This window comes from Perna viridis, chromosome 9 (assembly GCF_037379345.1).
Source record: "Perna viridis isolate PV_CMFRI_1.1 ecotype Kerala chromosome 9, ASM3737934v1, whole genome shotgun sequence".
Classification (NCBI taxonomy): domain Eukaryota; kingdom Metazoa; phylum Mollusca; class Bivalvia; order Mytilida; family Mytilidae; genus Perna; species Perna viridis.
In genome coordinates this window covers 44,933,410-45,005,168 of record NC_142453.1, presented here as the reverse complement: position 1 = coordinate 45,005,168, position 71,759 = coordinate 44,933,410, and the positions used below count along the sequence as shown (strand labels likewise).

General features: G+C 34.2%; 3 protein-coding genes and 1 long non-coding RNA gene across 5 annotated transcripts; 2 read left to right on the top strand and 2 right to left on the bottom strand.

Moving 5' to 3' along the window:
* The first annotated feature begins 5,720 nt into the window (after positions 1-5,720).
* LOC148608697 (uncharacterized) lies at positions 5,721-9,046 on the top strand. Its single transcript, XM_088543614.1, has 2 exons — positions 5,721-6,799; positions 7,018-9,046. The coding sequence occupies exons 1-2, from the start codon at positions 5,721-5,723 to the stop codon at positions 9,044-9,046; spliced, it is 3,108 nt and encodes a 1,035-aa protein (XP_088399740.1).
* Positions 9,047-19,899: 10,853 nt separating this feature from the next.
* Positions 19,900-47,945, bottom strand: LOC148608696 (neuroendocrine convertase 2-like). 2 transcript variants are annotated; one of them, XM_088546096.1, is made up of 14 exons: positions 47,828-47,945; positions 34,375-34,558; positions 32,867-32,977; positions 32,223-32,324; positions 31,188-31,316; positions 30,503-30,573; positions 28,522-28,610; positions 26,533-26,714; positions 25,157-25,360; positions 24,257-24,372; positions 21,749-21,867; positions 21,167-21,284; positions 20,221-20,511; positions 19,900-20,001 (listed from the first exon to the last, which is right to left on the bottom strand). In XM_088546096.1, exons 2-14 carry the CDS (start codon positions 34,549-34,551, stop codon positions 19,917-19,919), a joined length of 1,794 nt encoding a protein of 597 aa, XP_088402222.1. In that variant the 5' UTR covers positions 34,552-34,558; positions 47,828-47,945; the 3' UTR covers positions 19,900-19,916. The 2 variants fall into 2 exon arrangements, with proteins under 2 accessions (XP_088402222.1, XP_088402224.1); XM_088546098.1 differs by having other exon boundaries at positions 19,934-20,001; positions 20,195-20,511; positions 47,828-47,944.
* A 3,811-nt stretch (positions 47,946-51,756) lies between these two features.
* On the top strand, positions 51,757-53,424 carry LOC148608695 (uncharacterized). The gene is made up of 2 exons (XR_015915220.1): positions 51,757-51,939; positions 52,971-53,424. It is a non-coding gene; the product is annotated as an uncharacterized LOC148608695 (long non-coding RNA).
* A 1,241-nt stretch (positions 53,425-54,665) lies between these two features.
* On the bottom strand, positions 54,666-64,753 carry LOC148608694 (cellular retinoic acid-binding protein 2-like). The gene is made up of 4 exons (XM_088546332.1): positions 64,489-64,753; positions 59,883-60,052; positions 58,469-58,579; positions 54,666-57,867 (listed from the first exon to the last, which is right to left on the bottom strand). The coding sequence occupies exons 1-4, from the start codon at positions 64,574-64,576 to the stop codon at positions 57,814-57,816; spliced, it is 423 nt and encodes a 140-aa protein (XP_088402458.1). The 5' UTR covers positions 64,577-64,753; the 3' UTR covers positions 54,666-57,813.
* Positions 64,754-71,759: the final 7,006 nt, after the last annotated feature.

Sequence of the window (71,759 nt, the reverse complement as noted above, 5' to 3'; positions counted from 1 at the left end):
CTAACCCTAACCCTAACCCTAACCCTAACCCTAACCCTAACCCTAACCCTAACCCTAACCCTAACCCTAACCCTAACCCTAACCCTAACCCTAACCCTAACCCTAACCCTAACCCTAACCCTAACCCTAACCCTAACCCTAACCCTAACCCTAACCCTAACCCTAACCCTAACCCTAACCCTAACCCTAACCCTAACCCTAACCCTAACCCTAACCCTAACCCTAACCCTAACCCTAACCCTAACCCTAACCCTAACCCTAACCCTAACCCTAACCCTAACCCTAACCCTAACCCTAACCCTAACCCTAACCCTAACCCTAACCCTAACCCTAACCCTAACCCTAACCCTAACCCTAACCCTAACCCTAACCCTAACCCTAACCCTAACCCTAACCCTAACCCTAACCCTAACCCTAACCCTAACCCTAACCCTAACCCTAACCCTAACCCTAACCCTAACCCTAACCCTAACCCTAACCCTAACCCTAACCCTAACCCTAACCCTAACCCTAACCCTAACCCTAACCCTAACCCTAACCCTAACCCTAACCCTAACCCTAACCCTAACCCTAACCCTAACCCTAACCCTAACCCTAACCCTAACCCTAACCCTAACCCTAACCCTAACCCTAACCCTAACCCTAACCCTAACCCTAACCCTAACCCTAACCCTAACCCTAACCCTAACCCTAACCCTAACCCTAACCCTAACCCTAACCCTAACCCTAACCCTAACCCTAACCCTAACCCTAACCCTAACCCTAACCCTAACCCTAACCCTAACCCTAACCCTAACCCTAACCCTAACCCTAACCCTAACCCTAACCCTAACCCTAACCCTAACCCTAACCCAAACCATAACCCTAACCCTAACCCTAACCCTAACCCTAACCCTAACCCTAACCCTAACCCTAACCCTAACCCTAACCCTAACCCTAACCCTAACCCTAACCCTAACCCTAACCCTAACCCTAACCCTAACCCTAACCCTAACCCTAACCCTAACCCTAACCCTAACCCTAACCCTAACCCTAACCCTAACCCTAACCCTAACCCTAACCCTAACCCTAACCCTAACCCTAACCCTAACCCTAACCCTAACCCTAACCCTAACCCTAACCCTAACCCTAACCCTAACCCTAACCCTAACCCTAACCCTAACCCTAACCCTAACCCTAACCCTAACCCTAACCCTAACCCTAACCCTAACCCTAACCCTAACCCTAACCCTAACCCTAACCCTAACCCTAACCCTAACCCTAACCCTAACCCTAACCCTAACCCTAACCCTAACCCTAACCCTAACCCTAACCCTAACCCTAACCCTAACCCTAACCCTAACCCTAACCCTAACCCTAACCCTAACCCTAACCCTAACCCTAACCCTAACCCTAACCCTAACCCTAACCCTAACCCTAACCCTAACCCTAACCCTAGGCTAAGCAGGCTAATTAGCCCGGTGATTAGGTTTTTTTAATACGGGGTTAGGCGGCGGTTATGGGGTCATATTTAAGTCTCTGGATTGTCCAACTACGCAAAAAAATTCAATTAATACTGTAACTGCCACGCTGCAGCAACTGTATTTTAATCGAGATTTCACCATTTCCGGTTCAATGATTTTGTAAATGTTCACTCGACACGTTCGACACGAGGCATCATAAATGGCCCATGGAAGTAAATAATAATTGTTCTATACATTTTCCATATCATTCGAATTTGTTATATGAATCTTCGATAACTTTGATACATTTTCAAGAATTGTAAACAATGTTTCTTTGATCTTTTCAGGTTTTACGTACATTCAGCAACTTGCGTAACTTCAGTTGTGTAACTTTGTATGCGTACATGCGATGTAATGGTTTTGCAGAATAAAATATGAACATTATTTGCGTCAACTTATAGCCACAGTGCGATGGCTGTTACAGTAAAACCTCTCAAACATTTATGAGCCGACAGAAGATGAGTTGTGTACAACAAAAGATTCAATGGACACGGATACAAGTCATACGGGTGAGAAGATATGAGAACTATTTAGTGCGTTTTACATACTTTTGGATATGATTAACAATTTGGATTCGATTTTAATTGTAAGTGACCTTTATTAACTTTATAAACATTTGTACAGCTAGACATGCCCGTATTTTGATTGACACTTGATGCACACGTGCGCGTATAAATGTGTGTATAAATACAGTACTTACCTTTTTCAACGTCCCGTACGAACTGTGAATTCTGATACAGTACTTACCTGTTACGACGTCACGATAAAAGTGCGTTCCAATAGAGTACGGACCTGTTACAACGTTACGAAGAGAGCGAGTTTAATTACAGTACGGACCTGTCATAACGTTATTTATGAACAGTTCTACATACAGAGTGTGCCTGTTTCAACGTCACAAATAAAGCGTTTTGAACTACAGTACTGACCAGTCTTGACATTAAACTCTGCCTTTTGACATTTTACTATGGTGTTTTGATTTTTGCCTTATCATATGCGTTTTATGTCTTGCATTTGTTATATGTTATGTATTGCTATATTTTTCACATGGGTATTATTTTGTGGTTGAGTTAAGGCAATTTGTACATTTTGCATTGGTTATTACGTTATATTGAAGGTACTATTTTGAACCAATTTTAATAATCCAAACTGAGGTTTTATTTGATGGTAATTAAATCAAAATTCTGATAGTAATTTACCTGAAGGTCCTATTCGCAAAAGTTCACGTCAGCCTAAACCATCAAGTAAGGGTATATGGTGGCAATTAGATACATTAGAAAAGAACTTTAAAAGAACTTTGTCTACCTGGAAAACTTGTTGTAACAAGATAGAAATCTTGCTTAGTGACAGTAGAGATTGTTTGGCTATAAGAAGTCAACGCGACAATTTATCAGAGCGCGCAGATCACGTCATTAGCATATACAAACAATTATCACGGCTAATCGAAAAGGAGTGTCAGACCGGCGAACATGTTGATTTAGGGAGAGATATTGAAGATGACATTATTGAGCGGTATGAAGCATGTGAAAATGCTCATTCAGACATAATGAAGCGAATTTCCTTAAGATTAAAGGAACTGGAGGAGGATTCTTCAGAAATATCGTCACGAAGGTCATCTCGAAGTGGTTCTGTGAAATCTTCTCAACATTCACATAGAAGCACACGTTAAATAAGATCTGAAACAGCCTCTAAGGCAGCCGAACTTAAAACGAAACTGAAGTACCTAGATGTTGAAGCAAATGCAAAGCTGCGATTAGAAAAGATTCAAACCATGAGAGATTTAGACATTGCCGAGGCTAAGTTAGAAATAATTGACGGCACAGAAGATGTTGCGTCTGAATTAGATGAAGCTAAGAAATCGTTGCCTAAAGCTGACCGGTTGGGCCCGTTTCTTGAAAGTACTGTCAAATTCAAGGAAACACAAAATATCACAGATAGTCCATTAGATTGGAAATATGAAGCACCAAGCTGTAGACAGCCAAATGTAATGATCGATGAGGTTTCACCACGTACCGCTGGAACTGCCCCAGAAATTGTCAGTGCGTCAGTCCATCAGCCTTCGAAAATGGCAGTCAACAATGGAGCATCAATAAATGCGTCCTCAAACTCTGTAACATTGAATCCAAACATTAGTGACTTTGTACCGCAGCAATCATATTCAGCAAACGTTCCTGTACAAGGTACGCGGATGTATCCACCGACAGGAAGCCACTACGTTCCGATCAACAATCCAGTATCAACACAAGGCCAGTTATTAACGTCGACGTCAAGTCCTGGAGTAGCGTCAAATGTTAACAATCTTGATTCTTCACTAACTACGATAAGTGATATCGCCAAGTCGTTTGCCGAGCAAGTGAATTTAAGCCGTCTTCCACCTCCGGAACCGTCAATTTTCCAAGGAGATCCACTAAAATATCCGAATTGGAAGTCCGCCTTCCAGACATTAATCGATCAAAGGCAGATTCCGTCTTCTGAACGTATACACTATCTGAGAAAATACTTGGGAGAATCTGTTCGAGATGTCGTCGAAAACTTCTTCTTATTGTCGAGCGAAAATGCATACACAGAAGCGAAAGCACTACTAGATCAGAGATACGGTGATCCATTTGTCATTGGTAATGCCTTCCGTGATAAGCTTGAAAAGTGGCCTAAAATTCTACCGAGAGATTCTAAATCGTTACTGAGATTTTCTGATTTCCTAAAGCAATGTGAAATCACGATGGAGAGCATTGGAACGCTGAATATGCTCAACGATGATCGGGAGAATAGAAAGTTGTTAACAAAACTACCAGATTGGATAGTGACACGTTGGGGCAGAATAGTCGTCAAACACAAAGAAGAACAGAAACAATTTCCACCGTTCAAGATATTTGTGGAGTTTATCTCGCAAGAGGCGAGAATTGCATGTGATCCTGTGACATCGTTACAATCAGTAAAGGGAGATTTTGTTCCAGGTCTTCGCAACAACGACAATTGTCGCGGATTCACAGAAAGACGACACGACAACCAAACTTTTCGTGGACGTACTTTCATGACAAACACTTCAGAGAGGAGCACAACAAACATGTCTCGCACCGATTCGAAACCGAAAGTCAAATGTTTGTGTTGCGATCAGTTTCATGAAATGGACACTTGTAAGGAGTTTCTTGCAAAAACAGTTGAAAATAGGAAAAACTTTGCGAGGAACAACCGACTTTGTTTTGGGTGCTTAGGTTCTGGTCACGTTTCTAAGCGGTGTAACAAACGTAAACAATGCAACATTTGCCAGAAGTACCACCCAACATCTTTACACGGTGATTTGCGAAACCCTAATACGTCTAACACAACCCCGTCTCCGAGTGCTTCATCTATCGATAAACCAGCCACAAAGGATGTCAAACCCGAACGTTTTTCGTCTCAAACTGGAACAGTATTTATGAGTAATACGGAATCAAGTGCTGAAAGTTCGATGATAGTTCCCGTATACGTTTCACATGTTGACACTCCAAGCGAAGAAGTACTCGTCTATGCGTTACTTGACACTCAATCAGACACTACATTCATTCTAAGCGATACATATCGTAAATTAGGTCTATCAGGAACAGATGTGAAGTTGTCGTTGTCAACGATGTTTGCCGAAAACCAAATTGTAGATAGTTGTAAAGTGAAGGGATTGATAGTACGAGGATTTGATAGTTCAGTCCGGATTCCTCTTCCGACAGTATTTACACGAGATGTGATGCCTGCAAATAGATCACACATACCAACTTCCGACATGGCTAGACACTGGCATCACTTAAACAGAATTGTGGATAAACTATTGCCTATACAGAACTGTGATATAGGGTTGCTTATAGGATACAATTGTCCACGTGCACTTATACCAAGAGAGGTAATACCTTCGTTGAAGGATGGTCCGTATGGTCAACGAACTGACCTAGGATGGGGTATCGTTGGAATAGTGGAATCGACCCGAAACGACGATGATCAATTAGATTCGATTGGACATTCTCATAGAGTGCTAACGTTTGAAGTACCGAAAGAAGTATCTAACGCAAACGATCGCTTATTGTGTCCATGAGGTCAAAGGTTAAGGAGATTATCAGTCCTTCAGACTTAACCCGAATGTTCGAGATGGACTTCATTGAACATTAAAACTATGAGAGACCGCTCTCACACGATAACAGAAAGTTTCTAACAACCTTGCAAGAAGGAATTCATGTAAACGATTCACATTACGAAATGCCCTTACCGTTCAGAGCTGGTCCACCGAATTTGCCGAACAACAAGTGTATTGCTATACAGAGATTGGCGTATTTGAAGAAAAGGCTCCGTAATGATGCAACGTACGCTGATCATTACCAAACCTTTATGAACAATATAATCCGAAATGGGTTCGCGGAAAGAGTCCCGCAAAATGAACTGAATCAGGATAGCGGTCAGGAATGGTACATTCCACATCACGGAATCTATCACCCGCAAAAACCAGGAAAATTGCGAGTATTCTACGACTGTAGTGCTAGATACATGGGACAGTCGTTAAATGATCATCTACTGCAAGGCCCAGACCTGACGAACTCTCTCATAGGCTTATTATGTCGATTTCGTAAAGAATCTATTGCGGTCGTTTGTGACATAGAACAAATGTTCCATCAATTTAAAGTAAATACTGAACATCGGAATTATCTGAAATTTCTGTGGTTCGAAGATGGAGATCTTACTCGGGTCTCAGTAGAGTATCGTATGAGTGTTCATCTATTCGGTGCAGTTTCGTCACCAGGGTGCGCGAACTTTGGACTTAAACAACTTGCGAACGATTATGAAGCTGACTTTGGACAGGAAGTAGCAAACTTCATTAAGCGTGATTTTTATGTTGACGACGGGTTGAAATCTCTGTCAAGTGTCGAAGAAGCTACAAGTCTTATCAAGGGAAGCATCGAAATGTGCAGTAAGCGTGGAATTAGACTACATAAGTTGTTGTCAAACTCGAAGGAAGTATTAGCTCAAATGCCCGAGAAGGATTGCGCCAAGGAATTGAATTTGAACCTCTCTTATGAAACGTTACCAACGACAAAGACTTTGGGAATTCAATGGTGTATCGAATTGGACGCTTTTCAATTTAGAATATCACTTAGTAGCAAACCACCTACACGTCGTGGAATGTTATCTACGCTAAGTTCAGTGTACGATCCTTTAGGTGTCATCTCACCAGTTATTCTCGTTGCGAAACAACTGCTACAAGAAATGTGCAAGGATCAAATTGAATGGGATAGCCCATTACCAGACAGTGTTCAGATGAAATGGGAAAGATGGAAACGCGAGTTGCTAGCCCTCGAATCTTGAAAATAAACCAAAGCCTTAAACCCGTTGATTTTGGAGAAGTTAAGACAATTGAACTGCATCACTTTTCTGATGCGAGCTCAACAGGTTATGGACAGTGTTCCTATGTTCGACTAGTCAACGCTCAGCAACAAGTACATTGCTCACTTGTCATAGGAAAGTCTCGTGTAGTTCCGTTAAAGTCCATTACTATTCCTAGGTTAGAACTTACTGCAGCTCTGACTTCCGTGAAGATCAGTACACTACTTCACAACGAACTTGACTATGCGAATGTTGTTGACTATTTCTGGACTGATAGTAACGTGGTCCTCGGGTACATTGCGAATGACTCGAAGCGTTTTCATGTTTTTGTTGCAAACAGAGTTCAACAGATCCGTAGCGTTACAGATCCCTCTCAGTGGAACTACGTAAACTCTATTAACAACCCAGCTGACATTGCGTCTCGAGGATCAACGCCAATCGATTTAGGTCGATCGAGTTGGTTTTCTGGACCAGATTTTCTATGGAAGACCGAAATCGATTTCAGAAAGGACAATCCGGATACTTCACACATTTTATTGAACGACCCGGAGGTGAGAAAGGCCAAAGTGTTTTCCACAAGTAAAAGCTTACCTAGTCAGAGTTCGATACCACAAAGTCTGGAATACTTTTCGAGTTGGAGCAGAGCCAAACGTGTGATTGCAATGTGCCTTAATCTAAAGGATACGTTGCTTGCGAAACGTCAGAAAGTTGCTTGTGCTTCGATAACTGTGAATGACCTACACCGCGCTGAGATTGAAATTGTTAAACACGTTCAAAGCATTGCATTCAAAGATGAAAAGGAAACATTGCAATCTTTGCGTTCAAACGGAGAGTTTAGTGATAAGGAGTCGGCTAGAAAGCGAAACGGTGTTATGAAAGGAACGTCGTCATTGTATAGACTTGACCCTTTTTTGGATCCGGATGGATTAATTCGCGTTGGTGGTCGCATACAACGTGCAGATCTCGACTCAAATTTGAAGCACCCAATTATCTTACCAAAACGTTCTCATATCACGGACCTTGTCATACGTCATTACCACGAGCAGTCACAACACCAAGGACGTGGAATTACTACGAACACGATACGTTCTCATGGCTTTTGGATAATTGGATGCAGTTCTATCGTCTCATCCCTTTTGTCAAAGTGTGTTATATGCCGAAAGTTACGTAGTCAGACACAAATCCAAAAGATGGCAGATTTACCATCCGACAGACTTGAAGATGTACCGCCGTTCACATATTGCGGAGTTGACCTATTCGGGCCTTGGTACATTAAAGAATCTCGAAAAGTACTCAAGCGTTATGGAGTTTTGTTTACCTGTTTGTCATCACGCGCTATTCATCTCGAAACCGCCAACTCCCTAGACACAGACTCTTTCATCAATGCCTTGCGAAGGTTCGTTTCGTTGCGTGGACCTATACGGCATATTCGATGTGATCAAGGAACTAATTTCGTAGGTACTGAAACAGAATTCAGAAACGCCATGTCTGAATTAGACTTCGATCAAATTCGTCAATATCTACTCGATGGAAATTGCGATTTTGTACAGTTCAAAATGAACGTTCCCTCAGCTAGCCACATGGGTGGTATCTGGGAGAGGCAGATACGTACGGTGCGAAATATTCTTTCAACACTCCTGTCACAACTTGGAACCCAGTTAGATGATGAATCCTTGAGGACTTTAATGGCCGAAACTACAGCTATAGTGAACAGCCGACCACTAACAGTAGAAAATCTAAACGACCCGCTTTCTCTCGAACCTCTCACACCGAATCATATATTGACTATGAAAACTAATGTTATCTTACCACCACCCGGACAATTTATGCGAAACGACATCTATTCAATAAAGAGGTGGAGGCGAGTACAGTTTCTTGTTAACGAATTCTGGAATCGATGGAGGAAAGAATTTCTTTCGAACATTCAAGCTAGACAGAAGTGGATTGCTCCGAAACGAAATTTGCGTATTGGTGATATTGTCTTAATTAAAGATGACAACCTGGCGAGGAATTTGTGGCGCTTAGGTCGAGTGTGTGATGTGTATAAGGATAATGACTCTTTAGTTCGTAAAGTTAAACTGATCATTGGTTCGCCAAAATTGGATCGTAGAGGTGCTCGTAAATTCAAACTATCGGAACTTGAAAGACCTATACACAAATTGGTGTTACTTCACGAGACCGAGGATGATTCCCAGTCGAGGAGCTAACTGATGGACTCAGAGACTATGTATTGACGATAGTGAATTTAGATTATGCGAAAATGGACTTTGAGATCGTGCGTTTAGTGCTAAAACTTTCAGTTTTGGTAAATCTATTCAGACGTTCTTAGTTTATGATAATCATAGTCGAGAGTACTAGTATTTTTATATGCGTAGTTTTTGTATCTTTACTTTCGTGGGAAAATTAGTTAACTAATTTTAGGGAGCCATGTAACTGCCACGCTGCAGCAACTGTATTTTAATCGAGATGTCACCATTTCCAGTTCAATGATTTTGTAAATGTTCACTCGACACGTTCTACACGAGGCATCATAAATGGCCCATAGAGGTAAATAATAATTGTTCTATACATTTTCCATATCATTCGAATTTGTTACATGAATCTTCGATAACTTTGATACATTTTTAAGAATTGTAAACAATGTTTCTTTGATCTTTTCAGGTTTTACGTACATTCAGCAACTTGCGTAACTTCAGTTGTGTAACTTTGTATGCGTACATGCGATGTAACCTAACCCTAACCCTAACCCTAACCCTAACCCTAACCCTAACCCTAACCCTAACCCTAACCCTAACCCTAACCCTAACCCTAACCCTAACCCTAACCCTAACCCTAACCCTAACCCTAACCCTAACCCTAACCCTAACCCTAACCCTAACCCTAACCCTAACCCTAACCCTAACCCCTAACCCTAACCCTAACCCTAACCCTAACCCTAACCCTAAAAAAACATATAAGGTATTTGTAACAGCCATCGCACTGTGGCTATAAATTGACGCAAATAATGTTCATATTTTATTCTGCAAAACCATTACATCGCATGTACGCATACAAAGTTACACAACTGAAGTTACGCAAGTTGCTGAATGTACGTAAAACCTGAAAAGATCAAAGAAACATTGTTTACAATTCTTGAAAATGTATCAAAGTTATCGAAGATTCATATAACAAATTCGAATGATATGGAAAATGTATAGAACAATTATTATTTACCTCCATGGGCCATTTATGATGCCTCGTGTCGAACGTGTCGAGTGAACATTTACAAAATCATTGAACCGGAAATGGTGAAATCTCGATTAAAATACAGTTGCTGCAGCGTGGCAGTTACAGTATTAATTGAACTTTTTTGCGTAGTTGGACCCTCCCGGGGCTTAAATATGACCCCCTAACCGCCGCCTAACCCCCTATGAAAAAACCTAATCACCGGGCTAATTAGCCTGCTTAGCCAATCACCGCCCTTACTGCTAATTAGGGTTAGGGTTAGGGTTAGGGTTTAGGGTTAGGGTTAGGGTTAGGGTTAGCGGTTAGGGTTAGGGGTTAGGGTTAGGGGTTAGGGTTAGGGTTAGGGTTAGGGTTTCAATTAACACTCAAATTTATTGCCAATAACCCTCACGTATAGCCATTTAACGCTAACATTTATAGCCAATAATGCTCATTTACAGCCAATTAACGCTCAAATTTTTCAATAACGCTAATTTATTATTTTAAATTAACGCTCTACAACAGCCTTTTAACATTTTTTTGTACTCAAATTGGCGATATATTTGAGTGTTAATTGACTATAGTTGGTCGTTAATTGGCTACAAAACGGCGAAAATTGGTTATAAATGGGCGTGAATTTGCTACAAAAAGGCGGTGCTTGGATACATTTCAGCGATAAATGGCTACAAAATGACATAAGAAGGTTCACGATGTAGATAAACATATATTTGTTGGTATCGTTGATTCTTTTTTCTAATGCATGTACAGTACTTGTATGGGGAAAGTTACACATTGTATGGTATATAAGTTACGCTATGGCACGCCAAACTCAATTTCATGTTCATCCACACAATTGGGAACGTCCTCTGCCACTACTTTCTTCATAGTGATCATTGACGGTGCTTTAAATTGGAGGTTTTATTGACTGTTGTCCTATTTTGGACGTATTCTTATAATATTTTCTTTTTTGGGTTCTCTTTTGAAACGCAATTACCTGTACTATAAAATATTAAAAATTTCCTTGAACTGTATCTACTTTCCTAATAGTGTACATTGTTGGGGCGAGGTCTTGGTCTTTCACCGGCAATTTTCTTCTTTTTGTTCGTATTCTTGCAAACTCTTTTTAGTGGTCACCTTTTTGAAATAAGTATTCATACTGTATAAAGAATGTGAAATTACGTTGAAATTGTGTATGTAGTGTAGCCCCGTGCAGGTCCGGGTGTTAAAAGAATAGGCCTGCAGCAGCGCTAAGCTTGTCGTAAAAGGCGACTAAATAGTTCTCAGAAACCTAGCCGGGGGCTAGGTGCTCTGCCCACAGAGCAACTGGGATGTGTGCCCCAGGTGGTGAATGGGGTACCCCTGGCGTGTTACATGCTGGGGTTGTCAGGCTATAATACGGAAAACCTGACCGCAAACCATAGTGGTGCACCGTGTTGGGAAAGATGCCACGTTCCTCGCACGTTAAAGAACCCTGCTGTGGTATTCGATAGGAGTAGGAACCTTTGCGCTCCGCCACAGGAGGCTAAATTGCCCGACCTTACACATCCCCCTTTTTCCAGTGGCAATCAAAATTTGTCGACCCTATTATCCTTGTGACCCATCCTTTTTTTCATTTCATGTTCATTGTCTGAATATAGCTGAAATATTGCTGCTCGTACGTTAAACCCCAACTAACATAACATAACATAACGTGTATGTAGTGTATGTTATATGATTGAAAATGAGGATTCCATGACGTTATTAAGGGGCAAATTATCTTCCCTTATACCACCTGAAAAGATCAATGTCAAATTGTTGGATTTAAAAGCAAGTGAATCATATACAAAATAGGAGACAATAGTAAGTGAAATCTTTCTTAGATTCGTTAACACAATCCGGAGCGTCTTCTGCCTCCACTGTCTTCACTATCTCCAAAGTGTATGTTGTCGGGGTGTGGTTCGGTCCTTTTTGAACGTGATCAAAAATTCAATGTAATATAATGGGGAACGATTATTCATTGAATTAATAAGGGGAAAGTTAACTTCCCTTTATACCATCTTAAAAAAATAATGTCAAATTGTTTAAGCGAATGAGTTACATGCAAAACAGGAGACAAAAATACGTGAAATTCTACCTTATATCCATCCACACAATAGGGCATATCATCTGTGTCTACCTTTCTAATAGTGTACATTGTTGGGGCGAGGTCTTGGTCTTTCACCGGCATTTGTCTTCTTTTTGTTCGTATTCTTGCAAACTCTTTTTACCGGTCACCTTTTTGAAATAAGTATTTATACTGTATAAAGAATGTGAAGTTACGTTGAAATTGTGTATGTAGTGTATGTTATATGATTGAAAGCGAGGATTCCATGACGTTATTAAGGGGTAAATTATCTTCCCTAATACCATTTTAAAAGAATAATGTTAAACTGTTTAGTTTTAAAGCGAATGAATCATATACAAAAATAGGAGACAATAGTACGTGATTCATACACATCGCGATCATCTTCTGCAACAGCAATCATAATAGTGTTCATTGTCGGTGCTTCTAGTCTTGGTCTTTTCACTTGCTCTCGTCTTCTTTTAATTCATATATTTGCAAAATCTTTTTAATGGTCACCTGTTTGAAATGCGTTTTCATATTGTATAAAGAGTGTAAAATTGTCTTAAAATTGAGTATGTATTATATGTTATATGATTGTAAACGAGGCTTCGTTGACGTAAAGAAGGGAAAAATTATCTTCCCTTACACCATCTCAAAAGAATAATGTCGAATTGTTGGGTTTAAAAGCAAATGCATCATATAGAAAATAGGAGACAAAAGTACATGAAAGGACTATGCCTAGAAGCCCGACAATGCACAGTGTTAAGTTAAGTAGCCGGAAACGATGCCCTTAATGAATGGATGGATGTTAGATATATAATTTCACGTACTATTGTCTCCTTTTTTGTTCGTATCACTTCTTTACATTGTTGGAACTACCAATCTTGGACGTTTCACGGGCTGTCGTTTTCTTTTTTACATATCTGCAAACTCTTTTATCATGGTCACCTTTTTGGAATGAGTATGCAGATTTTATATGAGGAAGGCATGGGAGATAGCGATGGTGTATAGAGGGATGGTGATTTTATACCGTTTTTGAGCTGTTTGTAGATAATGTAGGTTCTTATAAATAAAAATGATTTACTTACCGTAAAATTCCCACTGTTCTTACTGTTTTATTAAGCTCCCTGCCTTCAATTGTGAATTAAGCAAACAGTTTTATACTTTCAATTTCATTTTACGAAGAAATAATTCCTGACGAAACTCAAGTATATTTGTGAATTTCTACCTTTTTAGAAATCTGTAACATTGATATATGAAATAATAATTGTAACACGACGAGCCTGCTGTTTGTATAACTAAACGGGTGAATAGCAATAAAGGGCTACAAAACAGCGATAATTGGCTACAATGGTTCCGCGTTAATCTTCTACAAAATAGCGATAAATGGCTACAAAAAAGCGTGAAGAGGCTTTCTGTAGCCAACCATCGCTATTTTGTAGCCAATTATTGCCAAACTGTAGTCAAATAACACTGAATCTCCTAACCCTAACCACGAGCGGTAGACAAGCAACGCTGTTTTGTAGCCGATTAACGCCAAATTGTAGCCATGTAACGTTGCGGTAATTTCCTACGAAATTATAGCCATATAACTCTGAAAATTAGCCCAAAGTAGCTTTTTATCGATGCGGTAATTGGTTAAAGTAGCCACTGGTTAGCCACATTAACGCTACAATTAGCAAAATTAACGCTAAATGTAGCCATGGTTACCGCTATACTCAAAAATCGTTAGCCAAATAAAAATATTTACCGATATCCCTGTTAGACAGTAAATGTCAGCGGTAATTTGGCTACTTACTCCTAGCCATAACCCTAACCCTAACCCCAAACCCTAAACCCTAAACCCTAACCCTAACCCTAACCCTAAACCCTAAACCCTAAACCCTAAACCTAAACCAAATTTTTTGCTAAAATGGTCTAATTTTACACTAAAAATTACAAATTTTTTTCTTATTTTGCAAGAATTTGTTAGATTTTGCTAAATTTTGCTAATTCTTTCCTAAATTTTGTTAAATTATGCTAATTTTTATTAGATTTTGCTAAATTTTGTTAAATTTTGCTGAAACTTGCTATATTTGGCTGAAAATTGCTAAATTTTTCTAAATAATTGTTAAAATTTGCTATATATATGCTGAATTTTGCAACATTTTGCTAAAATTTGCTGTTTGCTAAAATTTGCTAAATTTTTAGCCTAATTTTGCTAAAATTTGCAATATTTTCTTAAATATTTTGCTCAATTTTTGTTCAATTTAGCTATATTTCAGCTACAGTGTGCTAAAATTTGATCAGTTGTACAAAGTATGCCAAAATTTGCTCAATTCTGGAAAACTCTGCTAAATTTCGCTAAATTTTTGTTAAATTTTGCTTGATTTTCTGCTTCGGTTTGCTAAAATTTGCAAAAATTTGCTAAATTGTGCTCGATTATATAAATTTTGCTAAATATTTGTTGAATTTTGCTATATTTTGGGGTTTTTTTTAGCTACAGTTTGCTAAAATTTGAACAATTTTCGCTAAAATTTGCTCTATTTTGCTAAGTATTGCTCAATATTTGCTAAATTTTCTTAAATAATTGCTAAATTTTTGCTAATTTTTTTATAGATTTTCCCTAAAATTTACTAAGTTTTTCTAAATTTTTTCTTAACTTTTCTAAATTTTTACAAATTACTACATTTTCAAAATTTTGCTAAAATTTGATGAATTTTGCTGAAATTTTACTGAATATATGCTAAATTTTGTTAAATTTTTCTAAATTACTAGCTACATTTTTGCTAAAATTTCCTAAATTTTGTAGCTTAATTTTTCTAAAATTTGCTAAATTTCCTTACATATTTGCTAAAATCGGATATAGCATCTAAACTTTTAGCTTAATTTTGCAAGCATTTACTAAACTTTACTAAATTTTTAGCTTTTTTTTGCTATAATTTGCAACATTTCCTTAAATGTATGTTGAAATTTGCTAAATTTTTCAAAAATTTACTAAATTTTTCTATATTTTTGCTACATTTTGCTAAATTTATATCTTAAATTTGCTAAAATTTGTTTAATTTTCTTAAATATTTGCTAAAATTTGCTGAATTTGGCTAATTGTTTGGGCCAAATTATGCTGTATTTTGCTAAAATTAACCTACATTTTGCTTAATTTTTGCTATAATATACTAAATTTTGCTAAAAACCTGCCTAAGTTTTTGCTAAAAATCTGCTAATTTTTTACTATTTTTATTAAATTTTTACAATTTGTTTTTTAATTTCCTAAATTTTTGCTGAAATTTGGTGACTTTGGCTATTTTTTTCGTAAATTTTGCAAAATACTGCTAAAATTTTATCTACATTTTCCTAAAATTTACTAATTTTTTCTAAATTTTTCACCCTAACCCTAACTTTTTGCAGAAATTTGTTAAATTTTGATATGGTTCGAGTTAGGGTTAGGGTTAGAATTAGGGTTAAAGTTAGGGTTATTTTGCTAAATATTTGTTACAGTTTGCTAAATCATTAGCTACAATTTGATAGAATTTTCCTTCATTTTTACTAAAAATTTTTTCTCTGCTTTTTTGCTAAAATATGGTGACGTTTGCTAATTTTTTGCTAACATTTGCTAAATTGGTCGAAATGTTTCCCAACATTTGCTGAATATTTGCTAAAATTTGCAAAATTTTGAATAATTTTTAGCTTAAATTTGCAAAATTTCCTTAAATATGTGCTAAAATTTGCAAAATTTTGAATATTTTTAGCTTAATTTTGCCAAAATTTGCAAAATTTCCTTAAATATTTGCTAAAATTAGCTAAAGTTTTGCTACAATTTACTAAATTGTTGTAACTTTTTGCCAATTATTTCTAATATTTCGCTGAATTTTCCTAAACATTTGTTTAGCTACATTTTGCTAAAATTTGTTAAATTTTGCTAAATTTTGTTGATCATTTTCTTCTCGACGTTGTTTAAATTGATACAACTGTAAGTATATATCCAAAACTTTCAATATGTTCACTCTCATTTGAAGAAATCACGTAAAAGGTACAGAAGCCCACGCATTTCAACTACTCGATGTATGAATTGAGAACCAATGACATAGCATGGTCACATGACCACATGGCTAATTAAAATTCTTATGGCTTGGGCCATCGTCTACTTTGAATCAATTTATCTTCAATTAAACGACGTACAAGGGGCGTTTTTTATGATAAATAGGTGTAAGAGAGAATAATCAAGGGAATGAAGGTTATAGCGGTAATCAAAAGAATGTAGTCAGGGACAAGGACCAAAAATGGAAAACAGACATACACAACAAAGAAAATAAAGTAATTAAAATCATACATACAAAGTAACAAAAGCAAATGAGCAACTCGGACTCCGCTAAAATGTGGGAGCATGGACCAGGTGCACCGGTAGGGTAAGCGTCCTCTGCTTTTCTAGAAACACTGCCGAGTTGCGAGTTGCTCATAAAAAATAAATCAAACAAACCAAAAATTGAAAAAAAAATATTTGTCATGTCTCCTTTAACACGAAACATTTGTATATGATACATTCTTTATTGCTCATTTTTTTTTAAATTTAATCCACGTTGAAAAGTCGTTTGACGATGTTTATGCCTTATATGTTTGGTCTGAATATGGGAACAAATTGTCCAGTGGTCACTTTTATAAAAATACGTATACATGCTTTATAAAGAGTGCAACATTTCCTTGAAAATAAACATTCAGTGTGTATTATTTGATAAAAATTAAGGGTTACTGGGCGTTAAGGAGGGGCAAATTATCTGCCTTCTATACTATCATTTAAATATAATATAAAAATCTGCCACAATTACCATAAAAGTGTACATTGTCAGGACTTCTAGTTTTACTGTTGTCTTCTTTTTGTTCATGTAATTGAAAACTTAATGCCCAATTTTTTTAAACGAGTTTTCATATTGTATTTACAGTGTGAAATTGTCTATAGCGCGAAGATATAGTGTATGATATATAATGGGAAACAAGGATTCCATGACGTTAAGAAGGGCAAATTATTTTCCCTTTATACCATTGTAAAAAAATAATTTTTTGGTTTAAAAGAGATTGAATAATATACAATATAAGAGACGTAAAATTATATAGTACATCCATCCATATTTATTTCAATTTTCGAAGTCATACACCTGCGTGGACACCTGTGTCACGAGGCAACGAACCATGTAAAGATAAAAGAAGCCGCCCAAGCTTTATCTTGGCCATAAAGCTCTGGACACCTATTGGTTTTCAAAGTCAAGGATCAAAGGTCAAGGTCAGAAGTAAAACAGAGAGAGTAAGTTAATTTGGGTGTCAATAGTTACTTTCAATGCGGATTGTTTGTGTTCTTCAATAAACTCTAAAATCAATCCGACTTAACCCCAAGACATGTCAGTTCTCTATTCCTTTCTTGGTACACATTAATAAAACTATTTAATTACTGAATAATAATTTTTTTAACGGAGGTAAAATGCTGATTTTTCGTTTCTACATTATGTTTTTAATCGTACGCAGATATGCCACAAATGAAATGATAGTATTTTTATACCCTAATGATTTCAACTACACTGCTGTTTTGGTTTCCAAAACGGGCCCAGTCTACTTTTTTAACTAGGTTTAGAAACGCCTGACATATTAGCAATCAAACTTTGTAGTTATATACCTTTTGTTATCTGGATATGTCTTTATACCGAACTACTGTACACAATGAACTTAATAGTGTCAGAATGAGATGCCGTCAGCTTTTTAAACCGTTTCATTTTTTGAAACCTTGGTTTTTGTCCCTGGATTACATTCGTTTGAATGAGGATGCTTACCCTACCAGTGCACCTGGTCCATGCTCCCAGTTTTTAGTGGAGTCCGAGTTGCTCATTTGCTTTGTTACTTTACATGTATGATTTTAGTTATTTTATGTTCTTTGTTGTGTATGTCTGTTTTCCATGTCTGATTTTTGTCCCTGGAGTACATTCTTTTTATTACCGCTATACCCTTGGTTCCCTTGATTACTCTTGAAAACGGTCGAGAAACAGTTGAGAAACAATAGTTCAAAGTTGGAAATTGATTGGATTACAATTTTAGCTTTGTTGCAACAGAATAATGTGCTCCACAAAAATGTTCAATAAACAATGGCAGTTTGTGTTTTTGATCCAGTTCATCGGTTAGGTAATGTTTTAAGCTTTCCAGAACGGATCTTTTTTTAAATCGGTCAAAAACAACGGAGCTACGAATTTTTTAAAACAAATATCTATATGTCTTTGTAAACTAAATCTCTCTTAAAATGTGCAAATGTACTGTACTATTCTGAACAATTTGTTGCAAAACTGGGTACATATACAGTAAAGTATTATAAATACAGTTTGGGATTCTTGATACAGATCGGGGTGTGCACATATGAAACTAAGGCAAGGGGACATGCGTAAGAGTTAGGGTTACGGTTAAAAAGGAAGTACCGGCTAATTTTATCCCTAACCACCTTGTTAACCCAAACCCTTATCCTTTATCTATACGCAAAAACAATACCCATGTCCATGTTCACCCCGATTTTCCCTATAAGCCAACCTTAACCCTAACTCCTTAACTGAATATTTTTTTCAGATATTCCTTTTTAGGAAACTTCCACGCCAGTTATCAATTAACAAGAATTCAAATATTTGGGTGAAAAAATCGTTCATGAATAACAACAGTGACTTTCGAATGTTTTTTTTAATATCAAAATTTAGATTTGGCATGTCATTTCCATTAAACAAAAATTATAATTCAACTCAAATAATTTTGAAATGTCGACAGTTACAATGGCAAGAGACACAACATCGTTTCCTTTTTATGTGTAAAATTATTCCTTCTCATGTTGAATTACACCACTGTATTAAATTTCCAGGACTCGGTCACCTTAATCTCCGATATATCATAATGTCCCATCTCAGGTACGATGCATTTTGATACGGACTTAAGTTTTCCAAACGGAAAGATGCTTTTTATTCTAACTTTTATGTGATTTTGAGATTTAAAGTCGGTTTTACGATATGTTTGCATTATTTCTAGCTTTTAGCGTACAGAATGAAGAGAAATAGGATGGAATACTTGTAGGTCCTAGTTCAATGAATCTATAAATTTCAATAATTTAAGTACGATATACCGCCACATCGACTTGCCTCCAAACATTAGGCTACATCTTTTGTCCAATATTTCTGTTTTCGGCAATATAATTATCCATATAGATTTAGGGTATGTTTGGACACTACTATATAGCCAACACCCGTATCTATTATATGTTTTGTTGTTTTATTAACTAACTTGTTTGGACAATTAATAAACATAATAAATCATAGATACTTATATATGGACTCCAAGCTAGTACATATACACCTACAAGAGGAAACTACTTTCTGGATGACTTTTCACAGCAGCTAGGTTCTGAGCAACTAAACCTCCATTTTCAGTAATAAATTTCTCTTGGGATGTGCATTTCATATGGTTCTTTTAAAACCAGAAATGTAGAGACGAAATATTAAGCTATGTAAATAATCTAATGCACGGACTTTAGTATACAAATGCTGCGCACACACAATATTTTCTATGAAATGACAGCATACTAAATAACAGTTTTTCAACAAATCACCCGCCAGTAACAATATTAATAATTGTTATAATAAGATAAAGAAACGGAGTAAAATCAATGTCTGTACCACTGAAATAGAAAGAGAACAAACTCAAAAGGAACCTTTTTTCGTTTTGGAAGCCCTAATAAACAGAACTAAGTGTGTCCATTATATAGATAAATTGAAACCTATGATATTAACATTTATTATAGCTCATCGTTGCTTCTTTCTTAGGCAAACATAATCCATTTTCATCAAGGCGTTCCATATAATTGTAATCCCCAGTCCACTGGTCCAACTGGAATAAAAAATGACATATTATGCTTTACTTCATACAGATTCAGAGGTAAAACATAAACTAACTTTATGTCGTTTTATTACATTTACATTACGACACATCCGCTTACTTTACCTCTTTAATTTCTTTTGATTGGTATCAGTATATTACAAAATATTTCATCATTAATATTGTAAAACTTATACATTCATACCCTTGTCAACAACACTAGATATGGACCTTGCCAACAGTGTCCATTCTCCAGCAGGATTTTCGTCCCAAAAGTGAACGGACCTAAAGGTCCATTCTATATAGTTTGGTCCGTTATTTTCTTCTTTGTTGTCTGCTGGTCTTGCTGTTAGAAGAGGACTTCGTGTTCCCATCGGTGATATCACATCGATTTCAGTGAACCCTCGGTTCAAGGCATACTTTAACTCAACGTTTACATGGACGTTTTCTAAATAACGAATAGGACAGTCATATCTTGATATTAAGAGTGTACCAACCAATGGTTCTCTGTCTGTTCCCGTCCTAAAACGAATTATTTATCATCTAGTATAAAAAAATAAACAATGAGCATCCAATTTCAGTTATTTTATCATTGTTAACCTACAAATATTTGGTTTCGTAAGTTTGAACCTTTGCTTTCGTTTTGTTCTATATAAATATTATTGTTTTTGTCTTATTTTGTCATTTCGTTTGTTTTGTTTTACTTTTTTATTCGGATTTGTTTTGTTCTCAATTGCATTTTCTGTGGGCTGAATACATAAAGACGAATTCATTTATGTAAGAGTCAGGTTTTGTTTTGTTTTTTGTTTTTTTGTTTTTTGTTTTTTGTTTTTTGTTGTTTTTTTGGGGTTTTTTTTTTTTTTTTTTTTTTTGATAGTTTTTGTTTTGATCTTTTTTTTAATTTGATTTGATTTGCATATCCTGGGGACTAAACATATTGATGACAAATAAATTCATTCATCCATATTCGTATTTTGCTGTTTTCCTTTCTTGTTCCTTCCTAGAATATCAAAAATAATTTCAAAACAGGATGTATGACGTTTTATCCGCTGCATATTTAAAACTTCATCAATAATAATTCGAATGTATTCATAATTACAATAATGCTTAAATGCTTGCTTTGAACAAGATACTTTATTTCATTAGAATTTATCGAATAACTCAAGCAGTAACTTGCCTGTTGACAAAGTCGGCGGTAAAGTTACAATAAAGCATTTCCGGGACTGTTCTCCATACTTTTGCCAGATTTACCATATCAAACGCATCAACAAGTCCAAAACCCATCTTAGGGTGATCTAAATATTAAGAATTAATAGCTTAAATTCATATTTCTTTTTTGTACTAAGTGAATAAAAAATTGCATTGAATAAAAAAAATAGCTAAATAACGAGTATTTAACTATAATAGCTGTCTTTTGAAATCAAAGTGGAAAATGTTTGTTTTATCAGGCGAAGTCAAAGACTGATAAACTATAGTTGCAAGGTTGTACTAAAATCTTATAACATATTACTGTAGAGTAGAGCTCAATTATCCCTACATTTACTTTTCCAAACTCGAAGCCGTGAAGTAGACTTACTAAAAGAGAATAAGAAGTATTTAGCTTGCACAACTATTTGATCTCTATATTAAAAGTGAAGTTTAAAAAAAAAAATGCTATGTTAATCCTTCATCGCTTTTTGTTATTGTAAAATTCACGTCAATAATTTTTACAACGTACCGTTAAAGAATGTTTACTGACTAATAATTCTACAGTGCTTACATTTTAGCCCTCTGCCGTTTCGCCTCCATTGATATTGTGGTGGATAAGTATCTTTTAGACAGTAGGCCTTTGATGTCCTTACTATTAGATGTTGTACATCTCTCCATGTTAGTTTTTCACTGTTACAAAAAGTCTTAGAATAACAAATGGTTTCACCAAACTATCATTTATGAAATATATTGTACTGCTAACAAACTAAACATTTGAACGCAATAAATTGTTATGTTGTAAAACAACTTATTATCGTTTGCGATTTCAATTAAACAATTTTGCAAGCAAAACAAGAAGTTAACATGAAGGGCCTCCAAAGAAATATTTAAATAATCTTAACAACTTTAAAAAAAAATGTAACGCCTATACGAGGAATAGAAAAGATATAACATTGGATTGACTTCCCAAGTTGCGAGGAAGTACATTATAGTCCATGGGCTGGAAGGGTCCACCTTACATCCCTATTATCAACTTGATGGTGATTTTTTAGTGCCTTTATACCTCCCATAACCGAATTTGTCGTCAAATAATATTCTCAATATTTTTTTCAGTATATGTTTGAATCCCACTGACAAAAAAATCCTAGAATTTAGTCTCAGTCTTTCCAGGACATCGCATGTAACTATATATACATATAGACAAACGTCTCTGAATGTGATGACTGTATTCGCTACACTGATCCATCGGATTAAATTGATACAGTGAAGATCTTCCCTGTATCAGTTTGATCCGATGGTTTGTTTGTTTGTTGGGGTTTAACGTCCGAGCAGCAATATTTTAGCCATATTCAGACGATAAACATGAAATTGATGATAAAATGAACATGACATCATGATGAAATGAAAAAGGGATGGGACACAAGGACAATGGGGTCCACAAATTTTGATTGCCACTGGAAATAGGAAGAGGTTGGTAGGGTCGGGTAATTTAGCCTCCTGTGGCGGAGCCCTATGGTTCCTACTCCGGGAGAATACCACAGTAGGGTTCTTTAACGTGCGAGGAACGTGGTATCTTTCCCAACACGGTGCACCGCTATGGTTTGTGGTCAGATTTTCCGTATTATAGCATGACAACCCCAGCATGCAACACGCAAGGGATACCCCATTCCACCACCTGGGGCACACATCCCAGATGCTCTGTGGGCAAAGCGCCTTAGCCCCCGGCTAGGTTTCTGAGCATTATTTAGTCGCCTTTTACGACAAGCTTAGCGCTGCTGCAGGCCTATTCTTTTAACACCCGGACCTGCACGGGGCTTGATCCGATGGAGCTGTGTAGCGAATGGAGTCGTCACATTCTGAGGCGTTTGTATAATATTGATTTGTTGTGACATGCATCATTAATTTGATGTTCTGTACTACGTAATAACACCTAGATGAGTTGTCCTTTACTACCATATATCATATACTTAGTTACAGCCCTATATTAATCCTACGAGGAGGAATGACCTCGAAGTGGTGTAGGGCGCTGGACTTTGTGCAGGCGGTGTTGCCATAGATGTCACAGCGGTAAGAGTTCGAGTTCCGCTAAGGGAACGACCAAAATTTGCATCCTGGTATTATTTTAAGCGGAATAACTTTATAATCAATGAACCATGCGCTTTAGTTTTACTAAATAAAACAACATTTGCCGACAACTCTTTTTTAAACGTTAAATAATCCTAGTTTTGGGGATTCGATACATCTCAGCTACCCCCAAAGAACTTGACATAAATGATACTATGGCCTCTAATAAGTCAGCCTTGGTCCTTGATCTACACTTATGAAATCGATGATGAAGGAAAACTGTACTATACCAACTATTCGACAAACGCGGTGACTTTTTATTCCTCATTGTCCCTTTTTTCATCTGTGACAACGTCCCTCTAGCACCTGCGTATGGATTTTTTATAACAAAACTCATACGTTATGCCAGAGCTTACCGTAACTACGCATACTTTTTGTATTGCGCTAGACAATATGCAAGTAGGCGTCTGGTACAAGGTTATGTTGCTACAAGATTGAAGTCACTACTACAGAAGTTTTATGGTCGTGAATCATTTCGTTGTATATTTTAGCACCATGAAAACTAATTTGTTTAATAAGTCATAGTTTTCCATTCCTCTATCGTCTACCCCGGACTTGACTTGGTATGAACAACTCGGCAAGTAATTCTAGCATAATTGCTCATTTACTTTTGTTACTTTGTATGTATTATCTTGTTATTATATGTTATTTGTTGCGTGTGTCTGTTTTCAATTAATGGTTTCTGTCTGGTCTATTTCTTTGGATAACATTCGTTTGGTTTCTGCAAGAATCTTGGTTCTCTTGATTATTCTTCTCATATTTGCATCTATCATTATTGTATGATTTGTGATTAATTTTGTTGTTAACCTTTGTTTGTAACAATCATGAATATGTATACACAATAAATTATTTGAATTTGGACTTGAATTTTAAATTACTACGTCTTATTACTCGCTTCCAGCTGACACACAAATGTATTGCTTTAAGAAATGTTTTGATATTATTGATATCTTACTTAGCCTCTAATGCTAAGGCAATGATCCCCACCACCTGGGGAGCCGAATATGACGTTCCGACTTGACTGTTGTCGTAGGTTGTCTCCTTGCATTTATTATATGGTATGGTTGAGGCCTACAGTGAATCGAATTCAGTTGATTTAATTTTTTTTTTTTTTTTGATAATTCTTTCTGGAAATAATCCCTACTCCAATTTTTATCAATTATCATTCGCAATATACCGCATTTATCAAAACTTTTCAGTTTTGTTTTTTGAACTTTTTTTCAATATAAACAAGGGTTAGTGAATGCAATCATTTGGAGACAAAAATGCAGTGAAGACTAGTTTTTTTTTATAAATTCATATTTTAACGTCATAACAAAGTGTGTATTATTTGTTAAAGTCATTTTGCAATGAAAATGACTATTAAAAAGTATATTTATTGTCTGCGTTTATAATTTCACCATGTAACTTCGACCATTAAACACTACAGTAAAGCATTATACCGGTACTTTTCACAGTGATATCCTACTTAACAAGAAGTATTGCATCAGAACACTGCAAAAATATTTCTATTTCTAATATTTTAAAACGTTTACATTGATCAAATATAGTTTCTTTGCACTTCGTATCAAGATCATGATCTAAGAATACATGATTTAAACAGGTCTTTGTTTATGGATTCTAATTAAAACGGTTGTATTGATCCTATCTTTTCGAGAATTTAATTTTACGAATTGAAAGAGGAGTATCTTAAGGTGAATGAATTAAACGAATTTTTCACATATTAATGATATATTTACAAAATATAGCTTATGAATATATATCGAATGACTTAATGCAGATATTTGTCCTTGTATTTTAAATTGACTTTAAGCACACACCTTATTCCGCAATGTGATAGACTACAAATACCTACTATGGTCATGTCGTATTCAAATCCTCCTTGCCCTACAGCCATAATATTGGACCCTATCTGATTATAATCGGTGGATCTGTCAAATCCTACACTTCCGATAGGGATGGTATATATAAGGTTTAGAATACCTTCTGCAGCCGAATTTGCAGATGATCCTAGGTTTCCAGCAGCAAACACATAAATACTCCCTTTACCATCCCGGCCCTGAAAAATTAATTTTTCACTGATAATTCATCAGACCAATTCATTGTTCTTGTATCAAATAATGCATTATTTTGTTAATTAACACAAGTTTATGGTTATGAGAGTGTAATCAAGGGAACCAAGGTTATAGCGGTAATCAAAAGAATGTAATCCAGGGACAAAGACCAAACACGGAAAACAGACATACACAATAAAAAAAAACATAAAGTAACTTAAATCATACATACAAAGTAGCGAAAGTAAATGAGCAACTCGGACTGCACTAAAAACTGGGAGCATGAAACAGGTGCACCGGTAGGGTAAGAAACACTTGCCGAGTTGTCCATAAAAAGTCAAGACCGGGGTAGACGAAAGAGTTAAGAAAAACTATGACACGTAGTACAAATCAGTTTTCATGGCGCAGATGGATACGCCATAACGTTTCACGAGTTCGTGATGACGACCATAACACTTTTGTAGTGATGACTTTCATCTTCTAGCAACATAAAACTGCTCCAAAAGCCTAGAGTCAACACTGACATTTTCTTATATGCATTTTCGTATGTTTGACAAAAAATCACTGTTGAACACAACCGTTACTGTTGAAAAAAAAAATATTACCTGAATCTTTGTTCCTTTAAATCACGGCGAAAATAAATTTGAAAGCAAAATCCAACACGTTTTTACTGCTGCTGTGTAGTTCTTGTTACATGGTTGATGACAGTTGGAACTGGACATTTACAACTTATCATGTACATTGATGTTTGCAACTTACATGTAGTCATATAAATAGAGGTGACAAGGAATAAGGTATTCTTTTATTACGTGTTTGAACCAAACTTGTTACATGCAATAATTTCCTAATTAAAGTATTACTATTTTTTGTTGAATTTCATATGTATTCTTCATCTTTTTCTTCAAATAGTGATATCGCTTTTATTAAAAAATTAAACTGAACCTTTTTTTTTACTATAACAAAATAGTACAATTGCTCCCGATTGACTTGTGTAACATGTGCATTCGAAGATAACATCAGAGAAACTGATAATATGTTCTACATTGTAGCTAAAATAGCCTCCGCTCTAAACTTATGTCTTGCATACCATTGTTCTTTAAATTTGTGGATGACATCTGCATTCCACGAGAAATCGGTTGGGGCCTGATGATATGACTTAAACAGGTTCTGAACCTACCGTCTCTGCGCCTTCGACTATAGCATTATATTCATCAGTTTCAACTTTTATAAAATTAGCATTCGAATCCACACCGTAACTATTGCAGTATATATCAACCATGTCCAAATTATGAATTAAAGCTCCAAGTTTAATAGTTACAGCGGTACCAGCATTAGAAGACGGGTTTAAAAGACCTATTCCTATTAAAGAAATAAATAAAGATTGTAGATGCATTTACTCTGAACAACCTTACGTCATCACCTATCGGATATGTAGTTTCAAGCAATGCGATCCTTACAACATCAAAGACTTCTTTTTACGTAGCAACTTAAATTTATTTTTAATATCATTTTCAATCGTTCATATAAAAATATCTCAGGTAAGCTGTCCTGTACCACTATACATTGTTCTTAGTAAGAACTTTAAATTAAATCAAGGAGGAGAACATACCCCGCAAGCAAAAGCCTTACTTCTATATTCCCAAGCTACTCGAGTGATCTATGACGCTAGTCTTAGTGAAAGTAGTGTTGTTATTGATGTCACAGCGGTACGTGTTCAAGTCATGTTTAAAGAAAGACTAAAAATATACAATGCAAATTGGACAGTTTCAACATCTTTGGGAAGATTTATTATAACAAGAAAAACATCTTTCCACTCTCATACGTTATTTCAGAGCTTGTGGAAACTACCAGACATTGAAATCAGACACACATAACAAAGAACACAAAGCAACCAAAACCATACATACAAAGTAACAAAAGTAAATGAGCAACTAGGACTCTAAACACTAAATCTAGAACAAAGACTAGGTGCACCGTTAGGGTAAGCGAGTTATTGTTTTCCTTTCTTTCTTCTTCTACTCCGGATGGACGTTTTATAAGCAACACGGCGGTGTTTCTTAAAAAGCAGGGGATGCTTACTTTGCCAGTGCACCTGGTCCATGCCTTTCAGTTTTTAGTGACCTTGTCCATGCCCCCAGCTTTTAATGACCTGGTCCATGCCCCAAGCTTGTAGTGACCTGATCTATGCCCCCTCAGCTTTTAGTGACCTGGTCCATGCCCCCTCCATTTTTTAATGCAGTTCATTTACTATTGTTGCTTTGTTATTTTGGTTATTTCATGTTCATTGTTGTATGTTATTTGTTTCACTATTGTATATCACTGTTTTCCCTGTTGTATGTCACTGCTTTCCCTGTTGTATGTTACTATTTTCCCTGTTGTATGTCACTATTCTCCCTGTTGAATGCTACTGTTTTCCCTGTTACTGTTTTTCATGCTGTATGTCACTGTTTTCCCTGTTGTATGTCAATGCTTTCCCTATTGTATGTTACTGTTTTCCCTGTTGTATGTCACTGTTTTCCTTGTTGTATGTTATTGCTTTCCCTGTTACTGTTTTTCATGTTGTATGTTACTGTTTTCTTTGTTGTATGTTACTGTTTTTTCTGTTACTGTTTTCCCTGTTACTGTTTTCCCTGTTGTGTGTTACTGTTACCCCTGTTTTGTATGTTACTGTTTCCCCTGTTGTATGTCACTCTTTCCCCTGTTGTATGTCATTGTTTTCCCTGTTGTATGTCACTGCTTTCCCTGTTGTATGTCACTGTTTTCCCTGTTGTATGTTACTGTTTTCCCTGTTGTATATCACTGCTTTCCTTGTTGTATGTCACTGTTTTCCCTGTTGTATGTTACTGTTTTCCCTGTTGTATTTCACTGTTTTCCCTGTTTATGTTACTCTTTTCCCTGTCTGGTCTGTGTCCCTGGATAACATGTTTTCGATTGTCGCTAGATTCTTAGTTCCCTTGATTATTCTTTGAAACACCTCCTGCACAAAGCACACTAGACTACTCAACCATCTAAGCAATCTGATATAACATGTTTGATTGCACATGCATTTGTCTTATTAAACATTTGGTTTTATATTGTTTTAACATAGAATTTACCAACAAATATTTCCATTAAAACACAAAAATAAATTTTGAAGTATACTTTTATGTGGTAATAAAAAGCAAACCTTGTATAGAAACGCCATATGCCACACCAGCTATGCAAAAATCGTTTCCTTTTGTGGCTCCAATAATTCCAGAAACAAAGGTACCATGACTACATAATAAACGAATACAACTTTTCGTTTTATGTTTAGAACATATAACCGTTTAAACTATAGGATTAGTGACATTGTAATTCCTGGATTACATTTTGAGTTTGCTTTAGAAACCTACCCAAGTTAAATTATCTCCCATTTCATTGTGATTTTCGCCTGTCGGAGAAAAAAAGGCTGCGATAGGCCGTTGTTGGTTCTGATACGGAAAATGATCGAATATAAACGACATGCACGTATTGATAATATATGACTGGTGAAAAGTGCTTTCTACATGTATACATGTATGGTGTTCAGGAAACGACAAGTGCAGATCGTGCCGCTTGCTAGACAGATTTGTAAAACGAGGATTTCTTTTGATGGATAAGTTTTGAAATATTCTTTATTGGTGGTAAACTGGTAAACTGTAGTGCCCTGATGATATATCGTGGTTTAAAATTGGAACATGCATTTTAATTTTATGGTAAGTGTTTCTAGCTTCCTAGAAAGTAAAAACTATTTTCCTCCGATGTCGCATATAGAAGTGATCCCCTTTAACTTCAAATTTTACTTGAAGACACAGCACACGTACATTATTAAGTTAACAAAAAGGGTGAAAGGTTGTGATGTAGAATGTACATGTACTATCTTATAGCTTCATTCTTGATTTCAATCGTCGTATGGCAAGCGTATCTAAAAAAGTTTTCAAGATATGATAATAGCTAATAAAGGTCTCTTGTATACTCACAAGATGATAAATTACGATTTTGCCATTTTTGGAATAGGTTTTATGCAAATTTTATGCTAAGACGCTATATGTTATATTCCTTGTACATGACAATTAGAAAGCTATTTAAAATTCGTCACAAGTTTTTTTTTTGTTTTTTTTAGGCACCATGTTTATAAGTAAGGAGGGCCCAGATCGTATGGTCTTTCTGAAGAAAAAAAAGAGTTCCAAATTTTGTAATTTGTAACTCATCCATTCATTTAGAAAAAAAAAATCTGACATCAATTCCAAGCCCTGACCCCGCAGGTTAACAATAGTCGGTGCCTTTATTAGTAAACTAAAAATATTATTTAAAAGTTTAATTTTGAACTAGCATTATAGTCCTCCACCTCCACATACATGTAACACAGGCACTTGTTTCTATCAATGATTTGTCTGTAATATCCATATATACCCTGTGAAGATTTTTCCCAGGATGAAGAAAGGTTTGCATTGGTTTTGGAGTTTTGGAGGAATGTAGCAGGGTCCTCAGAGCTGCTAGAGTAATCAAGGGAACCAAGATTATAGCGGTAATCAAACGAATGTAATCCAGGGACAAAGACCAGACATGGGAAAGAGACATACACAACAAAGAACATAGAGTAACTAGAATCATGCATACAGAATAACAAAAGCAAATGAGCAACTCGGACTCCACTAAAAACTGGGAGCATGAACCAGGTGCATCGGTAGGGTAAGCGTCCTCTGCTTTTCTAGAAACACCCCCCGAGTTGCTCATAAAAAGGCAAGTCCGAGGTGGACAAAAGAGGAAAGGAAAACTATGACACGTTCAACAAATCAGTTTTCATGGAGCAGATGGATACACCGTAACGATCTGTAATAAACACGTCATAAAAATACTTAACTTAAAAAGTTTCATTCTGGCGGTGTTGTTGTCTCTTTCACTGTTCACTACATCCATACTTACATTGATTTTTAAATAATTACGAGTGCAAAAAATGACAATAGCAGTTTGTTGACAAGAAATACAAACAATATACGAATTCGGCACGAATTGAAAAAACCGCTTATGTTTTTTTTATTTCAAGTTAAAATTCCGTTTTTGTCTATTCAATGCGGAAAATGTATTCTCGTGATGCAGATTTTTATAAATAATGTATCCTATTTTTGTAGTTTCTCATATATTACCTGACTCCAAAATTTTCCAAATCCTCATCGGTTAATGTTACGTTCACATACATTGCAGAGTTGTTGACGTCCTACAAAAATAAAATGATTGGTATCCGTGACGCTATTTTTGTGAAATTGAAGCAATTCACGGTGTTCGCGTAAAACAACGCATGATTTTTTCATTAATTATATCCTGATTCAGTTTCAAATACTATAATAAAGGATTTTACAAGTGAATATTCCTTTAACTTTTTTGTTATCAACTGTACATTGATTCAATATCAAAACAAAAATATATGTAATCAAAGCGAAACAGAATGAAACGTGACAATGTGAATCATTTCTAGCTTATGGTAACACAAATTTAAGAAAAACAAAAACTTAGAGCCGACACAATATATATATATGCTGATGAAGCTGCATGCAACAGCGCACGGTTTTTAATGATATTGACAATGATATTAACATTATGCTTCTATTTAAGATCATGTACTTTATACTAATGAATGTTATCATCGATTTTGCATATCAACGTAAAGGCTTTCCGAAACATGTTTCAGATGAGGGAAATAATAGTTTATGGCTTCGTTCTTTATTGGAATTCTTTTTAGCAAAAAACCTGTACAATATAGAGTTGTAAATAAAAGTAATTACTACAAACGTTTTATTATTTTCTGTTACTATTTTAAAAAACAATACTTACTATGTTAGCAAGGTCTAGATGACTCATCTGAATTTGAGAATCGATGACTCCAACAACAACTCCTTTACCAGTGTATCCCATTCCCCAAGCCTTGTCAATATTCATTGAATATCCTGGATGATTGCCCTTCTGGAAATAAATGTTAATATAAAAATTTCCGACCCGGACGAAAACGCTTGGTTATTGTCTATAGGAAAGTTAAAAAATAGAAAGTCCATATAACACATGATAATATTAGAGTAAAAACCGTAATGTTGGACACAACTGCAATAGTCATGGCTTTGTACAAAACATTTAGGAAAGAAATGGAGGATTATAAAAAGAAATGAGTCTTCTAAGCAAAGTTTTGCATGAATAAATAAATTATATCAACTTTGTTGTTTTGAGTTTTAAGTAATTGTATTGCGTTTTTTTCGGTTCAGTTATTCTTGAACACTTTAAAACGAAAAACAGCCTGACTTAAACAATTGCAAGTTTTGTTTTCATATCCTTATCCTTCCTGCCTTCGATCTGTACAATGGTGTTTATTTGAGTATCAAATAAACGTCAAATAAGTTTCTAAGCCAGGATTGTGTTCAGCCTGTGTTGAATTCATCACAACAGACGTTTAACGGTCGTCTTTAAAATTTGATTGACCGATATGATGATTTTTCATGGGTATCTTTAGTGGGATCCAAGTCTTGGCAGACTGTATAAACATGATATCTCCCCCAGTTGTTTGTGTTTTGTTTTGTTATATGTTTTGTTTTTGTTTTGCTTTGTTTTGTTTTGCTTTGTTTTGTTTTTTTGTTTTGATTTTTTAGTGTTTTATTTGATTATTTTATTCGTCTTGTTTGTATAGTTTTCGTTTATTTTTTTTTCTTTTGTCATGTTTTCTTTAAATGCAGTTTTTATGCGTAATAATGTAACGTATTAATTATATTTACTTGTTTTCTATGTTGTTGTCGTAAATCTTCCTTTTGGTCGTGTTCTTTGATTTTGCCCTGGAAAATCTTTCTACTTTTTTTTGCCTATATGTATTAGAAATTTACTCACCAAATACCAACTGAGCTCTAATTCGTTTTTTTTAACGGGTATATTTCTAGCTGTACTGCGTGGTTTAATTAGTTGTTTATAATCTATTGTTAACCTTGCCACCTAAAATATGAGAAAATAAACACCAAATTAAATAGTATCTGTGGCTGGACGTCGGAATAAGTATTGAAGGGTAATCATGGGAACTAAGGTTATAGCGGTATTCAAAAGAATGTAATCCAGGGACAAAGACCAGGCATGTAAAACACACATACACAACAAAGAACATAAAGTAACTAAAATAATACATACAAAACATTAAAAGCAAATGAGCAACTCGAACTCCTCTAACAACTGGGAGCATGGAACTCTATATCTTTTAATGATTTTACATTACTAGATATTAGATATGTATCATTCATCTCCCTTTATCAATATTTGTCCGATTCAAATGTTTTGATAATATTTATGTTTACGACAGGAAACAATGATCTTGGCGCAGTTGTTCTAAAAATGTATCTTTTGAAAAAATATATATACCCACTAAATAATATACTTGACGTTTTAAGTGGATATTGTTTTTTTTTTTTTTTTCAGCTGATTAGCCTTTCCTACAACCAAACCATGATTATCCACAACAAAAAGAAAGGTTAGTATTTTTTTACCTTTTTATTGTTTCGTATTGCAATTATATCTGGGTCATCTTCTGAAATAGTACTCTTTCCTTTAGATTTGTCGAGAACCAGTTCAAATATTGTATGACCACGAAGATCAAACTGAAATATAAAAAGTAAGATCTTTGGTTTATAAGCTTGACCTATAAAATATTGTTAGATATTATTTCACATATTAATTGTACACTTGGTTCATAAGCTAGGCCATTACATAATCAGTTAAGGTATCATATCGATGATATTTTGACATCAATAACAATACACACAAAAATATATACTTACATGAAAACTTAAACTTAACATTATACATTACACTTGTAATTCGAATAAAGTATTTGCTTAACATACAAAATGGTTACGTTTGAAGGGTAAAATTGAAAACCGAGTATCAACTGGTTAGAATGTTAAATTAAGGTACAAGGAAAAATGTTTGAACATTTTTTTTTATCGAAAACAACAATAACGTAAGCCTCTGTCGCTCCTTAAGTCTTGATGTACTCTCCTCTTTTGTGATTTTTTTTGCAAAATTCTATGACATTTGTTTCAGGATTTTGCCTCTATTTCACAAATTAGAAAAAACTCGTTTATGACTTACATTTGCAAAATTCAAATTAAAATGTTCATTAAAATTAGTGGTACTTTATTTCTGGCTAAGTTTAGTTTAGCGTTGCCAATTAGTAAAAACGGAAACTCATACCATTACCGTATAAACTGATATTGATTGCATATTTGTTAATTTAATCATAAGTGAAAACGTGATGACTTTTCATTCAGAAATATCAACTTTCCTTTTATCTATGATTATATCGCTTCAGCACCTTCGTATGGACTTTTCATATTACAACTCATACGTTATGCCAAAGCTTAACGTAACTACGTAGACTTTTTGTATCGCGCTAGTCTTCTTACAGTTGGGCTTCTGGAACATGGTTATGTTTCTATAAGATTGAAGTCATAACTACAAAAGTTTTATGGTCGTCATCATGTACTCGTGGATCGTTACGGTGTATCCATCTGCACCAGGAAAACTAGTTAATTCAATGTGTCATAGTTTTGCTTTCCTGTTTCCTCTACCCCGGACTTGCCCTTTTATAAGCAACTCGACGAATGTTTCTAGAAAAGCAGAGGACGCTTATCCTACCGGTGCATCTGATACATGCTCCCAGTATTTAGTGGAGTCCGAGTTGCTCATTTATTTTTGTTACTTAGTTGTATTATTTTAAATAATATAAATATGACGAAGCAGACACATTTACTAAATAAAACAAGAACCAAAACAATACGTGAATTAACATTTTATAGGACATTTGGATAGCGAATGACGATTATGTGTTTCGGGATTCCTTTGATGCAATCGACATTCGATAAGCTATGGAGTTTTATATAACGACTGTTGTTTTAGTTTACAGAAAACAATTTGTGTCTCTACTAGAGTATTCTCTTTGTCTACCTAACATTGTATTCTTTTTAGCTTGCGGTTTCTTTATTACATACTTTACCCGTTTTCCTATATTAAATCTGGGATAGTTTGCTATAATATCTTCGACATCTTTTTTCGTTACTTCTGGTTGAACTTGGATTATGATGTCATCGGCTTCGCGAGTTGTAGTGACAGCATTGCATATATCAACTATTGACGTTACAAACATACAACTTAAGAGTTGAAGTTTATTCATCTTGAACCTGCATCAAAGAAATAGGTCAAAACATGCCTCTTATGTAATTTGTTATGACCATATTATCGGTGTTTCTGATATTAAACATTATATTTGTTGCGTTGACAAAGAGGGCTTAATTGTTTTAATCTGTTCCCATTTTTAGTGGAGTCCGAGTTACTCATTTGTTTTTGTTACTTTGCATGTATGATTTTAATTACTTTATGTTCTTTGTTGTGTACGTCTGTTTTCTATGTCTGGTCTTTAACCCTGGATTACATTCTTTTGATTATCGCTATAACCTTGGTTCCCTTGATTACTCTTTGACAAAATCAAACTTATGTAATTCTATGCTTCAAGTTCAACTTAACTTTTTATTAGCAACTCGGCGGGTGTTTCTAGAAAAGAAGGGAACGCTTACCCTGGTGCACCTGAAGTCCGAGTTGCTCATTTGCTTTTATTACTTTGTATGTATGATTTTAGTTACTCTATGTTCTTTGTTGTATATGTCTGTTTTCAATATCTGGTCTTTGTCTCTAGATTACATTCTTTTGAGAACCGCTATAACCTCGGTTCCCTTAATTACTCTTAAATTATTTGATTATATGTTTACATTTTATTGTTTTGAACAATTTGTTGCTTGTATGGAAAAGTAAACAAGAAATCGAAATAATGTAATCTAGGGACAAAGGCCAGACGTGGGAAACAGACACACATAAGAATGACATTAAAACGTACAAAGCAACAAAGATAAAAGCAACTCGGACTCTAAAAACTAGATACATGAACTAGGTGCACCGGTATCGTACGTTTTTGACCTTGACTTTGCGTAAGTTATGAATAATTTCATGCTTTTCCAATAATTCTTTTCTTCGTACTTGTGTTGATACTTCTGGTTGAAAGTCATCGAATGTCAACAATAAAGTTCTACCACCTGCGAAAAATTTCACAATTTAGTGAAACCTTTCAACGCATGAAAAATCATGTCAGCCGAAACAGACCCACCTGTGGCTAACAAATATTACAGATCTTAGAAGCAGCATACACTTAACTTGGAAGTAGACAGGAAATTTACAAAGACACATTTGATGCGGACGATGAGCCTGATAAGACAAGGATAAATGAATCACGACATTAATGTAATGGATAAGGAGTTATGTAAATCAAGATTACTGTATAAGGCTCTTCAGAAAATGAAAAGATTGAAGGAATCAGAGAGGAAATATAAAAAAAACAAGACAACATGAACTAGAGTCAGTCAGAGTGAAAGAGCTGGAAGTTGCATAATTTAATGTAACAAAAAGAGAATATCGAAATTTCAAAGTTGACAATGAAAAACATGGTTACAACATATGGTCGTGATCCATATGCCTTACAGCAGTATTTAAATGTTATATGTTGTGAGGGGTGTGATATGTTCCGTCAACTAGATTTCAAATCTGGCAGTGTCGAGAAATTCTCTGACACTGCACGGGTACATAGTCTGCGTATCCAGTATTTCTCACTTTCTTTTTTGCCTATGATCAGTACCACTCATAAATAATATAAGCAAACAAAACATTTGTGTGAAAAATCACTAAATTTACGTATTCAAATACTTTCTACTGTTAAAAAAGATTAAATACTCTATAATACAAAAATTATAAAATCAAAATACTATGTCTTTTCAAACTGTTATATAACATTTGATAAATATAAAATTGTGCAGCGTTTCATTTTTTAAGGACGTATATTTTTCTGGGTGAAATTCGAAAAAAAATAATGTTTACTGCGTTATTTAACAAGCTTGCTTGTTGCTTATGAAAGGTGTTATCACATTCAAATATAATTCGTGCTTTGGAATTTTGGTCAATTTTCAAATAATGATTAAATAATATAGTATTATAACGAACAGACTATTATCCGTAGATAATTATTAATATAAACCATACCCCATAAAATTGGACTTAATATTGTAATTTCAAAGCTAAACAAATTACTCGCTGCATAATATACAAATATGTTGCTTAGAAATTATGATAATATAGATATTTGGGCATTATATTAGCTAAGTTATAACACTATTTTGAATTTTCATTGTCACAAAATGCCGATATACAAATTATGTACATGTTGATAAATGTGTATTCCATATTTCGGTATGCTTCAAAATTAATTTCTTATCGTATGAACCGAATACTAAAGAAATTTGGTATTCATAATACGAGTGTATACAAGAAGTACTCAAAACGAAAAATATCAAAATAGGAAGTCAAATCTAGCATTTTTTAATTATACAAGAGAATGCTAAAGGTAATACATTATTGTAACCCCGTATATAATACAAGATATAAACCCTCATTATTTAAATGTTTAAAAATTTTGTAAATTCTATGCTATTTAGTAAATAACATATGATAGACAATAATGTGTGGTCAAATAAGTCTGACTTCTGTTTCATTAATACCCCCGGAATCGAACACGAAGTTGACAGATTGATAACAATTGGAATTATACACGACTTCAACTTAAATTAAACATGTTGCCACAATCTAAATAAATACCATAAAAACTATGTAGATAAAAATAATATCAAAAGCATGCATATTTTTCGCTTAACAGTGCAGGTAAGAGGAAGTTGCAACATAAATGGCAATACTATAAAAAAAAAACACAAAAAAAACATGCAAAACGTTCCCTTGCAGATCGACCAGTAGGGAACAAACAGTTTGAATTATTTGGCAAATTAGAAATGAAGGAACAATAATGAAAAGTTTGAAGGGCAAACGCTTTTTAACGCATGCCTATTCTATAACAACCTAAAACATCAAAATTCACAATACACTATCTGCGTTGATTTGTAATGGAAATTTAAAAAAAAGTATTTAGGCGTTTATAAAAAATACTAGAATTTCGTTAGTGTAAGCTATTATGAATTAAATTTTGTGTGATCTTCATCTACAATGGGTACGGAAAACACATTATTAATGGAAATATATCATACCTGTGGTCTTTGTGTGAACTTTCTTAATGATAATTAGAATTTATCCATTATTTATTCAATTGATTAATTGATATTTACATGTTTTTGGAGACCTTTAAAAATATTACTTTTTGTTTTTTGTTTTGATTTTTTTTCTACTTAAGATCACTTGAATTGTCACAGTACTCGAATCGTGTAAATTTCCAATCTATACGATGTACGATACACCATATGCGATCAACGATGTGCGATACACCATATGCGATGAACGATGTGCGATACACTATATGTGATACACTATATACGATACACTGTTGATTATATTCGATAAAAGGTAATCATTTCTTTCACCAAAAACTATACGAATACAGAAAAAATAAGTCAAAGCAAGGAAATAAAATAAAAATTTTCAGAACGATGAAATATATTAAAATATACCCTCCAAAATGCACCGATGTTAAGGTACTTTCGTGTATGTTTTGTAAGGGGGAGACAAATCTGACATAATAACCACTGAAACAGCGACGTCATTACCCTCGCTTAATTCATAAAGTGGTGTCTTCAATATTTTTCGGTGGTATAGGTGTCAAAAGGAAATTGACATTTCCTTTTAGTATATCACGACTAATGATATACTTATTCATAAAATCACATATTTTCATCTTATATAGAATTTTCTTTCATCAAATACGCAAAAATAAAAGAGTACCTTTATTTCTACCCAATACAAACAAAAACTTGTCTATAAAGCACCGGTGTCAGTATTCATTTCATAATTAAAGGATGTATCATTTTGTGAATATAATGTATAAAGTCTACAGTAAAAAGTGAAGATAGACTACATATGAAGTGGGAGTGATCTGAAAATGAGGATAACAACAAAATAAACGAACACTAATTCGATCCGTAATCAAGTCAAGTTCTAAATAAATGTGACAAAATAGGTATTTCACCGTGTGAGCAGCTGGTACCGCAATTTTTCTGACTTGCCACAGACATATCAAATGGATTGATGGATTGAATCTAGGTTTTACAGCGCGTTGAACCTCCCTCTCCCTGAATTTTACCTCTGGGTTAACAGTGTTCAGGGAAACATTTTAGAAGTTTATATACACCCATTTACTTACATGCTGTGTAACCCATGGCTTGTCCCTATGCTTAATATTTCCTATGAAATTAAAGTATTTCTCTCCAATAGTTTTGGATCGGCAAAATATTTTTTTTAAGTTTTAGGTAAGTAGTTCAGGTTTAAACCATAAAACAGGCAGAGTGAAAAATCAGGAAACGTGTTCAACTTAGGGTATTTTAAGTCACTGATATTTAATATCTTGGAAATTATAACAGACAAATAGAGAAATTAAATCCATATATATTTGTAACTTGTTCTGCATAATCTTACAAATGTGAACATACTATGAAATTTCTATAATCAATATCATGCTTTACAGCTCAAAGTATCAAAATATTTGAACTGTACATTAACATTCAAATGAATGTTGTCTGTAAAATTGACATTTCGCTATAAATTGATTGCAAGCTTGTGGAAAATGCTTGCAATATTTTGCATTTTAATAAGATGTATGTAACAAAAATTTAGATTGAAAGCCTAATGAATTGATTGAATTCTTATAATCAACTGCATTTTCCCCAAATTAAGGGAAATGGATTCAAAAATAAAATATTGGATACTAAAGGTCAATTAAGAACATGTGTACATATATCGTTTTCAAAAGTGATATGGTCATTACATATTCGTTAATCATTAACATGTACATACATTATGCTTCAAAAGGTGGTTACTGAACTATGGCTTTAGTATGTGTGTACAAGTTCATCAGACCTTTGTACCAAAATGACAGCTGTTTAAATGTACATGCATATGACTAAGGCAAAGCAAAATTTTATTTTCATTTCCTCTTTTTTTTCTGCATTAATTTTAATACATAATGTACATGTGGATCCAATTTAACCATTACAAGTTAATTAGACCACTACATTGTAACTAGTATCATGCATGTTTACTGGCTGGTTTAACTGATACATACATGTACGTAGATGTTAATGGAAATTAGTGAATGAATTATTGTCACAGAATAGGAAGCATTTGCTGTCTATGCTCAGAAAAAAAAATGGTAGAAATGTCAATTGTATTGCATGCACTTTAATGTCATATATACACACTCTAAAGTATTCATCAAAAGTCTTGTCCATCCATTATGTTTTGTATTTCATGTTCATACGGGCATGAGTGGTTTCTCCTAACCCCTTTTTCTTGACATCTGAAATGCGATTATCGTATCAAAAGTCGCATCTCCGGTGATTTTAAGGCTATAACATAGATTATACATTAATTCACATTTATGCCTACTTAATATAAAAAGACGATAGTACGGTAGCATCACCCCCCTTTTTAAATATCTTGATCCGCCCGATGTTTCAGGGGTAAATGAAGATTCTTTTTAACTTTAGAATGGAGGCCTTGCTTGAATTAAGGCATGATGCTGGTAGGATGGCGATTGTTATAAATTTGGAATGATTTGGGTTTTTTTTTTGTAAAAATAATGCCAGACACCCCACCCCCATCCCCTCAGTATAAAACTGGTCAGTGCCTTATATGTGCACAGCACTAGCTACCATTTACGGATGTACCAGTATTTTGACAAACTGGTGAAAACAGTGTGTATTAAGAACACCATAAAGTAATAATAAAATAATTTAGGTAGAACCTTTAATGTAGAATAGCCTGAGATTCACGGTAGCTTTACCAGTATTTAGGGCATTGGATATTGTAAGCCCTACACAAAAAATCACGGGGGGGGGGGTGGATACCTATATATTTATCAATAGTTGGTTAATGTGTTCTGAAAACCCCGTTCCACTTCCCAGAACCTAACGTTTACATTGAAATTAATATTTTTTGTTAAATAAATATTCCACGAAGTCTCTGTTAAAGTAGACATGGAACTGTTTAGTTAACTTAAGAGTAATCAAGGCAACCAAGGTTATAATGGTAATTAAAAGAATGTAAACCAGGGACGAAGACCAGACATGGAAAACAGACATACACAACAAAGACACAAAGTAACTAAAATCATACACACAAAGTAACAAAAGCAAATGGCCCCGTGCAGGTCCGGGTGTCAATAGAATAGGCCTGCAGCAGCGCTAAGCTTGTCGTAAAAACCGACTAAATAGAGCTCAGAAACCTAGCCAGGGGCTAGGCGCTCTGCCCACAGAGCAACTGGGATGTGCGCCCCAGGTGGTGGAATGGGGTACCCCTGGCGTGTTACATGCTGGGGTTGTCAGGCTATAATACGGAAAACCTGACTGCAAACCATAGTGGTGCACCGTGTTGGGAAAGATGCCACGTTCCTCGCATGTTAAAGAACCCTGCCGTGGTTTTCTATACGAGTAGGAACCTTTGCGCTCCGCCACAGGAGGCTAAATTGCCCGACCCTACCCATCCCTCCCTTTTTCTGGTGGTAATCTAAATTTGTCGACCCTGTTGCCCTTGTGTCCCATCCCTTTTTCATTTCATCATTTGATGTTCATTTTATCATCCACTTCATGTTCATCGTCTGAATATAGCTGAAATATTGCTACTCGGACGTTAAACCCCAACAAACAAACAAACAAACAAAAGCAAATGAGCAACTCGGACTCATTGTGCACCGGTAGGGTAAGCGTCCTCTACTTTTCTAGAGACATCCGCCGAGTTGCCAATAAAAAGTCAAGTCTTGGGTAGACAAACGAGGAAAGGGAAACTATGACCCGTTTAATAAATCAGTTTTCATGGTGCAGATGGATACACCATAACGATCCACGAGTTCATGATGACGACCATAAAACTTTTGTAGTGATGACTTCAATTTTGTAGCAACATTACCCTGTTCCAGAAGCCTATTTGTTAGAGTTCTAGCGCGATACAAAAAGTCTGCGTAGTTTCGGCAAGCTCTACCATAACGTATGAGTTATGATATGAACACTCCATACGCAGGTGATGAAGAGATGCTGCCACAGATGAAAGGAGAGTTGACAATTTTGAATGACAAGTCATCACGTTTGTTGTAAAGTTAGGTCAATAGTTTTCCTTCACCATAGATTTCTAAGTGTAGGTCAAGATATGAGGCTGACTTCACAGTGTCTGTAGTATCCTTTATCTCAAGTTCTTTGGGTAGATGCGATGTATCAAATCCCCGCAATTAGGATTGTTTAATATAATATAGCGGGAACTGCGATCAAAGGATCTAGCCAAACGATATTCTTTCTTTCGGATCAGATCAGCTATAAGTCAGCCTCATAAAAGTGAAAGAATAGGTCAGCAAGTAAACTAGCACAATTTGTTCCCATTGAAGTGCCGACTGTTTGTTGAAAAACAAGTCCACCACACTGGACAAATATGTTATCATTATTTTGTAAACATCTTCTTCTGTATATTTGGAAGATGATTTTGAATTATTTCCTATAAAGTATGAGGAATCTCTACCAAGAACTATATATTTGTATCTAGGTGTACCAACTTTTTTGGGAAACAACGATGTATAATGTTTTTAAGTCGGGATTTTAACTGGGGGGAATAGAAGTATACGTATAGTAGACGTATAGTGGCGATGGCCATGTCTCCTTTTCTGTCTTGGATTTTTGTCAAATAAATTCATCACACTTATGCTATTGTTATATTTGCTTGAAAGGTTTCTTATACTTTTGATGTTGTCATTCTATCCGTAAGGTATTGCAGCACGTAGTCTGCGTATCCAGTACTCCTCTCTTTCCCTACGATAGTTTGTACTTAAACAGGACTGTTCTTAGAATGTTTTTTTTTTCTACAATACGAACTTTCATAGAGAGGATTGAAAGATCTTGTTGATTAAAGTGTCGATAAACTGTTCGGAATTTGATGGTGTTTATTCCCGAAGTTGACCATGATGACCGCACATTCTTTTGTTTAATTGTTCTTGCGTTTCTCCGACAAATATACTAAACCACATAAGTTGCATTCTAATCCATATATTAAGTTTGTTGATTTGCTACTTAAGTCCTCTTGATTTCTTGTATGGAAGGTTTTGTTTGTAAGGGAACTGAAGAAGTAGAGTCGGTTATAAGAATGTTGCATGTTTTGCAATTTTCAATATCACATTTTGATATGGTACAAAAGTGGTTCGTCATCGTTGTTGTCAAATATATCATTTAAAGTGATGGAACATGGTTTGTACTGGAATAGATGGTCTGCAGACTGAACGTGTGATTGGGTACTTTTAGTTGAATTGGTCGAGGCATTTTCCATACAAGGAGTGTTTTAAGTGCCTGTCAAGTTTCATGCCATATGTGGATGAGTTGTCTGCAGATATTCAAATCTACATTCAAACTGCTATGCCTTCTTTACCCTATATCGGAACAAGATATTTACGTTGAAAATGAAGAAATAGTAGACACGCTGTTTTCCTTTTTTTTATTAATAAGTATTCCTTTACATCGCTGGTAAAGTATTCGATTTTTGTCATTCAGTACAATTGTCATGATGTAATCACGTGACGCGTTGCTATTTCAGGTTTGTTTACAATAAACATAACAATGTGGACCACTGTTCCAAATATCAATTTTACCTAAAAATACCTATGAAACGGGTTTTATGACAAATTTTGAAGAAAATAAGAAATTGAACTCGACAATTATGGAAAATTTCTAGGAAGTACCTTACAAAAAGCTTTCGAACGCCTTCCATTAATTAACGTAAAATACAAGCTGAAAACCTCATAAAAATGTTACACAATAACCTTGTAAAGTGTTTCAAGTGATTTTAGTTACTTTTGTTCTTTGTTGTGAATGTCTGTTTTCCATGTCTGGTCTTTGTCCCTGGATTACATTCTTTTGATTACCGCTATAACTTTGTTTCCCTTGATTACTCTTTCAAATGGTAGTGGTAACTTCCGATTCATATTAAAATGATACAAAAACGTTTGTGTTTCGGTAAATTATTAAAATTGTCATTTTGTGGAATAGCTTAGAATAGCTGTTTGTTAGGACACCTTAGGAATGCAAAATATAATATATTTAGCATAGAATTACCTACCACAAAGGCACTGAAATCTATAAAATATAATTTTACTTTAAGGAGGCAGATCTAGGGTAAGTTACATAACTCTTAAAATCATTGGACCGTTTCTATTCAGCGTTTTACATCAATCTTATAAAAGCATCTTATTAACATGATTAACTAGGATTGATTTTATTCTGCTTCAAACGAAAGCTTAAAAGGCTTCGATGAAGTTGCTTATGATACAAACATATCACTGATTTTAAGAGTTATGTCCCTTACCCTAGAACTACCTCCTTAAACGGCTTAGAAGAAAAAGCTTAGACCATCCATGTTCATTTGAATTGAAACTATTGACAGGCAAGGCGACAACTCGACTATTAAAGAATACGTACCTGAACCGATCCGTGTAACTAAAATTACGATCGGTCATCTATCATCGATCAGTCTTTGATTCGTTAAACCGATCCATTAAACCGATGATTGCATCACGTGACCACAAAGCGGTTAATATATTTAAAAGATTCCGTTGTTCCGTTTATCATTTTTTATACTTTTATCACATAATTACATAATGCATTAGATTTAAATTAATTACTTTTGTTTTACATTTGTTTTACTTTTAACAAAATATAGTGTGTGGATTTCATATCTTAAATTTAATGTTAATTTGATATGGTAGTATATTAATTTGGTCGAATGGAAATTCTGAAATTTATATGAACCTATCATCTGTCACTTTACATAACAAAACTGGGATCAGATCGGTCACCGGTCATGGGCTATCGATCCGTCATCGATCAATCAGTCAGCGGTCATCGATCTGTAATATAGTTGCGCGGATCGGTCCAGAGACTGTACCAGTAGCTGTGTCATATTCAGCAGCCTCACAAAATCTGCGTGCATTACTCATTTGGATACATCATATTATGTTTGTTGAGGTATTTGATGAGGATAATTGTGTGTATGATTTAGTGGAGTTCATCATATGCTTGCTTGTTGCTTAATTTTTAATTTGATCTCATATTAAAAGGGGATGGTTAATTCCTTGTCCAAATTTACTCAAGCACATATTTCGTCCTGAGTCAGGAGATGTTTGCAATCAATTTGTTTCATTTGTACATGGTTATTGTAAATTGTATAGCTACTAAAAAGGCAAGGCAACTAATTTTGATAGCATTGAAATATCAAACCACGTCAAAGTGAAAAATTGGCAAATGGAGTTGGAATATTTTTTCCCGTTTCAGAAGATATATTCTTTTAATATGTTCACGTCCATTAAATAACAAATAACATTTTGTGTCAAATGTTGTCCTCCTTGCAGTTTATTTGTTGCTCTATCTGATATTGAGCACAAAATAAAGATAAGAAAATTAACAGGCGTGAATAACGACTGAACCCAGCTAAATACCGGTCCGAGTGGTTTGTCTTTCGGTGCAAAACAGTTCAACATATGGATGCATTAATTAAATTGTAGGTTCTATCGTAACATAACCTAACCTGACAAGCAAAATTTGATTGTAAATATCAAATCTTCCATTTTTTGCTACAAAAACATAATACCGTATAGCAGGAAATTTTCATGGGTGCATTAAATTGCCAAAAGAATTCCGCAAAATATTAACTCTGGGTTTCAGTACTTATTGCTTCGATAAGCATCCGTCAAATTAGAAGCGCCATATATAGTTTTACGTATTCATTTTTTCCTCAAAATCGCCCAGTGTAACACTGTATAATCTGCAATTCTGCAGGGCAGTATTGATATTTCGCCTCCGTAATGTGGGATCATGCAATGAAAAAAAGGAACTGAGTCCATGCAGTATTCAACAACGTTTTTCTTGGCTAACAACGGCAAAGTGAAACTTTACGATAACATTAGTGCAAAATAAATTGCCATTAAATGAACAGACGGGGCACATCATTCTGAATCAGGAAACCAAGTCAACATCAAGAGGGGAATTTTAAGCGTTCACGTAAAGTAAAGTCAAATTTCTATAGTATTTACCGGTATTTTTGTGGAGGAAATAGTTCGAGTCATTTTTTTCTAATCTGAACTCTCACGTGTATGTTTCACGAAGACTGGTGGTGATTTTGATACTATTTCAGTCGTCCCTTGCTCTGGACGTGACAATTCATAAAAATGCTAGATGTGATAAGAAGAGCAATGGGGCCTACATATCTGCCTAACAGGTGGGTCATTGCTTATTGGAGCATGAATAATACGAGCGATCGTAATTCATATGACTCATATGGCATAGGTGTTGAACTACTAGCGGGTTCATATGACACCATGGTAACATGGGTCAGCTATAAACAAGATTAAATAGGTGACAAATTGTCTAAATGCGCCTGAACAAATATTGAATCAAACTCTGTAGTGAAGTTAGGGTGTTCGTGAATATTATGTGGATAATGTTATCTAAAAAAAGTATAATAAATATGTACAAGTAGTGCTTCTAATAAAATAGCAGATAGTCGAGGAGCATTACAAACCAAACAATGAACACGACTTAGTACAACCCATCTAAACATTACGTCTAAGTACTGAATGACTTAGCAAGTGTTTTTAGGGAACCAAAACTAGGTCGAAAATAAAAAATAATATATTCCAAAGATATTGTTTAGACAGGACAAATAGACACATACAACTAAATACATATAGTAAAAAAACACCCGTTGAAGTGTCACGTCCTGGGTAGACGAAAGAGGAAAGGAAAACTATGACATAGTGAACAAGTCAGTTCTCATAGTGCAGATGGATACACTATAATGATTTTCGAGTGCACGATGAGGACCATAAAATGTTTTTGGGATGACCTTAATTCTTAATCCTGAAGACTAATTTTGGATGTTCTAGCACGGCACAAAGTGTGCAAGAATCCCTGACATGTAGTGTTTCTTATGTTAAGTTCTTGGGGGTAGATGCGATGCAATAACTCCCCAAAAACTTGAATTGTTTTAAGACGAAATTTCATTCATTTTGCGGAATCAGATATCAAAGGAATTGGTTAAACGATATAACTTCTTTTGGATCAATTCAACTATAAAGTTAGGTACGTAAGTGAGTAGCAGAACACAATTTGTTCCCATTTGAATGCCAATCGTATGTTAACAAACACGTCCAACACAGTGGACAAATATGTTTTAGATAAAAAAAAAGTTCCAGAAAGTTAAATTGTATTATTCTTGGTATATTTGACGATTACTAAGAATCGTGCTTTTTTAAATATTGATTATTTCAATAAAAAGACAAGACAATTCTTATTTTTAGCTATGTGTGATGTCCTTGTCTCACCCACCGGTTGAGACGAAAAAAAACGCACTTTCTCGTACAAATTGGAAAAATTGAATAAAGTGTAAATGAACGAAAACATATCTTACCAATATCGAATATGTATTGAGAATAACCGGTGATTTATTCATTCTTGCAGATTGTTTAAAATGTTTTGAAGTGACTTATGTGTTTGTTTCGTTTTTCACCTGGTCGTGACATATAACTTGCCTGATACGTCAAGCTCAGTTGTTAAATACAGGTCATTTCAAATCGAGTATTTTATCTATAAACTTGAAGTGAGATAAAGAATCGAACACCCGCTTTTCTCAAGCAAGATTTGAAAATCGTAGACACCCTTTGGGAAGATAAAATAGTTATCTTCCTCGGTGGAGCCGCGTTAGAGAACGATTGAATCTTGCCCTCGGTTGTCTGAGATTTCCCTATCTTGCACTCGTACAGGTGTAAGATTCTTAATATATCTACCAAGAGTTATCAAGGTAACCAAACTTCTAGCCGAAATCAACAGAATGTAATCCGGGCACAAAGATCACACATAACAAAGAACATTTCATAACCATATCAATACATAAAAGTAACAAAAGTAAATTAGCAACTTGCAAATCCAGTAAAAACTGGGAGCACGGACCAGGTGCACGGTTAGAGTAAGCGTCCCCTGCTTTTTAGAAACATCCACTGAGTTGCTCATGAAAAGACAAGTTCAGGGTAGACGAAAGAGAAAAGAAAAACTATTACAGGTGGATCAAATTAGTTTTCATGGTGCAGAAGGGTACACAGTAACGATCCACGAGTTCATGGTGACTTCTTACTTTCATTTTTACTTATGATTAGTACCACTCAAAAAATAAATGATATAAGCATACAAAAATTTTATGTTAAAATGGTTTTTACGAAATGACTTTCTACGAGATCGAAAATTAAAATAAAAATATGATAAAATCAAAACCCTATGTCTTTCTAAACTGTTATATAGCATTAAATACATATGAAATTTTGCTTTACTACTTACCCTTCGGACTTTAAGGTAGCCCTGCTAGCACTGAATATCAAACCTTTAACTGATCTAGAGAGTTTGTCACACTTGCTATCTAGAAATAGCCACGTTTACAAGTAAATGGCAAATATGAACATGTGCGTGTATAAGTCTGCAGATATTATATCAATTTGCATAGAGGGGAAAAGTAAAAAACGGAAATTATTTTTTATTGCATAAAATATTGCACTGAATGAAATATGTCCTGAAGATTAAGGACGAAAATAGATTATAGCTATTGATTCACAAAGCTTAGTTTAGCGTTTTATTTTTATGGACGTATTTTTTTCTGGTGGAAAAAAAAATGCTTGCTATGTCGTTAAATGTGACTGCTTGTTGTCACATTCTTTTTTGAATTCGTGTTTTGGAACTCTGGTCTATTTTTTATTTACAATTAAATTATTGAATCTGTGAAAGATCTTTTGGAGACAATCAGTTCAAGACTATTATCAGAATATAATAGCATTAAATGATGTTTCAAAACTGTATACTTCTATTCCCCATACTCAGTTACAATCCCGATTTAAAACATTGTACATCACGTTTTCAAAAAAAGATGGTACACCTAGATACAAATATATAGTTCTTGATAGAGACTCCTCATACTTTGTAAGAAATAATTCCAACTCATCTTCCAAATATACAGAAGAAGATGTTTACAAAATTATGGAATTCTTAATCGACAACATATTTGTCCAGTGTGGTGGACGAATTTTTCAACAAACGGTCGGCATTTCGATGGGAACAAATTGTGTTCATCTACTTGCTGACCTATTCCTTCACTCTTATGATGCTGCCTTTATAGATGATCTGATCAGAAAGCAAGAATATCGTTTAGCTAGATCCTTTAATGTCAGTTTCCGCTATAAAGATGACGTATTATCTTTAAACAATCCTAATTTTTTGGGATTTGATACATCGCATCTACCCCAAAGAAATTGAGATAAAGGATACTTCAGACACTGTGAATTCAGCCTCATATCTTGACACTTAGAAATCGATGGTAAAGGGAAACTATTGACCAAACTTTACGACAAACGTGATGACTTTTCATTCAGAATTGTCAATTTTCCTTTCATCTATGGCAACATCCCTTCAGCACCTGCGTATGGAGTGCTCATATCACAACTCAGAACTTGCCCAAACTACGCATACTTTGTGTATCGCACTAGACTTCTAACAAATAGGCTTCTGGAACAGGGTTATGTTGCTACAAGATTGAAGATCATCCATCTCCACCATGAAAACTGATTTGTTCAACGTGTCATAGTTTTCCGTTACTCTTTCGTCTACCCCGGACTTGACTTTTTGTGATAAACTTGGCGGGTGTTTCTAGAAATCTGATTACAAATTGAGGTTTTAGCAACTGTTTGTAGCCATGTTTCAATTATCTGAGTTGATGAAAATTTAAAATTTTGAATTTCATCAAGTCTCCATTTTGATTTAGTAAAGCACTCAAAACAAATGCAGTACCGTCTAACTTCTCTAAAATGCTAAAAAGGCTATATTTAACACAAGTCATTTTCGTTTGTTCAGGACATTCAAAATATCTCAGTTTCGTACAATGTAAAGTGTATTTGAAATATACATAATGTTCTATTTTTTTTTTTTTTTGCCATTAATGTATTAGCATCTAAATTCCCTAAATATGAGAATTATGTCGTTTTATGGATTCTTCATGGATTCAGGCGTACAAAAAGTAATCAATGGAACCAAGATTCGAGAAGAAATCAATAGAATATATTCAAAGTATAAAACAAGACATGGAAAACATACACACACAACTGAGATCGTGAAATTACTAAATATAACAAGTACAAATAAACAGTGACCAACCCAGATTCCACTTAAAACTGAGAGGATGGACCAGATGCACTGGTATGATTAGCGTCGTTTTATTTCTAGAAAAAAAATACCGTGTTGCTAATAAAATTCACGTCTGAGATGGACGAAAGAGGAAACAATTACAAGGTGAACAAATCGGCTCTCCTGGTACAAATGGATACTCCATAACAAATCACGGGTGCAAGATGAAGACCATGAATATTTTTTATTGATAACGTCAATCTTGTAGCAACATAACCAAGTTCCAGAAGCCTAGTTGTAAGAATTCTAGCACGCTTTGATTACTGCGTAGTAACGACACTCTGGCATAACGAATGAAAGAGTAATCAAGAGAACTAATGTTATAGCATAATCAAAAGAATGTAATCCAGGGAAAAATACCAGACATGGAAAACAGACATCCACAACAAAGAACACAAAGTAATTAAATCGTACATAAAAAGTAACAAAAGCAACAAAAGTAGAGTTGTGATATAACTCCATACACAGGTGTTGAGGAACATGTTGCCACAGAAGGAAGGAAAGTTGAAAATACAGAATGAGAACTTATAGTTACTTGCTGAAGTGAAGTCACTTTGGCTCCCTATTCAATTTGTTTCTATTTGATTACTTCTCGTATAATCATTTTTTATCTCGAAATTCCTATGTGAAATAAATAGTATTGAAACTACATCATTTATTTGGAGTTTTTGGTCGTATAATTTTTTTAAATGACGACTTAGCAGTGGCTTATATAAACAGGAAAAATAATGATAACTTTATTAGTAACTGGTAGCACTTATTTGAGTATACGAATGTACCATTCTATCATTCATTTTGAATTGATCCTACTCAAACATACATTTTATGCATTTGAAAATATTTATATTTTAGTCAAATAATAGTCAATATAATTCAAAATGATCCGTTAACATATTTGCTTCTGCAAAACACATCGTTGAAAAATCTATCTTACGACTGAAACCTTGCATGAATCGTTTTGTATGCTGTGCTTTCACCTTCCCGTACGTGTAGTACATGTATATAAAGTGGAAGTATATTGTGAAATTGATTGCACAGACACTCGAAAATGGAGAATCGAAACTAAGTAGCAAAAACAAAAATAAGATAATCAAAACTACGACAAAGAAGACTTGGGGAGTCGAGAGGAAAGTTTGGAAAATTAAAATATCCTGATAAGTTAATGTATTGACTAAGATGATTGTCAATGAAAGGTTTTAAGAATTGTAAGACAATAACAAGCTATCAGATTGTGCAGATGAGGTAATTTTTCCATCGAGGGGATAGTTGCGGTCCCGTAAACAGATGTCTTTGATGTTAAATGTTTTATAAATACTTATTAATACTTATTATTGATTATTTATTTGAAGATTCTCAACAAGGATGTATTGGTAGGTTAGAGCGTCAGATTATGGAGTTATATAGATGACTGCAAATTACACCAAAAATACACTTTCTAAATTTTTGTGGAGGAATAAAACAAAAGTCTTTCCATATTTTTAACAGAATATACAATATTTATTTTCTTTTTATTTGTTATATTAAAATTTATATGATAATGACAGCGGGTACAATAGGAATTATTTTTAGAATTACAATGAAGTGATATTCAAAACGAGAATCATCGTATCCCTTGTGCAAAATCGTCTGAAATCTGACTCGCTTTAGTTTTTTTCAAGTTTTCATTCGTTGATTATGAAATTCAGATAATTCACGTTGATTTGTTTCTTTCTGTTTTGTTTAACGGTTGTTTCGTTTCGTTTCAATTATTCTTTTCGTTTTTTTGTTTTGTTTGTTTGTTTGTTTTTTGTTTTGTTCTGTTTTGTTTTTTCTATACCATTTGGCTTTGGTTCATTGTGTTTCGATTTGCTCTGTTATGTCTCGATTTTGTTTTTTGCATTTTATAGGTTCCTCGAAAAGAAATTGCAAGTTTCTTTATACAACAGATGCATAAAAAGAAATTGCAAGCACTTTTAGATAGCAAATTGAGTGTAGTATGACAGTAATTCCTATAGACGAGAACTAGAAAATCCCTAACGAAATATCTTTTTTAAACCTACTGATCTCGTTTATCGGATTTTTAAATTTGATATATCAGTTATAGAAATAAATAGGCCAAAAACAAAAACCTTGTATTTGAATTATTTGATATGATTTCGTATTTGCGTTTATTCTTCCATATGAATTGAAGTTTACTAAATATGTTTGTCTATATAGTAACTATTTTAGTTTTCTAACCCAAGGTAAGACATTATAATATATGAACTTGGATCTGATTTTTGTTTGTTTGTTTGTTTGTTTGTTTGTTTGGGTTTAACGTCCGAGCAGCAATATTTCAGCTATATTCAGACGATGAACATGAAATTGATGACAAAATGAACATGAAACAATGATGAAATGAAAAAGGGATGGGACCCAAGGACAATGGGGTCCACAAATTTTTATTGCCACTGGAAATAGGGAGAGGTGGGTAGGGTCGGGCAATTTAGCCTCCTGTGGCGGAGCCCTATGGTTCCTACTCCGGGAGAATACCACAGTAGGGTTCTTTAACGTGTAAGGAACGTGGCATATTTCCCAACACGGTGCACCACTATGGTTTACGGTCAGGTTTTCCGTATTATAGCCTGACAACCCCAGCATGTAACACGCCAGGAGTACCCCATTCCACCACCTGGGGCACACATCCCAGTTGCTTTGTGGGCGGAGCGTCCTAGCCCACGGCTAGGGTTCTGAGCACTATTTAGTCGCCTTTTACGACAAGCTTAACGCTGCTGCAAGCCTATTCTTTTAACACCTGGACCTGCACGGGGCACTTGGATCCGATAAAACCATAACCTATGAATATGACACATCTTTGTGTTGACATTTCGTTAAATGAATTGAATGCTTTTCTGAATACGTTTCTTTTGTTTTTCAAATGAAACTTAAAAGGTTGCGGAAGTTTTGTTACGAGTAAACACACGTAAGTTCTATGTAACACCTACGAAATAATCTAGCGAGCATTCTTCCATATACCAATCGTTTTATGTAATACGAGTTTCCATTTTTTAAGATGGCACACCGATACACTTTTTGTTTTGCACGAATAGATTCTGTCGTTATAATAAATGATTGTTAATTTTTAGGGTTTCTTTGTTGTTAGTGTTGTGTTGTTTAGTTTTAATTTGTTTTGTTTTTTTATTTTGTTTGTATGTTGGTTTTTTGTTTTTACTAGCAGTATTTTTGGAGGGTATACAGATACTGAATAGAATTATTATGCTTTCTATGCTACTAGGTTAATTTCTTCCTAAAATGACTTTGTATAGACTATTGAGAAAGGATGAAATAGTTCAAGATGGTATTCATCCAAAGAGTCCATATTCCCAAGTGTCGGTGTTTAGACATGTTGTAAGCGGTCTCGATATAGAAACAAAATATATTTCTACATGCGGTAGCCTTGCTGCAGTGAAGACATTTAAAGATCAGTCGAATTCACCAGGAATGATAGTTTCTATAAATAGTATGCTGTTGCCTTCAACGGTAGAAGTGATAGACCTCAGAGATTACGATAATAGGCTTAAGTACATAGAAAGAAATGTGAGTGAAGAAGATATTGAAAGATTCCATAATACTGCAAAGAAGTTCGAGGAAGTAGTTCTCTGTGGTGAAGTACCCGTTTATTGTCTTAACTATGTAAACGAGTAATGGTACTGAATCATTTTTGTAATAAATAAATTTGCTTAATACATTGTTCAAATCGATTTACTTCACTTTTATCAATGAAATACTACTCAGATATTGAGCGTATGATTACTATTAAACCTAACGGACAGACTTGCTACTAACAATATCATCGTCTACACGAATCAAATTGTTTCTAAAGTTAGAAAGTTGTAATACCGAAAGTGCAAATGATTGGAAATATTTGACAAGAAAATACCTAGAAACCTAAACGGTATACCAAGATCGAAAAACGAAAAACAAATAACCCAAATATCATCACAGCAAAACGAATAGCACAAATCTGACTAAAATGAGAATGTTAGTGCTCCTTGAGAAACAGTAGTGACGAATTACGAGTTAATATTCAACTGTAAAAATAGTGACTACTTCCAAAATAAACAGGGCTATGTTACTACAAGATTAAAGTCATCACTACAGAAGTTTTATGGTCATCATGAACTTGTGGATCGTTATGGTGTATCCATCTGCACCATAAAAACTGATTTATTCAACGGATCATAGTTTTCCTTTCCTCATTTGTCTACCTGGGACTTACCCTACCGGTGCCCCTGGTCCATACTCCCAGTATTAGTGGAGTCAGAGTTGCTCATTTGCTTTTGTTACTTTGTATGTATGATTTTAGTTACTTTATGTTCTTTGTTGTGTATGTTTGTTTTCCATGTCTGGCCTTTGTCCCTGGATTACATTCTTTTGATTACCGCTACAACCTTGGATCCCTTGATAAGTGGTTTTATATCACCAATATTAGGTTTTGAAACCATTAAAGTATGACATATACTTTTTAGTGACTAGATAATATGGTCGTGCCAGGTGAGTTAACATATCTTCTTATCTGAAAATATTTAAGATATATAAATGATATTTGACAAAATATGTCTTGGGGATCTTGCACAAAACTTGGGTTGAATCACAATCCAGTAAAAACATAGCCGTCATGTGTATTTAAAGCATAAATGGGTAAATACATGTATGTATTAAGGTATATCTCAAAACAGATAGGAGTTTGAGGAAAGTAAATATATGTATACTTTTTCAGTACAAATCCTTATTAGAGTTATGGTCCTTGTCAGGCATAAAATTACATTTGTGGGGACATTTTAGCCAAAATCTAATAAACTTATGATATATAGAAAAGAAATTTTACTCATGGAATTATCCTTGTGTTAAGGCCTAATAAAATCTGTAAGGTCGAAGTTGTCAGACGACTTTTTGTTAGAAGGGAAAGTTTGAGGAAGGATTCAAATGGTAAGCAAAGATAACTTTATTTAAGAATAACAAATATACAAAGAATATATAAAAAAAAAAGCAAAAACAAAATAATAGGTAGGAATAAACACAAATAAATGAGAAACACGGACTTCGCCATTAATATTGAGGATAGAACAAGTATATCGGTAGGGTAAGGGTCCTCTGCTTTTCTAGAAAAACCCATCGAATAGCTAAAACATATTACGTTCGGGGTAGATGAAAAGGAATAGAAATCCTTGACACGGTGAACAAATCAGTGCAAATGGATACAGCATTACGATCCATGAGTTCTACTATAAAACTTTAGTAGGGATGGCATTAATCTTGTCACAATATTACTTTGTTCAAGAAAACGAAAACTATACAATCCTAATTAAACTATTGACGCTAATGTCTAACAATAATGTACAATTTGATGGGTATAGTAACAAGTATTGCGTGCTAACTTTTGTTTTATGTGTGATTTTATGTGTTCTTTGATACATTTGTCTCAGTTCTGTAGTCGAATAAGGTTATCATTCAGTTCCTCTAGCTAAAAAGCTGATACCTCTATGTATAGTCACAATATAGTATGCCGTTTTTTTTTTTTTATTTAAGTAGCAGTCTTTTTAAAAATTAGACATAAGGTGATTCCTGCATGTCAAAAACCCACTGAATCCAGTTTTATATCTTGTTCAGAAACAGTTACTGATTACATATTCAGTCTTAGTTTTTTCATTCAGTTGTTGCGCTTTTGGTATAAAAAGTATATAGATTGTACATGAAATGTGCACTTTGCAACAGTTTTCATTCTTGATGTGGCTTCATTTGGTTGAATTTAGTGGGAGATGAAAGTATGACTTTGTAAAGAGTGCAGATATGAATGCAGGAAAGATTGTTGTTATGTAAAAGTGTATCATATGTAGACTTATAAACCGTCGTTTGTTTTTAGGGGTTTCTTTACCATGAATCACTTTGCAATTGGCATTGTCTGAATTTAATGTGGACTGGTACTTAAGTTAAAAACATCAACAAATTTTTATTAACAAAAAAGGAAATAGCAGCATGTGCATCTAGAAAAAATTTAAGGCATAGCAAGACCCGTATACGTTTTTTTAATGTAAAAAGGACGACAAGATGCACACTTGATACGGTGTACTAAGTCACCTGTTGGTTAAAGGTGAATATTGTCTCCTATTGATAGGCATGTCAACAGTCAATGTGAAAATGCCTTAACTTTGATATATGGTGTTCATCTAAAGACGGTTCTTATTATTATCAATATTTTTTTTTTTATTTTGGACACTTTTAAGAATCAGTAAACATTTCAATATTCTCACACAAATCAATTTAAATTTGATTATGTAGGTCCCGTCAGACTTTTTATTTCCCAGTGAACATGCTTAGAAAGTGTGGGTAAATTGAATTCCATATTTGTGAAAATGTAATAATGAAAATCAACAGTAGATATTTTTTGTATGTGCAGTGCAAGCTAATATGAAATCAGTGTTGACACTTCTGTTTGATTTTATCACTAACGTAACTTTGTCAATGTACAAAATTCACAGCTTTTATTTTAGTCGAGTACATTAAATATTATCATATAGAGTGTTGGATTTCCTGGAATCTACTTGTTGTCGTCTTTGAATATTTCTGCAAAGGAATCCTGGCTTTATGTGGCATATGATGTCACACAATTCGATTTATCCCAATATAGCTGTCTTTATGCAGAGTTGAATATGCAGCAACTGCAAACGCCTTAGAAATCATGCGAAGAGTAAATTTCTTTCCTGTAATTTGTGAATTTATTGCTTTCACCCACCAGTCAGTTTTCTCATTAGTTTTCCTATCTTTACAATGATTTTTTTTCTATTCATATTAGTTATGAAATTCTTTCCCATTTAAATGGCAATACTTTCTTGTATTTCTTCTGATTATTATTATTCTTTTTCTACCGCCGAATTTCCACGCTATTGATTCAATCGTATCACGATAAGATTTTGACCATCTTTTGCAATCTGAGATAGGACTTGGAAATTCACCCTGTGAGACATGATCATTCGTCGATAGTTATCTGCCCGATAGCGGAAAATCTAATTTCTTAAAAAAAAATCTCATACAATTATAGGTATTAAAACTCAAAAGCTCCATATTGCTCAGAAACAGATCGCAGTAGTATTTAGCCATGTTTCGAAAAGATATGAGGTTTCCCTGGTTACGCAATTTTACTACTTAAAATGAGACGATTCGATCGGTCATTACAATTTTAAAACCGTAAATCGTACTGTAATACTAAAAAACCACATAGTCCCAGCATTGTTGTGCTAACTTACACAATAGAGGCAGATGACTACTCATACATGTAAACAATATTCATACATTTTTCTGATAAATTACAAATATGATTTAAAAGCTCTCATCTCCAGCTTTCGACTACTTGTGATCAAAACACACACAGAATACCCATTTACAATGATAGATTGTAAGCCAACGCTTATTTTTGTTTATTAGTAATACATACAGGGATGGCTATTTGACTTGGAAGTGATAATTAGACCATGTTTTTGTAATTACCTTCCTTTGAATTATTTATGTTAATGAAAGCAATCATTTAGTTTCTTTCTTAATTGATTGTTTTGATGAAATTGGCAGCGATAAAAATCCCGTCTCATTGCCAAATATTTATCCTGCACAGCTACCTGGACATAGTAGCATTTGTTGAAAAAGTTAACTGCATTAAGTCAAGAACATTAAAGCAGAGCAGATTAGAAACGGATGGGAAATACCTTTCAATTGTTCTTGAACAACTGATCTTATAATTGAATATTATATTTATTTCAAAGCTGATTATGATAATATATATTTAGTAATAGTCTACTGAGTGCACTTTTTTTAAAGTTATTTATCTGCAATAAACTTAGATTGGAACTCTTTATTCCGTGTACATTATGAAACGTTAACTTAAAAATGCTTGACAAGTGTGTTTCCAAAAACACTTTAAGATTTAAAATGGCCTTCAAATCAGTTTGAATATTATTAACATACACTTTTGTAGTCATTCTGTTAGTTTTGTAAAACTTGGCTGTAACTGAAGAACACATTGACAATATGTATTTGCTGACGATGAAGCAAAGCAAGGCATTTTTGGTTATCCAACGATAGTCGATCTAATCCACAGGCTTGAAGGTTCTGATGCACACCACATCACCTACCCACATTGTCTACAAAATACATTAATAAAAATCCAGTTAACAATCAAACATGTGACTTATAACATGTTGAATAAAATAATATATATTGTTAGATATATTATATCGATTAAAGGACCCACTTACCACTAAGAAGTTTCAGTGTAGAGAACATAGAGAATGAAGAATTATACATGAAGGTACAACGGTGTCTGATGTATTAACATTTATTGTGTTATAAAGAGTAATCAAGGGAACCAATGTTATAGTGGTAATCAAAAGAGTGTAATCCAGGGACAAAAAAAACAGACATGGAAAACAGACATACACAACAAAGAACATAAAGTAACTAAAATCATACATACAAAGTAACAAAAGTAAATGAGCAACTCGGACTCCAACTTAACAATCGTTGTTCTAAAATGACAAATAGCAACAGGGATTTATAAATTATTCTTGGCTCTTGTTCTAAAAAAACATATGATATTTGTTTCTTATATAAAAATGTGTTTGGTGTTTGTGAGATATTTGTAAACAAATAGTACTATAATAATGACTGGACTCTCTTAATTAGGATTTGTTAGTTCTGTTTGCAGAACGAATAGATTTTGATCGAATATTTATTGTAAATTACCTGTACCAGCTCGTCATTGACCCGCTCTCTTTGGAATTTCTGGGGTTTACCTTTGCCGTCGATAGGATTAGCTTCTGTAATAAGTTTGTTGTCCTCCCATCTAGATTTACACTAAAATATCATATATTAAGTTCAAAATATACCATGTTTCTATATGCATTATCTGTGTTTCATTAAACCCTATATAGCTTACACTGTATCGCATACCCTATGTCATACCTCTAGACCTATATCGCATACCCTATAACACACCCCAAAACCTATACCGCACACCCCATATCGCACACCTTCACGGACCATACATGATGTATAGTTCAAATATATGATATAATGAACATGACCTATTAAAATCTGTATCACATGTGGCATCAACCCTCGACCTATATCATCCTGCGGGACGAGTCCTTTGGGATGATATAGAAGTTTCGGATTGATATCCCATCTGATACAGATTTTGAAATGTAATATAACATAGTCCCCTTAAGAAGTCATCGTATGAATATGTTTAACGTGTATCATTTATTAACTTTAGTAACAAGGGTAACTACAACAACAAAAAAAAGCCAAGTCCAAGAAGTATCTGACAAAATAGATATTACAGTCATTTCAAACGAAATGATAGTAAAATCTAGGTTTTATAGCGTGCAAACCCACTTTCTCATTGCGACATGAATATACCAGTGGTGATAAAATTGCATTTGCATGCAAAAGACATAACCTATAACACGGCCACCATCAGAAATTGATAAAAATGTTAAACCATAATGTTGTAAATTGTACTTGTCTTATTCACGGATGTAATTCCATTTATGAAAGTTTGCTTTACTTGTGTTTAATTATGCGTGGGTTGTGGGGTGTCAGGTTTAGCTTAATTGTAAAATGTGCACATCCTCCACTTCTAAAAATAGTTTGTCCTTGTTATAGTTTTCGCCTTTTGCAATGTATTGTCTAATTTCAGTCAAACTTAAACTCACTCATTTACGACTCTGATTTAAAGAGAATTCATCATTCTAGCAAAACTCAAAAGAATGTAATCTAGGGACAAAAACCAGACAGAGACTACAGACACACACAATAAAGAACATGAAATAACCAACATAATACGTACCATGCAACAAAAGTAAATGAACAACTCGGATTTCACTAAAACCTGGAAGTATGGACCATCTGCATCGGTAGGGTAAGCGTCCTCTTCTTTTCTAGAAACACGGTTGCTTATAAAAAGTCAAGTCCAGGGTAGACGAAAGAGAAAAGGAAAATATGACAACTGGATTAAATAGGTTCTCGTGGTGCAGTTGAATACACCGTAACGATCCATGAGTTCATGATGACGACCATAAATCTTAAGTAGTGATGACTTCTATCTTGTAGTAATCATACAATAACATAGTTCTCACCTAGATATTATACTTACAGACATTTCATTGCCTTCAAATGACTGATGGTATTCACTGTCTAGTTTAATATCAACCACTTGGTTGAAGAAACTGACTTTAGATATCATTTTGACAGTTTCGCCATCTATTGTAAATTCAACTACTGGTTTAGCACTTTCTGCCATTTTCCTAAACACCACATTTAAACCTGCAAGTAGTTTGTAAAGCATAAATGTAAACATAAAATTTCTTGGTCATTAAATATCCTAGATGAAAGAAGTTGATCATTGTCACGTACAAGTAAAGATAGGGGAGTAAAGGAAATCATGTAAGAATAACTTTCTAATATAAGGTTAAATATTCAAGTGAGTGTAATTTAAAAATTGAAATATTGTTTGATCGTTATACACGAACAAATTAATGCATTGAACACAATGACACATAATTTCATTAATTTCATGTTTTGGAAAAAGGGAAGGCTTGGTCTTTTAAGACATTAGTTAAAATGTTTTTTTTTTTTTTTATTTTGAATAAAATTGTATACAGTGTTCTTTAAAAGTACATTTAACCTAAATAGCGATTCATAATCCAATATTATTTGTTTCAGCTCGGGAAAATACGAGCAATTTGCGCATTAGAAACAGAACGTTAAAAATATAGCCTAACCTTCAACAATAAAATAATTCAGCATGAAAGTTTATTAAATTTATATAACTAACAATAGCACAGTAAAGTACAATTATAATGTCAACTTTCTTTATAATTTTTATTACATTGCCACATTTACTTTTCACATAGAACCTTTGAAATTTTGTTTTATTGAAAATAATGCTGCGACGGTTACGTAACAAAACGAACAAAAATGCGGTATTGCATCATCAAACACATTTCCTTCCTTTGTGAAATGTATAATGATAATACAAAACATTCATAAAAAAAGATGTAAAGGATCATTTGAATTTGTATATAGTAACGAACTTGTACAATACAACTGTGAAGTCTGGTGAAACGATCAAACAATGATACTTCGTTCAAAAAAATTTCAATTAGCATGCTAAGACAACTTTTGAAGAGGATATTGTACTTTTCTAATGCAGTTCTTGTGTCTGAAGCAATAAAATTGTAATTTTGGCCTGAGGTTGGTAAATGGTCTGAACTTAAAGCTTAAAGTTAATTCATACCATGCTTAACGAGAAGTAGCTTAATTTACCTGCATGGTAGGATAATTAACGTGCTCTGTAACAACACATGTTATGTAAGTGTTATAATGAGGCAGTGAGTGCATTTCCTGTGCGTTAAGCAAGTAAATATCTTCCTGGTACAATACCAAAGTTTATGTAGATAAACTTCAGTGAGATTGACAGTTTAAACTTCAGTGAGATTGACAGTTTAAACTTCAATAATGAGAATCTAGATGATGGTCTGAATTGAATGAGTGTGAACGATAATCTTCTGCTGCCCATAAGTCAAACAAACTCTACACACAGTACAACGAAATTTAAACACATGTGTTAAAGTTTACAAGAGTTGATGTTTTCCTGACTTTTTCAGAAAAAAGTTTTTGATGTGTTACTGGTATACAGTGCTGTCTTTAGTAATTGACATAATAAGGAGAGTTAATATTTGACAATTAAAATCAATTTGTGTCTGCATCTATGCATACAATTGTCATGTTCACGTAACGAAATGTGTGGGTCATTTTGGTACATGTATACACCAACTACTGAAAAAAAGAATCGATCTGTTCAACAAACCAATGAAAATAAATAGTGACTAGCTGGACAATAAAGTAAATTGTTAAAGATAGTGTCTTATTGTGGTTAAAGTAAGACTTGCTAGATGGTAAGCTCACTGGATATAAACCCAGATAAAAAAGCTAACATCTATGTATTTAACAAAATATGATAATCTTCATAATGGTTTCTCCGCATGAATTATTGCAAATTGATATAATAAGAAAAAACATATTTACTTTGCTTTAACTAAATTAATTGGTTTATAGACATTTAATATAATTTTTCAATTCGCATAGTTTTAAAAGATGACAATGGCAATTCCTTATAAAATACTTTTAAAATTCAATTTGATATCCTTCCATGTATAATTATAGCACTGTTTGCAAATTGTTGGTGGCGTTTCCGGTTTAGACATATATATATGTGAGCAATGCTGGGTAATAAACAGTTATAGCATTCCAATTATTGACAATCCATTCACTTAAGACAGACTCTTTATAAATAGAACAAGAAATGGGTCCCAAGGCTTATAAATTATACAACTAATTAATTATCTAAGTGGGTGTATTTGGAAGAAGGATATCAGTATCAATACACACATTCAATTACACTGCGCTATATTGGAACTAACGTATTTAGGTTATGACAAATATGGATCCAAAAATATAGTAAAATCGGGTTAATCCACATTAACGAACATTTTACAGCATCGTTGAATCTCTTGGACTAGAAAAGTGTTCATATTGGTCTTCTTGGGTGGCAATTATATACCATATGGCTCAAAAAGCCATTACTATAACTTCATGCGTCATTCACATTATAACACTTTTTTTTCATTTATGTGAAAAAAGTACAGCCCAGATTTTACCGACTATGCCTATTGGCACTTTGTATGACAATCAAACATTTGAACGTTTAACGCGCTATATAACCTTGCATAGCTTATCATTTCCATTGGAAATACCTGCACCAAGTCAGGACAGTTACGTTGTTTCCGGTTTTTGCCCAGATAATACTTGTATATGTACTGATATAAAGTACACCTAATAAATATTTGTTTATAATTACACTATTCTGGCTTTATATCCGCAGTTAGTTCTTAAGAACATGTTAAAAATGCATGTGTAATGTGTTTTTTTTTTATTTAGGGTTTGTACTTGATACAAACCTGTGCACTTTCTCTCTTCATGCAATTTGATTATGTATGAAAGGGACAGTCCTTTTTTATAAGTTGCATTTAATAAAATGCATTTTTAAAAGATACTAATGTAGTGCTAATGTAACACGTGCATTTATATGAGCGTCTAATAATGACAAAAACTAATCGTTACTAAAAATTGTAAAAATCATCAAAAATATTCTAGACGTAAGATATCTTTCATGAGTTTTATTTGAAGGCGCGTGTGCGTCTATTTTTATTGCAGTTCACGATTAATTTTGTCTCCACATATGTGGTCGACAGAGTTTTCTTTCAGTCTTCTCTTTAAATACATTTGCTCTTGGCAAAAGCCGTTTTTCCATATGTTCTATTTGTATTTAGTTCCATTTCGTCTTTTAAACGTGGCTATTGTTCACATATTTATTATACTTTTTAACGTAACTCCGCCATTTCACAACACATATTTTATTATTATATTTGCACGTGCATGCTTTTTTTTCCTTAATTGATCTTGAACTTGTTTAGCACTATGTGTGAGATGTGCAGTGGGTTGGTAGATGAATACATCTTTAAAAAGTCGAATTGAAGACAAAATTCTGATTTTAGATAGTATCAATTCTATAACCTATAATCTATATCTTACAAGGACGCAATCTTTTGGAGAAATATTTTACAAATGAATAAAATAAGAAAACTCCAATCTGCACATTTGTGTAATATAAACACACTAATCGTCAATAAGGACCCACTAAATATTATTTCAACAACTGTATAGAGTGAACAATATATTAATTTACAAAAGCAATCATTTTCCCGTGATACTCTTTGATTTCGAGTGACCATATGTTGATCTATTATGAAAAAAGTTCTGTAAAATTCTTTCTTTTGTGTGACCAGCAGACCACAAAGGGCATGTTAAGGAGGTCTGGGCTACTAGTATTGTCGCCATTATGAGCAATCAATTGTTTGAAAAAAAAATCGACCCATCACCACAACATATATATTGCGTACCACGCCAGCACTGAATATGGTCGTACATCGTTCATTATTTTCTAGTTCGTTTTACTCCCATCTTGGAGCAACATAACCCTGTTCCAGAAGCCTACTTGCTAGAAGTCTAGCGGGATACAAAAAGTCTGCGTAGTTTCTGCAAGCTCTGGCATAACGTATAATTTATGATATAAACACTCCATACGCATGTGCTGAAGAGATGTTGCCACAAATGAAAGGAAACTTTACAATTCTGAATGAAAATCATCACGTTCGTCGTAAAATTTAGTCAATATTTTCCCTAACCATCGATTTCTAAGTTCTTTGGAGTAGATGCGATGTATCAAATCCCCGAAATTAGGATTGTTTAAAGATAATACATCATTTATATACCGGAAACTGAGATTAAAGATTATATTTATATTGCATAGATTAGGTTCATTTTCGTCTTTTTTTAATAGTTTCATATCATTTAGTTTTGGGCTTGATAAAGCTTTCTCCATAGTATGGGTTTCACCAATTATTGAACACCGTGTAATGACCGTTTTGAATTTCGATTGTGTGTTGCCTGGCAATAGGTGGATGTCTATCTCATAGGCAATCATACTACAAGTCCTTTTTATATTATCACATGCATATTCTCTTCCATAGAATTTCCTTTCAGGTTAATGTCAATCAAAAACTAGCGTTCTCTCATAATTTTTTTTAAAGAGCTAAGGAATTAATATAATATAGAAACCCTTGTCAAAAAAGTCTTACCTAGTTCTTTGAGGAATTCATCAAAGTTCTCGCTACGGTCCAGTTTCCATTTCCCACAGATCTGTGATTGTATTTCTTGTAAAGCCATAACTTTTGCGGTTTAAACCTTTTCACAAATATATCCTTTATTTCCCGGACCACAACTCCCATCCATTAAATAATCTTTGGAAGATTGATAATTATTAGTTAAAAACTACAACGCTAATCATGTTAGTCGATAGGAGCAGTTATACACAGAGTGGTAATCAATGTTCAATCGCTATCAGCCAAAGTATTCCATCATTAAACTTATATACCCGAAATATCGGTCAATTATCAAAATATTCGTCCTTTTAAAAGTCAGCCATGGTACCCTATCATTGATACCTTGATTATGGATCATGTGGCCTGATATAAATAAATAAGTAGGTCAAAAAGTATTTCATTTTATTTTATTTATATTAATTATATCCTAAAATACTGGTCAAAAATCTTCTTCTCGTGCTTTCAAGAATCAACACAAATATAAAATATTTATCCGAAGTTTCGGTCAGTAATTCTTAACACATCAGTTAAATAATCAGAAAAAAAAATCACTAATTAAAGATACATACTTGATAATACCTTATTTTTCTTGAGTCAACCTAAAGGTTTCATCATTCAGCGCAAGCATTATTTAAAAGGCCTAAAGTATGAAATATCGTTGGATTTTTAATTTTTGTCAAAATAGTTCTCTCAGTGACAATGTTGGACAATACAATAAGAACAATTTTGACTCAGTAAATAAGACAAGTGTGGTTGTATTTCACTTTTTCTCGAGTTTGCACCAAAGCAAGATTCAAAAATGAAAGAGGCAAATTCAGCGGGTACATTATGTAGGTTTCAAGTATCTATGCTTGTGGGTTTGTTTTGATTATTGCAAACTACAAGGGCAGGTGTAAAATAATTTTGTTTGTAGTTTGTTTGGATAATTTATATAACTAACCTGAAACATACGTGAATGTATTATATCAAATATATGATGGAACTTATCCCTATATTATATCTGCATCAACCTATTGACGGCTTTAGGTAAACCGCTAACCCGAATATTAGAAGGAGCAGTCAAAATGAATCAATTATTAAAACATTCACACTTATAAATGAAGCATCTTCTCGGTGTCTGTTTAATTTTAGAAGCTAATAATAATTAGTTTTTATTAAGTAATTACTATTTTTGTTAGTATTTTTATTATCTAACATACTCTATATAGTTCCCTTGATTGTTGTTTCAGCACGTTTGGTCTGCTTAGCTGTCTGATATATTCTTCTTATATTTAGTTGGAAATAAAACGGACGGAATGGAAGTATAGTACAAGCGACTGGTTGTTCTTTAAGTATTCGTTTAAAAATGGACGTTAGTTAGAGCAAGTACAAACAAATACATGTCATATACAATTACAAATAATGTATCTATTTTTCAAGTTTAAAGAAATGCTGGACTACTTTCCTGGATATTGTTGTTTAACTCTATTTACATCGATTTGTATAAACATATTGTTTAATTGGTGACTATAGTTATTCTGCTGTGCAATTAAAATTCGATGTTTTAGTTATTGGTATAAGAGCGTCGTCTGCACTAACTTGATTATGATGGTACCATGTCATACAATTCTGTAAAGCATGATTTGTTATCAAGTACGATCAAAAACCAACATGCAAAAACTTTCTATCGACTATATTGCTGTAAAAGGCTGGAGTGGGTGAAGTATCAAATAGCAGTTGTAATAATTTTCTTTATATATTATAATACCGCAATTCTTTTTCGCAACCATTTAATTGAACAACCATCAACACACATGTCATTTTCAATGTTATCTTTTATACCAAACATTTTTTTCATAACATTGCGTCACGTAACCTTATCTTTGTTCCACTTTTAAATAAAAATAACAACCAAGATGTCGTGTCACCGACCATTTTTACTTTCCAAATGTTGTCTCCATCGATATAGAAAAAACATTCAATCCTTACATTGTTTAAAAAACCAAATCTTCGTCTATCTATTTGATATCGTTTAACACCAAGACTCGTCTGGTTTTTCTTTGTACATCTATTAAATCTCGTCTAACACCAAACACGAAAACATGGTACGTTTTTCTTTGTCTATCTGTTAAATCTCACCTTAAACCAACACACGTCACATCTTCCATTGTTAATCTAGAATATCACGTCTGACATGTTTTTTCTTTGTCTATCATTTATATCTTGTCTAACACCAATAATCGACACGTCTTTTTTTTATTATATCTTGTCTAATTGTAATACTCGTCACGGCTTTTTTGCCTATCTACTTAATATCGTCGAACACCAAGTACCGTTACGCTTTTCTTAGTCATTTATATCTCGTCAAACACCTATACTCATTGAAATTTTCTTTGTCTATCTATTGTATGGCCTCAAACACCTAGACTCGTCACGTTTTTTATTGTCTGTCACATCTCGTCTTACAGCAATGCTCATCACGTCTTTCTCTGCCTATCTGACGTCTAACACTAAGACTCGTCACGGTTTCTTTTGTCTTTGTATTTCATCAGGTCAAACAGCAATACTCGTTTTTCTTTCTCTTTCTATTAAGAGTTATCAAGGGAACCAACGTTCTAGCGGAAAAGAATTCAATTCATGCACAAAGACCAGACATTGACAACAGACACACACAACAAAGAACATACAATAACCAAAATAATACATACAAAGTAACAAAAGTAAATAAGCAACACGGACTCCACTCAAGACTAGAAGCATGGACTCGGTGCACTGGTAGGGTAAGCGTCCTCTGTGCTTTTAGAAACAACCGCCGAGTTGCTTATGAAAATTCAAGTCTAGGGTATACGATAGAGGAAAAGCAAAACTATGACACATTGAACAAATCAGCTCTCATGGTGCAGATGGATACAACGATCCACGAAATTACGACTATACAATTTCTGTAGTGATGACTACAATCTTTTAACAACATAACCCTGTTCCAGAGGCCTAATTGTAAGAAGTCTAGCGCGGTGTAATTTCTTCCATAACGTATAACTTGTGATGTGACAATTCCTTACCCAGGTGGGAAAAATCACGTCTAACTCCAAGACTCGTTACGGTTTTATTTGTCTATCTATTATATCACGTCTAACACCAATTATCGTCACATCTTTCTCTGTCTATGTTTTAAATCTCGTCTAACACCAATACTAATCAACTTTGTCTTCGTCTATATACTTTGTCACATCTAACACCAAGACTCGTCACGTCATTCTTTGTCTATCTATTATATCACTTCTAACACCAATAGCCGTCTCGTTTTTCTTTGTCTATCTATTATATATTGTCTAGCATTAATACTCGTCTTGTCTTTCTTTGTCTATCTATTAAATACCGTCTAACACAAAGACTGGTTACGCTTTCCTTTGTTGATCTATTATATATCGTCGTACACCAATACTCGTTTCGTCTTTCTTTGTGTATTTTTTTTTATATCTAACACCAATATTCGTCATGTTTTTCTTTGTCTATCTATTATATTCTATATTTTGTCTAACACAAAGACTCGTTACGCTTTTCCTTGTCGATCAATTACATATCGTCTAGTATTAATACTCTATTCTTTATATTTCGTGTAACACCAATATTCGTCACTTTTTTCTACTCTATAAATAATCTTGGTGATTGTTCTGTTTTGTTAAATAAATAGATATGACATTGTAGTCAATTTCTTGGCTTTTAGTGTCCTCGACTATGATAATACCGTCTGAAAGATCTGCCCATCGCTAAGCAGATATTAAACCATACAATAGTCGCCAAGTTTACCTGAAGTACAGTCGTCTCCGTTCCGATATTGATATCATAATGTCTAGACAACAATGTAAACAGAAGACATGTTACATTGATTGCAAGAGATATTTAGTGTCGTTTACAGTAGCTTGTATTGTTTATAATGTTATAAATTGTTAGATTCTTTCGCACGAGTTAAATCTTACTGAGTTCTTGGCATGAGTGATCGTATCTTTGTAATTCAAGATAACTAATTGATTATTCTATTTATTATATAGATTTTTTCTATTAATTGTTGCTTTTTTTAACATAAATTTCAAATTTGGGAACGGCAGATTGATATCAAAGTTGTGACATTTTCGCTGGAGAAAGTTAGAGCGTGAAATAACCGAATTTATCTTACAGTGAAATTTATTACACAGGGAACATTCTATAAAACACTGCTATCTATATAATAATGACGCATTAAAACAGAACTACAATACATACACATTAAATCCATAACTTTCATAAAACATCAACATATAAAATGTAGACAACAGAATAAAATGCATGAAATAACCGAAAATAATGAAAACTAAAAAGCACACCAATGGCAATATGAACTCCCATTAACAAAAAACAGGGGTTGTTGGAATCAGGTACTCCGGAAGGATAAGCATGCTCTATTCAACCAGCGAAACTGCAAGTAAAACCACGTGATATCGAACAAAAAGAGGGGACACAAGCAGTTATTCAAAGCTCCCCTTAAGCAAAAAGATATGCATCTTTATCATGACTAAATACACAACTATGATATAACTTTAATATGATTATAATTCCCTAGGAAACAATGTCATCCTATCCAATTGCCTTCAATCTAAATGGCTTACTTCCCTGTCAATGATCAAAGCGTCTGATCTTTGTTTAATTGCTTTAATATCGTCAAAACAGCGTTTGCCTGCATTCAGCCTAATGATATAAAATAAATAGGATAAACATCGCATGTAATTGATGCTGTACATTATCAATAATCCCTGAAGCATTGTTCGATGTGGATTGACATTACCTCCATTACAAAGTACAACGTTTCCATGAACGTATCCTTCAATATAGTTGTTGAAACGAAACTGAAGAAAATAGTGTAAATTTCGGTATGCATAACAGGTATTTCGTTAAGTTGCCCCTCACCTGCAGCAGTAGAACTAAATACTAACTAATATATAATCCATGTCTTTTAAACATTGTATGAATTGTTTAAAAACCAAGCATTCTCTTGAATACCAGAATAAAATTGTAATTATTTCCTATGATGCATCACATGAAATCAGCAGAAATTCTACGTTTCAGTTACATCGTCTCGCTACCTTTCGATTTATATTTTAGCCAATATTATTTTCGTTAAAATAGACATATTTTCCTCCAGTGTCTTTGCCTAAGAGCTTGGTAGTATTTCGTAATATTTCACAATGTTAAGCTATTAATCTATCATCAGTTAGCATGCAAACCTTCCACAAGAAACTTTCAATTTCAATGAGAAGTAAATAATGGAATGCCTAAAGATAAAGGTTATTTAATAACAAACTTAGTGATTAAGAAGAAGTAACGATTTTGATGAAATAACAGATTAACATTTTTTTATGTTGTAACTCTTCATTATATCCGAAGGATATCTAAATATAAGAAGAATATTCCTTTACCTTTTACAGAGCAGGTTGTATAACGTATACACTAATTGCAATTTGTAAAGAAGTGAGTGCAGTCTGTTTGTTGTAACCGAGGGAACAAAGATTTTAGCGGAAATCAAAAGAATGTAATCCAGGAAATGAAAGACCAGACATGAAAGACATGAGCTGTTCATTAATATTTTTCCCCCATCGGGAGGAAAAACTGAATCCAGAAATTCCTGACTTGGGACAGGCGTAAAAAATGCCGCAGGGTTAAAGTACTTTGGCGTGATCACAACAAATATTACACAACTTAACATGCACAAAAAATCAGTTCAAAAAGGTCTTAATCCCATGTTACAATGGAAATATGATGTTTTATATGTGTTTATAGAATATAAGTAATTTTGATGTGATCGTAATGGGCAATTTTTTTCTATTATGTTTTGCTATGATATGTTTTTTTAAGATCTCAATTTAACACACGCTTAAAATCCGGTTGGTGATAGTCTTGCTCAAATTACACATTCTATGAAAATTATTATGAATTATGAATTATTATTAAAATCATATGAGTATAATATGTCTTGATGGTTCAATCTTTAGTCATGATTGTCCGTTTTGTGTTAACGGATAGCCGGTTTAACTTTATTGATATGCTTGGTAAGCTACATGACATTTTTTAGCATATTTATTGCTTTTATCACTACTGCGTAGTTGTCTGCTTCCATGTATATGTCTATGCTTAATCATTTAAAGTTCATGTGTCAATTCATCTTTTCATAATTTTCATTCAAAATTGTCAACTTTCCTTTCATCTGTGGCATCATACAAGATTGAAGTCATCACTACAAAAGCAAATGAGCAACTCGGATTCCACTAAAAACTGGGAGCATGGTCCAGGTGCACCGGTAGGGTAAGGTCCTCTGCTTTTCTAGAAACGCCCGCCGAGTTGATCATAAAAAGTCAAGTCCATGGATTACATTCTTTTGATTATTGCTATAATCTTGGTTCCCTTGATAACTCTTTTAGATGTATTTTGGACTAATAAGAACCCACCCTTTGTTCCATACGAAAGGGAAATCCTGGACATATCTTGTTTCATTACAGAACATGTAAGTTCAAATTATCAATGGAATACTAGGATATCGCACTGCAAAAGAACATGATACCTGGCACATACTGTAAAACTTTTCATCAAGCATAGTAAAAATATAGCGGAATATTATGTAATGTAACAAGGTTTTCCCAGACAACGAACACCAATAAACATCAATTAATTTATCGGCTTTAAGCTATAACAGCCGTCACAATGATGGCAGATCAAATGTAAATACCTCGCCCCCATATTAGTCTTCGAATGTCAATCAATAATAGATTAAACGTTATCAATTTAACAGAAAAGTGCTTATAATACGTTAGAATTATTACCTTATTGTTCAAATTTAATCTGCAACACTTACTGACCAGCATCATACTTAAAGGGCGGCTATCATTAATATCAGTAAGTTATATGTCATTGGATTTTTCTTAAAGTACTAGACATATTGGGTTTTTGGATTATGTGTATGTAATATGTTATTTGTAGATCAAATTTTAATTAAATTGCCGACCGTGATTATTTTTACAATCACTTTGACATAGAATACGATTTCAAAGTATCAATTTTCGTGTTATTTTGTTCTCTTTGAATAATAATTGCACGTCTAGATTTAATACAAATATCATCAGTGGATCGTTACAGTGGTAAATCATATTTTTTTGTATAATATTAATACTTAAGACAGCCAGTACTATATCAACAGTCAATCATAGTCAGATTTATAGTACAACATATCTGTAGTACAT

Bases quoted from the DNA above. Each gene is read 5' to 3' on its own strand.
- LOC148608696 (XM_088546096.1), bottom strand. From the start codon at position 34,551: ATGAATAAACTTCAACTCTTAAGTTGTATGTTTGTAACGTCAATAGTT. The intron at 31,317-32,222 runs GTGAGTAAATTT...ATTTATTTCCAG, and splicing joins TAGAGCTCAGTTGGTATTTG to AAGGGCAATCATCCAGGATA. The intron at 28,611-30,502 runs GTAATATATGAG...TTTATTATGTAG, and splicing joins TTGGAAAATTTTGGAGTCAG to TCATGGTACCTTTGTTTCTG.
- LOC148608694 (XM_088546332.1), bottom strand. From the start codon at position 64,576: ATGGCTTTACAAGAAATACAATCACAGATCTGTGGGAAATGGAAACTG. The intron at 60,053-64,488 runs GTAAGACTTTTT...AACTACTTGCAG, and splicing joins TGAATTCCTCAAAGAACTAG to GTTTAAATGTGGTGTTTAGG. The intron at 57,868-58,468 runs GTAATTTACAAT...TGTATTTTGTAG, and splicing joins TCAATGACGAGCTGGTACAG to ACAATGTGGGTAGGTGATGT.
- LOC148608697 (XM_088543614.1), top strand. From the start codon at position 5,721: ATGCCCTTACCGTTCAGAGCTGGTCCACCGAATTTGCCGAACAACAAG. The intron at 6,800-7,017 runs GTTGCTAGCCCT...TACTATTCCTAG, and splicing joins TGGGAAAGATGGAAACGCGA to GTTAGAACTTACTGCAGCTC.